At 34.3% G+C, this 71,740-nt stretch overlaps 3 protein-coding genes and 1 pseudogene across 3 annotated transcripts; 3 read left to right on the forward strand and 1 right to left on the reverse strand.

Annotated features, from left to right (window-relative positions):
* Positions 1–4,623: 4,623 nt before the first annotated feature.
* Positions 4,624–18,941, reverse strand: LOC128216642 (dynein regulatory complex protein 11-like). The gene is made up of 18 exons (XM_052923261.1): positions 18,795–18,941; positions 18,127–18,217; positions 17,367–17,603; positions 16,894–17,013; positions 16,346–16,534; positions 15,719–15,790; positions 15,151–15,359; positions 14,150–14,258; positions 12,914–13,030; positions 11,782–11,857; positions 11,426–11,574; positions 10,447–10,568; positions 9,666–9,856; positions 8,870–9,069; positions 8,332–8,415; positions 7,590–7,767; positions 5,673–5,911; positions 4,624–5,360 (listed from the first exon to the last, which is right to left on the reverse strand). The coding sequence occupies exons 1-18, from the start codon at positions 18,803–18,805 to the stop codon at positions 5,214–5,216; spliced, it is 2,541 nt and encodes an 846-aa protein (XP_052779221.1). The 5' UTR covers positions 18,806–18,941; the 3' UTR covers positions 4,624–5,213.
* Positions 18,942–18,988: 47 nt separating this feature from the next.
* On the forward strand, positions 18,989–31,677 carry LOC128216648 (B-cell receptor-associated protein 31-like). The gene is made up of 8 exons (XM_052923270.1): positions 18,989–19,145; positions 24,496–24,597; positions 25,362–25,462; positions 26,131–26,278; positions 27,196–27,334; positions 28,869–28,968; positions 29,573–29,673; positions 30,038–31,677. Exons 2-8 carry the CDS (start codon positions 24,506–24,508, stop codon positions 30,080–30,082), a joined length of 726 nt encoding a protein of 241 aa, XP_052779230.1. The 5' UTR covers positions 18,989–19,145; positions 24,496–24,505; the 3' UTR covers positions 30,083–31,677.
* A 1,492-nt stretch (positions 31,678–33,169) lies between these two features.
* On the forward strand, positions 33,170–36,036 carry LOC128216651 (uncharacterized; annotated as a pseudogene).
* An 18,950-nt stretch (positions 36,037–54,986) lies between these two features.
* LOC128216649 (B-cell receptor-associated protein 31-like) lies at positions 54,987–63,423 on the forward strand. The gene is made up of 7 exons (XM_052923271.1): positions 54,987–55,203; positions 57,382–57,482; positions 58,004–58,151; positions 59,666–59,777; positions 60,513–60,612; positions 61,007–61,107; positions 61,657–63,423. The coding sequence occupies exons 1-7, from the start codon at positions 55,112–55,114 to the stop codon at positions 61,693–61,695; spliced, it is 693 nt and encodes a 230-aa protein (XP_052779231.1). The 5' UTR covers positions 54,987–55,111; the 3' UTR covers positions 61,696–63,423.
* The last annotated feature ends 8,317 nt before the right edge of the window (positions 63,424–71,740 follow it).

The raw sequence follows: 71,740 nt of genomic DNA on the forward strand, positions 1-71,740 counted from the left end.
TCATCTTATATACTCTTTCAAAATGAAACCATATTGTCAGTACTTTCATGGTCATCTTATATACTCTTTCAAAATGAAACCCTATTGTAAGTACTTTCATGGTCATCTTATATACTCTTTCCAAATGAAACCATATTGTAAGTACTTTCATGGTCATCTTATATACTCTTTCAAAATGAAACCCTATTGTAAGTACTTTCATGGTCATTTTATATACTCTTTCAAAATGAAACCATATTGTAGGAACTTTATGGTCATCTTATATACTCTTTCAAAATGAAACCCTATTGTAAGAACTTTCATGGTAATCTTATATACTCCTTCAAAATGAAACCATATTGTCAGTACTTTTATGGTCATCTTATATACTCTTTCAAAATGAAACCCTATTGTAGGAACTTTATGGTCATCTTATATACTCTTTCAAAACGAAACCGTATTGCAAGAACTTTCATGGTCATCTTATATACTCTTTCAAAATGAAACCATATTGTCAGTACTTTCATGGTCATTTTATATTCTCTTTTAAAATGAAACCCTATTGAAGAAACTTTATGGTCATCTTAAATACTCTTTCAAAACGAAACCGTATTGTAAGCACTTCTATGGTCGTCTTATATACTCTTTCAAAATGAAACCCTATATATAAGTACTTTCATGGTCATCTTATATACTCTTTCAAAATGAAACCATATTGTAAGAACTTGCATGGTCATCTTTAACTCTTTCAAAATGAAATCATATTGTAAAGACTTTCATAGTCTTTCAAAATGAAACCATATTGTAAGAACTTTCATGGTCATATTTTACTCTTTCAAAATGAAATCATATTGTAAGTACTTTCATGGTTATCTTATATACTCTTTCAAAATGAAACCATATTGTAAGAACCTTCATGGTTATCTTTAACTCTTTCAAAATGAAATCATATTGTAGGAACTTTATAGTCATCTTAAATACGCTTTCAAAATGAAACCATATTGTCAGTACTTTCATGGTCATCTTATATACTCTTTCAAAATGAAACTCTATTGTAGGGACTTTATGGTCATCTTATATACTCTTTCAAAACGAAACCGTATTGTAAGCACTTCCATGGTCGTCTTATATACTCTTTCAAAATGAAACCCTATTATAAGTACTTTCATAGTCATCTTATATACTCTTTCAAAATGAAACCATATTGTAAGAACTTGCATGATCATCTTTAACTCTTTCAAAATGAAATCATATTGTAAAGACTTTCATAGTCTTTCAAAATGAAACCATATTGTAAGAACTTTCATGGTCATATTTTACTCTTTCAAAATGAAATCATATTGTTAGTACTTTCATGGTTATCTTATATACTCTTTCAAAATGAAACCATATTGTAAGAACCTTCATGATCATCTTTAACTCTTTCAAAATGAAATCATATTGTAGGAACTTTATGGTCATCTTAAATACTCATTCAAAACAAAACCATATTGTAAGTACTTCCATGGTCATCTTATATACTCTTTCAAAATGAAACCATGTTGTAAGAACTTTCATGGTCATCTTTAACTCTTTCAAAATGAAATCATTTTGTAAGTACTTTCATGGTCTTTCAAAGTGAAACCATATTGTAAGAATGTTCATGGTCATCTTTTACTCTTTCGAATTAAACTATATTGTAAGTACTTTCATGGTCATCTTATATACTCTTTCAAAATGAAACCATATTGTAAGTACTTTCATGGTCATCTTATATACTCTTTCCAAATTAAACCATATTGTAAGTACTTTCATGGTCATCTTATATACTCTTTCAAAATGAAACCATATTTTAAAAAATTTCATGGTTATCTTTTACTCTGTCAAAATGAAACCCTATTGTAAGTACTTTCATGGTCATCTTATAGACTCTTTCAAAATGAAACCATATTGTCAGTACTTTCATGGTCATCTTATATACTCTTTCAAAATGAAACCATATTGTAAGTACTTTCATGGTCATCTTATATACTCTTTTAAAATGAAACCCTATTGTAAGAACTTTATGGTCATCTTATATACTCTTTCAAAACGAAACCGTATTGTAAGCACTTCTATGGTCGTCTTATATACTCTTTCAAAATGAAACCCTATTATAAGTACTTTTATGGTCATCTTATATACTCTTTCAAAATGAAACCATATTGTAAGAACTTGCATGGTCATCTTTAACTCTTTCAAAATGAAATCATATTGTAAAGACTTTCATAGTCTGTCAAAATGAAACCATATTGTAAGAACTTTCATGGTCATATTTTACTCTTTCAAAATGAAATCATATTGTTAGTACTTTCATGATCATCTTTAACTCTTTCAAAATGAAATCATTTTGTAGGAACTTTATGGTCATCTTAAATACTCATTCAAAACAAAACCATATTGTAAGAACTTCCATGGTCATCTTATATACTCTTTCAAAATGAAACCATATTGTAAGAACTTTCATGGTCATCTTTTACTCTTTCAAAATGAAATCATATTGTAAGTTCTTTCATGGTCTTTCTAAATGAAACCATATTGTAAGAATTTTCATGGTCATCTTTTACTCTTTCGAAATTAAACTATATTGTAAGTACTTTCATGGGCATCTTATATACTCTTTCAAAATGAAACCATATTGTAAGAACTTTCATGATCATCTTATATACTCTTTCCAAATGAAACCATATTGTAAGTACTTTCATGGTCATCTTATATACTCTTTCAAAATGAAACCATATTGTAAAAACTTTCATGGTTATCTTTTACTCTTTCAAAATGAAACCCTATTGTAAGTACTTTCATGGTCATCTAATATACTCTTTAAAAATGAAACCATATTGTCAGTACTTTCATGGTCATCTTATATACTCTTTCAAAATGAAACCATATTGTAAGTACTTTCATGGTCATCTTATATACTCTTTTAAAATGAAACCCTATTGTAGGAACTTTATGGTCATCTTATATACTCTTTCAAAACGAAACCGTATTGTAAGCACTTCTATGGTCGTCTTATATACTCTTTCAAAATGAAACCCTATTATAAGTACTTTTATGGTCATCTTATATACTCTTTCAAAATGAAACCATATTGTAAGAACTTGCATGGTCATCTTTAACTCTTTCAAAATGAAATCATATTGTAAAGACTTTCATAGTCTTTCAAAATGAAACCATATTGTAAGAACTTTCATGGTCATATTTTACTCTTTCAAAATGAAATCATATTGTTAGTACTTTCGTGGTTATCTTATATACTCTTTCAAAATGAAACCATATTGTAAGAACCTTCATGGTTATCTTTAACTCTTTCAAAATGAAATCATATTGTAGGAACTTTATGGTCATCTTAAATACTCATTCAAAACGAAACCATATTGTAAGAACTTCCATGGTCATCTTATATACTCTTTCAAAATGAAACCATATTGTAAGAACGTTCATGGTCATCTTTAACTCTTTCAAAATGAAATCATATTGTAAGTACTTTCATGGTCATCTTTTACTCTTTCGAAATTAAACTTTATTGTAAGTACTTTCATGGTCGTCTTATATACTCTTTCAAAATGAAACCATATTGTAAGTACTTTCATGGTCATCTTATATACTCTTTTAAAATGAAACCATATTGTAAGTACTTTCATGGTCATCTTATTTACTATTTCAAAATGAAACCCTATTGTAAGTACTTTCATGGTCATCTTATATACTCTTTTAAAATGAAACCATATTGTAAGTACTTTCATGGTCATCTTATTTTCTATTTCAAAATGAAACCCTATTGTAAGTACTTTCATGGTCATCTTATATACTCTTTCCAAATGAAACCCTATTGTAAGAACTTTCATGATCATCTTTTACTCTTTCAAAATGAAACCATATTGTAAGAACTTTCATGATCATCTTTTACTCTTTCAAAATGAAACCATATTGTTAGTACTTTTATGGTCATATTATATACTCTTTTAAAATGAAACCATATTGTAAGAACTTTCTTGGTCATTTATTATACTCTTTCAAAACGATAGCATCTTGTTTGTCGTCCTAAGTTATTTAAAGTGACACCAATTATTCAAAGTCAATACATACACATGTTTAACAAACATACATTTTGAGTGATATGCCTTTAACAACTAAAACTGAATAATGCTTTTTTTGGAAATTTTAATTACTGATAACAAGATTGTAACCGTGTATATCATAGCTAAACACGCTAAATATGAAATGATTGCTACAAGATAAACTGTGATGTACTGTCGTCTCATAGGGAACGTCTCATAGGGAACAAATACCGTGTTTTCTGCACCTTTCTTTCAAATTAAACTCTGTATCCTTCATAATAACCATTGGTCGACATTTATTCATCTTTGAACTTTTCTCTCAAATGAAACCTTGTATCAACAATCTTGGCCATTTAATCTATTCTTTCACAATGTATTTTCTTGGTCATTCGATATACTCTTTAAAAAAAACATTAACTTTCTTGGCCATTTAATTTACTCTTTAGCAAGAAACTATCTTGAAAGTAATTTTCTTGGTCATTCAATTCACTATTTTAGCAGGAACCATCTTGAATGCACTTTAAGTGGGAATAACTTGAGAAACTACATAACAATGTTCTTAAATTTCAACATTTATTTACCAATATCACTGTCATTTACCAATAACACTGTCATTTACCAATAACACTGTCAATAAATAAACTTGGACGGGTAGAATATATTATCACAGATTAATAAACAATAACCTTAGAGAAACTTTGTATTAAACCCAATTTAAAAACAGCTGTATGTTAATCAAAGTAATTATTTAGCAATTATTTATAATAGGAAAGTGCATATTACTTTATTTACCAACGCTTATAATTAAGGTAAGTGTAACATGTTCAAGAATATTGTACAGCATGTAAATGCACACACATAATTATATTTTTAACTTTCAGTCTCTAAAACTCACATAAACAGCATTATTTTGAATATTCATGGCATAAACAACAAAATACTGCAAATAGGAATATTTTGATGGAACTTCACCCTAACAGGATGTGGATAATGTTTCATTTGCATATTTCTACAATACTAGTGTCATCAGCAGTTTTTTTCCTATTAAAATACAAACACAAATGATCTGCATAGATTTAAGTGTCTTTTCTTTATTTAATTTTATTTGTTTTATTGAGTTTTGCTTAAGTACAATGAACAAACGTATAATGTTTATTTCTTCTTTTTCTTTCCCTTCTTTCCTTTCTTTCCCTTTTTGCCCTTTTTCCCCTTGCCGCCTTTACCACCCCCACCTTCTTCATCATCACCTTGAGCGGCCTTGGCACGCTTTTTGCCAAGAGGAGTTTTGGCATACCAGCCCTGCAAAGAAAGACACGAATATTGTTGGGTTCATTTGCAATGGTTGAAGGTACTATCTTGTCTTTTATCCACAACTATAGTATCGTAGGCATATAATGAAAAATTTATAGCTGAATAATTGTCAATTTGAAATGATATTTGTTTTGCTGATTTTTATATACCTACATATGGGTACACTTCTAACAAAAACATATCGGGTACTTTACAAGAAAATGTTCATATTTATACACAGTTAAGAGAGCATTTTCACTACAGAACTTAGAAAATTTCACAAATTGGAGATAATAAGACAATCAGACAGATGTACATTACCTTAAATGCCTCCTCCTCTTCTTTGTAAATTGGGTCAATTCTGGCCAATGGGGCGATAAACTCTACAGCCTGCATTGGGCGTTTGGAAAGCTGCTGGATTCGCCTGTCTGTCAGGACCTGGCCAATGGCTGTCTGCATGTGGCCCGGCGTGTAACCGTCAGTCACTTTAGCCAGCGAGCTGACATCAAGACTGTTGGTGATCATCCCATTGTTTTTGATGATCAATCTACGCCACAGCACTGTAAGCAAAGGTGATGATTATGATTACTTATTCTTGCACATCTGACGGGCAATTCTGTGGGGTTCGGCCATGCTTGAAAGTTCTATCATGCACCCCTAGGACATTTTCAAAAAGTGTGAATGTATATGACTCATGATATCGTCTGCCAAAATAGAGGCACTCACATTATCATCAAAAACCAAATTTAAACAAGCAATTGGATAATGAAATAAAACTTTTAACACTGTGCAAAGTTTGAATTTTCGACAGAAAATCAATAATCGTTGGTTGATGAGGCACACTATTTAAAAAAAAAAAATGCCACTTTTACCATGGCAGGACTATTTTTTGCTTACAACTAAGTTACGTTACATATAGTTACATGTATTTTTTAAGGTTTATAATCACATACTGAAATAAATATTTGTCTAAAAAGGCATATCTTACAGGATTGCATCATTACATTGCATACAGATTACAGATACTTATAATTGTACATTATATCATAATCAGTCACATGAATAAAAGACTAATGATATAAACCCATTGAAATACTAAGTGGACTAGACTGAGTGTCCTGAAATTTAATGTATACCACTTTACAAGTTGATAAGTGGACAAAAATCACATGCTAAAATACAATGAACAATTTGTCGTTATTTAAATAAATGAAATAAATACAATGGTGTTAAAATTTCCTTGTTTTTAATTTAGGCTTAACTTTTTTTACCAGCAAATTCTTTTAATACATACATTTTGTTCAAACAAATATACATATCTGTTGCCTTTTCATTTCCCAATGAGTAAATAAATCACCAAAAAACAAAAGAAAAAAATGTGCAGACTAAATAGAGAGCAAAGTGAATGGGACGCCACATATCACTGTTTTATTTGTATGCTAGTTAAGCACTGCGAAAATTAAGATGCAAATGAAAATGAAATGTAATTTATATGTTACCATGTTAAGATGTCTAACAAATCATGTTTAGTTGTCCGATGCTTGAAATAAATTCCTATGCATAATGGGGCCGTTTCGTAAGGAATCCTAGGAGCAATTTTATACCAAGGAGAGATCAACAACAATAGAACTGTACCATTGACAATACCACCTAGGAACAAAATCGCTTCTAGAGTTCTTGATGAAACTACCCCCAACAATCAAATCGATGTTTTATCAGACTATATATGAAAACCTTTTATCCTAAAATAGAACGCTTCCACTTCACAAGAAAAACAATGGAAACAAGGGAAGGTTACTCTTTATTACTTACAATGCCAGAGATCAACAACAATAGAACTGTATCATTGACAATACCACCTAGGAACAAAATCGCTTCTAGAGTTCTTGATGAAACTACCCCCAACAATCAAATCGATGTTTTATCAGACTATATATGAAAACCTTTTATCCTAAAATAGAACGCTTCCACTTCACAAGAAAAACAATGGAAACAAGGGAAGGTTACTCTTTATTACTTACAATGCCAGAGATCAACAACAATAGAACTGTATCATTGACAATACCACCTAGGAACAAAATCGCTTCTAGAGTTCTTGATGAAACTACTCCCAACAATCAAATCGATGTTTAATGAGACTATATATGAAAACCTTTTATCCTAAAATAGAACGCTTCCACTTCACAAGAAAAACAATGGAAAATAGGAAACAAGGGGAGGTTACTCTTTATTACTTACAATGCCTGGAAGCATAATCTGGCCTTGGAATAAGAATTAGTCTCTGGTAACATCCAACAAGTGGCTTCATTTCACCGTCAAACGGGCATCTCGATGTTCCGATTAGCAGTAGGCGATCATCCGATTTTATTGTTTTCAGGGCTTTAGGCAATTCTTTCTTAAGACGTTTTGGATCAGTCTGAAATTCAAGAAACATGTTTAAATGTCTTTAAAACAATGACTGGTAGCAACTGTGACTTTAACAAACAATATTATACTTACGATGATGTGAGAAGTGTTGAACTTGTTAATTATACCTTAATTAGAAAATCTTCCAACTTTTAAAAAGGAGAGCAAAATACTGTTTAGAAATAATCTTTTTATAAATAAAGTACAATGTTCTTTTTAAATTTTAAATTTTATTACATGTAAATAACAACATTTAATATTCAATGAGTGCCAGTAAGATAAACCCATTTTTACACCACAAAATAAAACAACAAAATGGTTACCTCCTGATTTTAAAAGATAGCAAAAATGTATAATTTACATCTAAAGAATGAATAACTATACCCACAAAAAGGATTAGAATTTTAAACCTAACCTTAAGTCATTATATCCATAAATGTTGAAATTTAATCTGACCTATAGATTGTTGTTAAAATCATGAACATGTTTGAGGGGTTGGACTTTTAAGAATGTTTGAGGGGTTGGACTTTTAAGAATAAGATTATGTTAAGATAAGAAAATTATAATTACTTACTGGGTCTGTTTTGGGGATCTTTTTCTTAAACATTTTCTCGCAGTCGCCAACATAAAATACAGTAGGCTGAAGGGCTCTGCCAACCTAAAAACAAAATAAAATAATATTTTGAGATTAAGAAAACTATTATACATGTTTGAACAAAAACAACTGATTGAAAAGTATTTATCAACGATTTGCTTTCATTTTATGACATTCAATATTATCATTCGAAAAGTTGATCCATCAGAAGAAATTCTTGGAATAAAACCTAGATTTACAGCCGATGAAATTGCAGAAAGATAATAACTAAGAACTAAGCTTAATCATTAAGAATTTCAACTTTCGCGGGTGTTTAAAAGTCTGCCCACCGATACTCATCAGATACACAATTCCATGTCAGCCAATTAATTTGTTTTCAGTTAGATGACTTGGATTAAAATTTAAATGATTAAAAAGTGCTCGTTCGCTACGCTCACTCCATCCATTCTTAATCAATAAGAGTTTAATTCATGTCATCTAACTATTACATAGAAACCTTAGAACAAGATTATAGTACCTTAAATATAAGATGCATTAACATTTTTAGGCCATCCTTCCCCGGGTATTTCCCGACAAGATTTGCTGGTGAAAGGTCAAATAGATTAGCCCCAGTCTCGTTGCAAATGGCATGCACAAGCATCTTTTTCCCTGAGCCACGTGGACCAGCTAGAAGAATGGACTTGGTCAGTGGAGCTTGCTCATGGACTGCAGGAGACCCTGTAAGATAGAATAATACTTTGCATTGTGCTTTCAGATATACATCACATGCAATACATCCAATACTTTTGTAATGTTAGTAAAATTGTTATTACAAGTAGCAAACAGAACTTTCTTTTTATAATTTTTTTAAGAATCTGAACACCATTTAACACATTATCGATGATAATTCCACCAGATTTAATATAATCAAAATACACATTTTTATGAGGATGATCCCCTAAACAGTTAACGCACTGCATTGCTTCAGATTAAACGCCAACGCTCATCTGTTTGTGTTTTTTGTCAAACAAAGGGCATAACTTCACAATTATTAAAGCTAGAGTCATGTGTGATTGTCACAGGCAACAACAGTGACACAAAGGCTTTGACCTCAACTTTTTTTTAGAAAACAGACACACTAAGAGCCAGTTTCCATGATGTATGTTTAGAGCCTTAACTGTTTAATTTAGCTCCATGTATTATAGTGTAGAGGCAAATGTGTTTCCAGAAAGAAAAAAAAAATTACAGTATCATTATTAATATCCCTGTACAGTATCATCTTTGGTGAGGTATTTTTACCTTAGTCTTATTACATTATCTATTGATTGTCTTACCCAGTGGAAGGATTCCAAACTCCGTCACCAGCCTACGGACATCACTCAGTGAAGGCATTGGTTCAATGTTCGCCTGTCGCAGAGTGGTTCCAAGGTAGCTGTACTCGCCCTCAAAATCAGCCAGCTTTAGCAGAGGGCTCCGAACAATGATTCCCTGCATCACTAGCTCCTCATAGAGAGATTCAATAGTCCTGTTCATAAAAGATGTGAAGGAAATATTAACACAATGATTAGAATTCTACAAATCAGTTGTGCAAATTATTTGACCTACTACCCCAAAATCAATAGAGGTCATAGGTGGACAATGACCATGTGCATACCAAGTTTGAAGACCCTACACCAAGTTTTTCAAATGTTATAAGTTGCAAAAGCTGTGTGATGACAACACTGCTTGACAAAGTACAGATTTCTGAAAACGCAAAAGTGAAAAGTCAACAAGAGGGCTGCCAAACAAACATCAATGTTTGTCTGACAATAGTTTTTCAATCAAACAAGGGCATTAACTCAATAAATATAAATGTCATTGATATACACAGTCATGCATATTTTCTCTCACAACAAATATGTGCACAACACTGACACTAGTGAGGACACCATGGCAAAAGCAATACCATAAATTTTCTTTTCGAAAAACAGACCATTAAAAAGATTTAAGTAAAACATTTTAATTTACGCCAAACATACGTCTAACTAACTAACCCAAATACTAATTTGGGTGAAAGGGCAATGTTTATGAAACAATTAATTATAAAAGATAACATTTCATCTCAAGCGCACATACCGGTCCGGGGTTAAATCCTTCTCCTTCTTCTTCTTCTTGCCCTTCTTTCCACTCTTCTTCTTCTTCTTCTTCTTTTTGCCCGACTTCTTCTTCTTCTTACCTCCCTTGTCACGGTCAACAGCCTGAAATGGCAAAGCAATAGTTAGTTAGCTTGTTTGCATAAACCAATTGATTTATGCCAAGGGTTTCCCTGACACAAAAAGAGCTGAACATTGGGTAACTCTCTTGTCTGTTTTCTGAGGTAAAAAGCTGCTGCTAATCCTTTAAAACTGGTTAATTCTTTGGTTTGGTTTAAGTAATTTAATATGTTCAATGTTTACCAACAATTACTGTTGACCAATCAAGTTTCTATATTTATTAATTTATCTTATAAATATAACCTGTATTAACTTATTCAGTTTCATCAGTTGGCTTTTGGTATGCCACAACAGGTGCATGGAGGGGCTCAAACCCATGACTTGGTGGGTTAGAGGTGGATACATTCACCTTTGACAAATCAATGGCACCGAAAGAAAACCAGTAAATCCCAAAGTGGTTCTTTTCAGCAAAGACAAAAATAAAAAAGTGAAAATCCTGATACTGCAAATTTTAGCACAATGTTGAGGGTAAGTGCAAAACTGACAATTTTGTTAAGATGTAATTCTACCAGTTTTATACAGAATTGAAACTGTTTTGCGCTATTGACCTGCAAATACAGGGATTTCATTCAACCAATGCATTTACAGCCTTTTATCACATGGTGATTATCTTAGTTAATGTTTTCTGATTGGCTATCATAATGGGTGTTTTCTCAAAAGAAGCATAAACATTAGCATATTTAAGAAAGTTAAAAAAAAAAATTCGGCAAAAATGCATGTACTGGTTTTTCATTTGGTGGCATCAATATATCCCCTTAATTTCCGTATGCAATGATGAGTTCATCTTTAATTGTAAAAAAAGTAACATGCTTCCACAAAATGCTATCAGCACAGTAACTCACAGCTTTAAGATTTTTCAGCTCAGTCCTCATGAGTTCATCCACTTGTACACGAATTTCCTCTTCTACCTCCTTTCGTTTCTCTTCCTTAATCAGTTCCACATCATGCTTCTGCGGGAAATTATCAGCTTCGTTTCTTGTCTGCCAGACACCTGGGGAAATTAAATAGGACCAAGTTTTATATTGTGACAAAAAAAGGTGAATACTGGTATCACAGAATTGACATCATTTATATATATCACTGAAACAAAAAAGTTTAAGTTACATGTATACATTAATTAAAGAAGCAGATTGAAGCTTTTCACTTTCACACCTCAAGCTGTTTACTGGACAAACAGCACTGAGAAAATGACTCCTACCTTTGAAGGTGTCCGTCCCATCGTTGACAGCTGGTACGAAGCTAGAAGGGGCCATCTTCCAGCCCTCTTCTTCCTCCTGTAATATTAAAACATTTTATTTTATGCATACCATTGGTTTATAGAAATTTATCAGTGAGACATTAATGATATTTCACTTTTTTTACTGTCCACATCAAACTTCAGCATGCACGTAGCTTGGACTAAATGTCAATAACATAATTTCCAGCATGGGTTCAAACGTCATTAAGATTTGAGTGCACTTTAAATAGCAATAAGATATAAATCAGTGTCATTTTGAATGAGTTTTGAGCATAAAAAATAGAAAGTGTTTGTTTCATAGGGATATAAATTTTATTTCATTTTGTGAACACCAAAAGTTCACAGTTTCACTCATGTACTACAATACAGCTAAGCTATGCTAACCCACTAGTTTAGGGATCACTTTAGGTGCTCATTCGATGAAATATTATTAATATCGCACTGAAACAAAAATTATCTTCCATAATTAATGGCTCTTCAAAATAAAACGGAATCCTATTGCCATTTCAAAAAACACACCAAAAAGCATGAAATAAAAGCATTCCATACCAATGAAAACCACTCTTTTCCTCAATCATGTGTCAAGTCACAATAGTTGAACATATTGACGACATTTTACAAAATTATAAGTGTTCGTAAACGTAATATTCATACAGACCATATTACAACAGAGTTATATTGTTTGAACTTACTGATTGATCCTGATGTTGAAAATACAACAAATAAGTAGTACTATATATATATAGAACAGAAATAACTTGACTTCTATTGATAAGCCAGATTGTTTAAAAAAAAAAACACACACAGCAATTTAGTAACTTAAATGGTAGATCAAGTTGAAAAATATAACTTCTTTTTCAAATTTTAGAAGAGCATCATTAAACATATACAGAAACACTTAAAAAATGCAGGCTATGGCTAGTCAGCACAGTGTGATGATCTTTTTTTCATATTTTCATATTTAAAAATATTACCTTAAACTTTATGGTCACAACATTCTGTTGTAGAAACCTGACCTTGACCTCGATTGAAATGACTTTTTATCCATTTTTTGAAAATACCTGATATTGCCATAATCATATAATCTACTCACCTCATCATCACCACCCTTTCCTTTCCCTTTCTTTCCTTTTTTTCCCTTCTTTCCTTTTTCCTTCTTGTCCTTCTTTTTCTTGCCTTTCTTTTCTTTCTTCCCTTTCTTGCCATCCTCCTAAAACATTGTATGATACAAATACATGTGTGTACGATCTATGGTAAAATGAAGAAAAAGATTATCTGGTAAAAACATAATCCAACAGCAAAAACAATCAAAAATATGTTATTTAAGCAACAGCTAATTATCTGTTGTATATCAGTAACCAATAAGCATTTTACTAATTATTCATCTACTGTGTTCTTTTTAATTCACAAAAAAACACCAATATATTCAGCAATTAACAGTAATAGTTACTTTCTGACAAAAGAATTCCACCTTTATATTCAAACTTTCAATGAAAGAAATTGTATGCGATCATTAATGACATACATAACAATTACTATACTACACTTTATTAACAGTGCAAATATATTATATTTTCATACATACACATCAGTACGAAAGAATGATATCATTCTGATTGTTTCTATTAATTTAGGCTTTTTATCAATGTCATTTCAACAGATAACTTTCATTTAGCCTTTTGTAAACAATGCTTTGTGTGCAATAAAAAAACAACTTTTTAGCTACAACACAAATCATTCTTAAATCAACATACACATTCATTGACACGACAATTATCATATCTCATAACAAAATCTAAAGTGTCCAAAAATATCAAGACCGTGTTCAAATTCACTGGACTGTGTTCACATTTTTGTAACCAAAATGACTACACCAGTCTACCTCGCTGTCGTCCCAATCTGAGTAATAACTTCTAGATGAATCGGAATAAGAGGAACCAACCGATTTCTTTCCAAACCGATAGTAGTGCTGCTTGTTTGCAATGTTTTTCAAGTTACATTGATGATAATATTTTACTATTATAAAAACCTATGTTGACAGGAGCACAGCAACACTGACATGTTAAGATTTGAGTTACATTATCAAATGATCAAAGTAAATAATAATGATGATACTTGATAATTGTAAATGTTCAAAATTAAGTTAACTATTATGAACTAATGTCAGAACATATTACCAACAGAAACAAAGAAAATTTTAAATTGCAAGTTCCATTCTAAACCAGTTTTATTGACCAGTCAATCTGAAAACTAATATTAATATAATTTCCAAGATATTAATCATGTAACCTAAACTGTTAGTTAAATTGTTGTGAACATTAATAATTACCTTTCCAGCAAGTTCAGCCTCAACCTCAGCAGGATCTTTTTGTTTGAAGATAGCCGCAGATCCTCCGTCATCTTCATCAGGGTATTCTGGAAACTTTCCTGTTGCGTCCCTGAAATAGTTTGATTTTTGCACCTTTTTGCCTATACATGTACAGGTATTAGCATTTCAACAACAAAATTAATATTTTGCTTTTCTGAGTCTCAAACTTAAGACGCTGGTAAATATTGGCCCTGGGCTATGACAGTAACTGAACATTTTTTATGAATAAAAAAAACAAACAAAAAAAAGATGAGCTAAATATCTCTGAGGTAAGCCATTCATCATTAATACAAAAATGCTACTAGTAAAGTTTCATTTTTAAGTCAAAATTTTTTAAGTTTGAATATTTTTAAAGTTTTCACTGAAACCTTTTTTAGATATAGGTATAATGTTATATGAGAAACAAATTAATAAAAAAAATGCTTTATAATTGCAGTAAACTTTTATTACCTCCCTTTAGTATATCAGCGGCATTATAGTGTTATTAAAAATTATCCATGATCAGGACCGTGTAAAATCAATATAATGCTTAAGCAATATAAACTTAACATAAAAATACTTTATGTTAATATCTAAAATGCCATTACATCTTTGCATCCTAATGATGGATCACTTACCAAGTCATCATCCAAAACCTTAAGTTTAGTTATCATATCTGTAATCATATCTGTAAATGTGGATTATTGAGAAATCTTAACTAAGGTCAACTTTTTCCTCTCTTTAGAGGTTAAATTGTCCCTAAATTCTCTATCAATCCTATTATTGATTATTTTAAATAATTTATTTCAACTATATTGAGATGACAGCTGGGAGATAATATAAATCATTCTCTTGTCAATTCCTAGGCAGAAACAAATACTGTGTCCTTTAGAAATGTTTCTCTGGTGGGGATCGACCACTGGGAAGAGATAGCACAGACACCAGCCCACTCTAAACCCCTCAAATCCTTTTCAGTTCTGTACCTGCATTCAATAAACCACTGTCTGATTTGGTCCATCATGGTTTCCTTCACGTCCGGTCCCTCCGTCTCCCGAATCTTGTCCTTCATCGTAACCAAGGCTTGCTGGTACTCGTTCTCATGCATTTTCTGTGTAAGACGGCGCTGTTGCTCGGTCTTATTGGCCAACGCCTGAGGGGTGTTCTTTACACTTGAAGGCATACTGGGCGGAGCCTATTTTTTTCAGAGAAAAAATTACTTGATTAAAGCACTGTGTTAAAGTAAAGCCTCTAAGCCTTTTTTAAAGATGCTTAGCAGGCTCATACAAAATGCTATACACCTGGGCATGTAACTAAGTATATTATAATAGTATTGTAGTTTGGGGTGGTTTGAGACAAAGCTCTAATTGTGATTTAATTTAAAGTGTAATGATTCAATGGCACATGCAAGCATTCTTGGGCTGTATTATAATGCACAGTCAGAAAAACGACAAAACCATACAATCTTTTTTCTTAATCACTGAGTAATTGTTTAAAACATGACAAAAATTGCAGTCGTTTGAAGTTTCAAATAAGGATTATTTAATAACCAACCATTCCAATAAAGATCATCTCCTCCTCTCTTTCTTTCCTCGTCTTCCTACGCTGGTAAAATCCCTTCCAGACCTGTTGAGAAATAACAAAACATTATATAGAACAGAATATCACACTTAAACAATCACCTTGAAGTTTCAATGTTAATCAAAAGAGAAAAACAAACAATCCTGCTAGAAAATCCAGTTAGAAACTAGCATTTTCTTTTCAATCTATATATATTAAAAAACTATTTCTTATACTATTTAAACTAAGCAAGTAATAGGTCAATAATTTTAATAACTCTAAAACAAATCTAACTTAAATTAATCAAGTGATGTATGATTGAAAATGTAATGGTGTTTCAAATACAATAAACAAGTGAAACAAGGCATTTCAATTTGAAAACAAGGTGTGTTTCAAGTAAAACTGCTGAAAATAATAAGGTCTGTAGCTAACGATTTTTTATTATCGTTAATTGTTTTCTTTGCAAATAAAACAACTCTGTATTGAGTCGGCTGGTAAAAATTAGTGTTATTTGGGTTACCAGAACCACAGCTATTTTTCATTTTGGCCTTAATAACACCAGCATACTGTAATAACATTATTACTACTACAGTGTGTCTTTGAATGTAACAATGAATTTACCTTCTGGATCCTCGATGCAGCCACGTCATGGTCAAGAGTCGGAGCGCCTCGTCGTGCAGCCTCTCTCTCACTCTCTTCCTGTCTTCTGATCTCCTTCATGAATTTGGCACGGAGCCGACCTTGTCGTGCACGCTCATGAATCTGTACCAATCGGATCGCTTCTTCGAATGACATCTTCACGTCTTCTTTCTGTGTTATGACATAAAATTACTATGGCAATTGAATATATTATTGCTAACATATACATTTTGAAAGTTTGAAAAAGTTGAAATTGACATTTCTAAATGTTTTATCTGAATAAAATATATCAAATACTCTTAGCAATAAATGTTATTACTCACTTAACAGAAGCTTTAGCTAGTTGGAACCAATCTATTACAGTTGAGTTATGAATAGTTCATTGGATAAAAAAATACTTGAGTGTTGTTCTTCGGTAATGACCAAGAACTTGCCCCTTAACCATCTTAAACCCTCAATCTTTTTGGTGAGGGCTGACTACCAGACCACCTCAACAAATAGACCACCTTAAAGTCTATCATTCTACATACCGTATCTTTATCCTGTGGACCAAGTTTGGTGAGGATCTGACCGAGAAGTTTTTCCCTCTCTTTCAATGCTTCCATTCTCTCATTGATAAAGTACTTCGGAATAGGGATCTCTACATCATTCTGAATTAGCACAGATAATTGTTACATTTACACAGACAATTTACATAAACTAGTCACTGTAAAAACATTTTTAAAAACATCATACAAAAACTTCCTAATATTGTTTTATAGGCTTAGGCCTGAAAGCTAGATTGCCTATTACACCTTTTATTCACAATATACATTTAAATTCAGATTATAAGGAACTAAATTAAATATCATTGTGATAAATACCAGAAACATATTCAGAGATCAAAATTAACATTTAAATTGTAATGGGACACTCTGGTACCCATAAGCAATATTAAAATTGGTTATGTTTAACTTTAACAAATATGTTCTATTTTCATATTACAATACATATAAAGTCTTACGGGTGTTAACTTCAAATCCGACAGAACATCATCAAAGTAATGGTACTCTGAGAACTCCAAGTTGACCATCTCATGTTTCAACTCAAGGATTCTACCCATGGTCCCGTCTAGGACATGTCGAAGGACCCTTCGCTTCTGTGGGTGGACAATCTGATCATAGCACATTTCAAGCCGCCGGAATATTTGTATGTACTTGATGTACATAGTTGCCAGCAACTGGAACGCTGCAAGACGATCCTGAAATATCAATAAAATATATCAAACATGTAATAATCTATTTGAGGATTCATTATAAATCATACTTTGAAAAGCTTTGGGGCAGATTTATCCTACAGTGCTTGAATAATAGCACAAGCCCAGAATTCCACTCACAAGTAAAATGCATTCCTGGCTTGCTTATAATGTGATTTTATATAGCACGGTTTGTTCAAAATGTTGAACCTATTTTGAGCTTGTTCATCCAATAGTCTTATTATGAATTTATGATGACTGATTAAATAGAAGAAATGTTTAGAGCTTAGAAGTTTCTACAATCTGAAATGAGTGAGGACAAGCATTGAATATTGAAGGTCTTAATAGTTGTACAAACTTAAAGGATTTTCGACCAAAAACTTGATATGTCAATATTTCTAGTCACTTCCTGTAAGTTTATAGAATATCCATGAAATTAACATTTACTTATTAAAACTACATGTATTCGTAACATTAGCAGGCCAGTAAAATATATGTAATCATAAAATGAAAAAAGGCTTGTACAAACCCGTTCTGGCTTCTGGGGTTCGGCAGGCATTTCCTGGACCAGCAGGTCCATAAGAGCCGACTGTGCTTCTGTCCATTGCTTGTTATAAGTGCTGTAACAAAGAAATTTGAATAAGATCAAAAGACTGTCCTTATTTCTTTTAGAAAACTGATACTTTTTCAGTGGTTTGCAGTCGATTGTATGTTTATTTGTCATGTCTTCACATTAAACTTTAGCTACAATAATGAGCGATCAGGGATACTTTTTTATTATTTTGACATTTCATGTGTATCCCTGTAACGTCACCAGTCTGCCATAGTCTAAAAATCGTCAAAAGACTGGTTGACGGCCATTTAGGTGGACTAATTAAACTTGAGAAAAACGAAGTGCACTTAATGACCACATGATTTCTTAAAACCACTTAAGTCAAAACAGGAATAAAATTGAAAATTTCCTAATAAATATATATAGCTATGCACCAAAATGACATTCCAAATCATTGATGTTTTTGTTCGCAACACAGCTTATTGTGTTTATAAGAAATAATCATGGCAAATTACGTGAGCACTGAAATGGAAAAAAACGTTCATAAATGAAAACTCGAATCCAAAAATACATAAAAGTAAACAACATCGAGAAAAAGGCACAAATAAGCTAATGTCATGCCAACAAAAAGCACATTTACAAACCTGTGTGACATTTTGATGGTTGTACTACTTCTTCATAAGAAATATAACTAATTGTATACGATATTGACCAAAAATAGTTTTGTTTGTTATGGTCGTCCTATTTGGACGCCATATTGTAATCTGTACTCGTTGCTATGGGAATTTCGATATTATACGAGATATTCGCGAGAACATACGAGACGACAAATCACCGGAAATAAAAGAATGACTGGTATTGCCGTTGTAATAATAAAACGAATCAAAACAGACAAGAAATTATAACCAGTCCTGATAGGAAGCAGAATATCTGTCAAACCGATAGGAGTTGTTTTTATCCCTTTTCGCATTTTTTAATTCTTGACAGCATATAAGGTACATCTTATTCTTCCTGTTTAATTCTCGTTTGTCCCATGCCATGTTTACAGTTAATTATAGTTAATTATATTTCTCTGGAGACTTGTTGTAACTTGTAGCTTTTAATTATATTATCACAGTGGCTTGATATTTTGAAATTAGACATTAAATGTGTTGTGACCATATTCGCAGTCATTGTTCATAATTCCATCCACATCATTAATTAACAGTGCCGTAGCTACACTGAGGCATGCTGCCTCGGTGTTTTTTGGGCATATACATAACATGTAACATGTAACATTTTTTATAGCTCTAAATATAACTCTTATCGACTTTCTTCATTTGCCTCAATGTACACAAACCATCAAGGCGGAATTTTCATATTTGAAAAAAAGAACTGAATATTAGATATAATGGAATAAACTCTACAAACTACGGTACCATGCCGTTTGATGTTGACTTATTGTTTATGTAACATTAAATTAGGAAAATATCACGAATCAATATGTTCATACATGCACCGGGCAGAATGGCCAGGGTTGATCATTTGGAACAATGAAGTCTTGATCTCCAAAATTGCGCGGCAAAGGATTTGCTGCAGCTGCAACCAAGAGTGGGCATGTGTCTGGTGTTCAAGCGAGAATAACAAATCTATTTCACAAAGCGAAGTATTTCACACACTTAGTGTCATCGTGAACCAAAGTACCCGAAATAAAAGACTTTATAAATGCATTCAAGGAACTAACACTTTTCTTTTGCTATTCTGCAAAGCGGAAAGATATGTTATACACATTCTTGACTAAAGATGTGTCTGATCTGTTAGAAGAAGAACATGAACACGAAACTCTACTATACGACGTGTCAAAGCGTCAGTCTTTGCCAACACTGTCGGACACACATTGGCTATCACGTGTTGACTCAATAAGCAGGCTAAATGTAAATTATGACATGATATACGATGCGCTACAATAAGTGCTGATGAAACTTCAGGCCAATCTGCACATGATGCAACAAGTTATATGCACGCTATGCAGCGATTTGAAACCATTGTAGTTGCTGTACTTACACAGTTCACGCTGGGGTTTGTTCGACTGCTGTCTGTCAGCCTTCAGGGAAAGTCGTGTAACCTTTTAAAGGCGCATACTGAGGCACAAAACATCATTGAAATTCATCAAAATATTATACACGAGGATATGTTTGACAAATTGTACGTTTGTTTTGCTGCGTCTATTGAAGTTGTTCCGTCAGAGCCAAGAACAGTTGGTCGACAGAGACACCATGCAAATTCATTTTCGGATAAAGCCAGTGTCTAAGACCATAACAGATTGAATTATTACTTTCCATTCCACGACCACATGATTTCACACATGAAGACATGATTCCCTGCTGAACTTGAAGGCGCACTTAAGGGAACCATTCTTCTTCCTGGACACATGCAAAATCTTGACTCCGCTCTAACAGATCAAATAAAGGAGATGACTTGCCGAACCCTGGAGATTTTGAACAGGAAGTATTGTGATGGACCTTGTTTAACAAAACCTGTACCAAAGTCATGACGCTGGAAGAAGGTGCAGCTGCATGTGACGAAGTCTTTTTCTCCAACATTTCAAGTATATTCAATATTAATGTGTCTGCCTGTTGGTTCTTGCACTTGTGAAAGGAGTTTCAGTTCACTGTGGCGGCTTAAGACCTGGGGTCGGACATCAATGGGTGCCTCATGACTTAATGGTCTGGCACTTGCCTACGTCCACAGGAACAACATATCTGTTAACCCTAAACAAACTAGACATAGAGTATAGGTTGTCCTGTCCGGGCTGTAACTTTCCCTTGTATGGACAGATTTTAAAATAACTTGCCACATGTGTTCCACATACCAAGACGACATGTCGCGTGCAAGACCCGTGTCCCTACCTCAAAGGTCAAGGTCACACTTAGTGTTTATTCACAATAGAGTGCTGCATATAAGGACATAGAGTATAGGTTGTCATGTCCGGGCTGTAACTTTCTCTTGTATGGACAGTTTTTAAAATAACTTGCCACATGTGTTTCACATACGAAGACGACGTGTCGCCTGCAAGACCCGTGTCCCTACCTCAAAGGTCAAGGTCACACTTAGTGTTTATTCACAATGGAGTGCTGCATATAAGGACATAGAGTTTAGGTTGTCGTGTCTGGGCTGTAACTTTCCCTTGTATGGACAGATTTTAAAATAACTTGCCAAATGTGTTCCACATACCAAGAGGACGTGTCGCGTGCAAAACCCATGTCCCTACCTCAAAGGTCAAGGTCACACTTAGTGTTTATTCACAATGGAGTGCTGCATATAAGGACATAGAGTTTAGGTTGTCGTGTCTGGGCTGTAACTTTCCCTTGTATGGACAGATTTTAAAATAACTTGCCAAATGTGTTCCACATACCAAGAGGACGTGTCGCGTGCAAAACCCATGTCCCTACCTCAAAGGTCAAGGTCACACTTAGTGTTTATTCACAATGGAGTGCTGCATATAAGGACATAGAGTATAGGTTGTCATGTCAGGGCTGTTACTTTCCCTTGTATGGACAGATTTTAAAATCACTTGCTACATGTGTTCCACATACGAAGACGACGTGTCGTGTGCAAGACCCATGTCCCTACCTCTAAAATAGATACACTAAGTGTTTATTTACAAGGGAATTCTGAATATAAGGACATAACAGTGTAGGTTGTCAAGTATGGGTGGTATTTTTTATGTTCAGAGGCAATTTAAAATAACTTGCCATATGTATTTGACACGTAAAGGCAAGATCAACTTTTCATGTACTGGCCTTGTTCGTAGGTCAATGTCACATTTGGGGGCATTCGTTACATACTGTGACAGCTCTTGTTTTAAGTCTGGCTAAAGCACTGATTATGCAAAAGTGCATACCTTAAACTGGTAGCTATCAATGAGTGAAGTGAATAAACAAGTCAATTCAAGACCCATAGATATATTGTTTGAACACTAGCACTAAAACACTATTTATAACATGAATCATATACACTTTACTTTATAGAACAAGTGTGTCAAACTGCAACGAAACCTCTGTAATTCTATCCTTCAATTCAAACAGAATTTTTATCATGATGGCTCAACAACTATTAGTCATATAATCCATCATTTTGTGAATAAATGTTTACACAATGCTTGCGAAAAATATCTTTGAAATGATTTACACTTGTTTACATTGTGTCACCTGATGGACCCACAACACATTTGCCATTTTATTTGGTTGTCAGTGTGCGCTGGGTAGCAATTATTGAAATACCTGCCTGTGTAAAACAAAGAACATAACCTGCTTTTGCATAGTTAATGATTATTTTGTGAATGGAATTATGAAAAATGACTTTAAGCATGGTATCAACACATTTATTGTAAATATTTGCTTTGACAACGGTTAGATCCTTGTGGCCGGCAAATTTCATTTTGGTTAGGAAGGTTAAGTGATTTGATTACTAAAGGTATTTTTACAGTACAGTAAGATAAATAGCCTGGTTTTTAGCAATAGCCACATTTTGTTCATTAAAAACACCTTTACAGGAAAGGTAAATATGTCATGTAGGCATAAAGTGCCATCACATTCATTAACAGAAATTATTTAACACCTGTTTTACCAGACTTGTTTCTTGTGCAGTCTATTATGGTCAGCATATAAAATGTTATTTTTAGCCATTGTAATTATAACAATAACATAAGGCTTAAATATTGCATGATGCAACCTTAATGTACTGTATGATCATTTTGTAACTCTTTGAGGTTTTATCCCATTAGTTAAAGTTATATTTAATCTTGGACCAATTATCCCCCTTTGCAACAGATTATTTTCTTACTTTCATGTCACAGTTTGGATATAATAATGAATATGATCTTATGACTTAATACATAATACTGTATCCAATGCAAGTTCAAGACTTTTATGAACAGAAGGATTCAGTTTGATAAAAATGGATTATGAAGATAATAATAGATTGTTGCTGATGTGCACACAAATAAATATATGTGTATGGATTAATGTATACAAAACAATGTACAGTAGGATACAACATATTATGAAAGGGCTGAACAATTAAGCTTAGAACTAAATACAGGCTAATAAGCTGTTTAATTGGCTAACAGTGTAGAATGTACTCTGATGTTATCATGTACATAGGATATTTTAATAAGAAGTTTGTCAATTCTTTCAATCTAGTAGTACTAAACGACTTATTGAGTACATGTGGGCAGTAAATCAATCATGGTGTACCCAATTGTTTCATTTTAAAGTTTTAAGTAGATTGAATGATAAAGAGCTTTTCACCTAAAATGGATCTGGTTGCATTCAGTAACTGTTAATGTGGTTTCCATTTTGCTTTTATCATTTATGAAGGTTCCCTGTATAACTTTTATATTGTTATATTTTTGGTCTCTTTGTGCAAAAACTTCCACACTGGCCATAACTCGAGAACTGTTCATGAAATGTTGTTCACTTTTTTACTGAGACAATAGGCACATACATGCAGGGTTTAAACTAGAGAGTAATGGGAGGGTGCTGCACCCTGTCCTTTTTTGGAAGCACCGCTCTGCCCTCATGCAGACCGGAATGTGCACCCTCCTGCCTTCAAAAAATTGAATGCTTTAGTTAATCAAATGATTCTTTTGTTTTGTTGAAAACTTGAAATATGATTATGAAACCTTATATTACTTCAAATGCGCACAATTTCTTACCTTTTCTATGAAATTCATAATGCTTTAATTATTCACTGTCCAATACAATTTGTCACTCAGCACCCTGTCCCTTTTCTGCAACACCCTGTCCTTTCTAAAACCTGGCTAAAACCATATTTATGTCATTGTGTATATTACAAAGCCCAAAAAACTTGTTAAATAAGTTTTAATAACATGTGAGCATTAGTTTTTGCTCAGTGCTGCTTTTTACAGCCAGTTATTTTTTTTTTTGGAATTATTATGACCGCCTGTGCCTTGCAAACTGGGGAAAAAAGAGTTGACTTTAGGAAAAAAACGAATTCATGCCAAAATAGCTAATATAATGGTAAATATACATGTTCTAACTTTTTTATTCATCCATTTTGCTGTGAAAGATTGAAGCTGCACTTTCAACGATTGAATGTTTTGACAACTTTTTATTTTTTGTCTTGGAATGAACCAATTTTTGGGAATAATGGACTTTTTTTCGCAAGGGGAAACAGCCTTTAGAAGGCAGTATATTGCACCAAAAAAACTGTGAGCTATGGATGTGTATTATGCCGACACTCAACGGATATATGCAAGGCATTGCTCACCACTCATAATGCAATTCCTTCCTCAATTTAATTACTTCCTTGTCTGAAATTGAATATTCACTTTGTTTTCAGAAAAAAAGCCATGACATTGCAGTGGTCCTTTATAGCGGTGTTTCTTTACGGGGAGATCGGGCTTATAACTATACTTCTCCTACCCTTTATATCAGCATCAAGGTATTTACTTTTTACTGTTTGTATTGCTTTGAAAAGTGTAAATGTGTTGACATTTCAATAACTCATTTCATGAAATAGCAAATTTGGCATTATCATATATATAAGTCTGCTTGGGTGTCAGGTAATGGGTTTGGTTTAAAATTCATTGTGATGGAATTGAATTATCTCAAATGTTTTGAACATTTTGTGGTTTTATAAACAATTTGGCATCTACATGTAACCAGCATGTTTTACATCAAATATCTTCAGATCTAGAATTCCAGTTCAATTTTATATGAATGTGTTTCAAATATATTTTAACAATCAAATAAACTATTTTTATACTGATTTATACAACTATTGACTTTGAAATAGATATTATCACTACACAGTCATAATGATTTGAATCATACAATTGTTGATAAGGAGGGGTCACATTTTGTTTTTGCATTTGCCATGTTTAATATAGAAAACCAGCCAGTACCCAATTTTGACAGAATGAATCTTACAATGTAATCATGTTATCAGCTTGTCTGTCTGTAAGATTGTGCTGGGTAGCATCTTTCAACATTTGCTGTTTAACTTGAGCATAGCTGAAATACTATTTAAGTTATTCAAATGACAAAAGCCATAACTCTGACTTTAATAGTTATGAGTTATGCCCCTTGTTAGACTGAATGAAGAAGATCGAATAGAAGGCCAGGGCTTTTCTTATCATAACAGTATTACTTGTATTAAAATCATTTCTTGACTGCTGTATCACAGTTGTGTATGTACTTTTACAGATGGCAGAAAATCTTTCGCTCGAGTATCATACAGAAGTTTGCTAAGTTTTCCCACATCTATTTCAATGTCTTCATAGTGATTCTACTCCTCTTGTTTATGGGTAAGATATATCATTTTAAGAAGTTAAAATGGAATTCATGCATTCATAATTCAGGGAAACATTGCAGAAGAAAAATGAAGTTTTATAGTTTGAGTTAGGCACTAAGTATGAAGTTTCATAGTTTGAGTTAGGAACTAAGCATGTTTATATAGGTTCATTTTAGATATATTTAATCTGGCCCCATTCTCTAAAAAAAGTTTTATTCTCCTATGACAGTTAAAATTTCTCCCTAGGGATAAACACTTTCAAAGGGTCCCTAAATACAATTATACCGTATATCTTCACAGTCATCGATATTAGCCTTTTGGATCAACCAGCCCGAATTATTATACTATTGCCTGTCTTCAAATTTTTGAACAAGCCTTGCTATAAAAAATTCACAATTTGAGCAAGCCCGAAAGACATTTTACCAGTGCAGGGCTTGTGGGCTTGTGCTAATTTCGACCACTGTCTACAAGTTTATACAATTTCATAAACAGTCATGATCATAGACTTGGAACAACATGCCAGAATTCTTACATTAATACTGGGCTTGACACATTGAAGGAATCTGCTATAAAAAAATCAGAAAAAAACATTTTATCACACAGAGCTTGCAGACTTGTGTTTGTTTCGACCACTCAGCCTTGTAAAAATGTGACATTTATCAATATGTTATCAATTTCCAGATGCCATTAGAGAGGTGAGAAAGTATGCGGGTCCGACCTCCGAAGTGGACCTCAAGCACAATCCGGACCAGGAAAATCTCGCTCATATGAGACTGTTCAGGGCGCAGAGAAACCTCTACATTGCTGGATTCGCCCTGTTTGGTTGGTTGTGAGTAGTCTTTCAATTGCAATTTATACTTTTGTAAGAGAAGATATTTTCTATTTTTGGTGGAGATGGTGTTGTGCAAAACCACTCAAGATATTCAAATGAAACTTGATACACATGTTGCCAAAGGCAACCCCATAACTCTTGATTAAATAATAATTGAGAAACCGGTGCTCAACTGGAAAAAAAGTGTTAACAGGAAGGAGTTATTGTTCTTGTTTTTTTTGCCTTTAAATCTGTCTTCTAAAACAAGGCTATCTATAGATGTGTTCCATATTAGTCATAACATCTATGGTTCTTTTTCACCTTCAGCCACAAGAGTTTAATTGACAAGAACTGAACCCTTTTGTCTGTTTATTGAGGTTTGCACACTATTGTCAAACCATGATGTTGTAGGTGTCATTCAGGAAACTTGAACCTAGGCTGTTACTCAAGAACCATATATTATAAGAGATATATATTCACTGGGCCGGGGTGACAGGATATACTTTTGCTTTACAATAAATGTTATAATTCACTATATGCTCATTTGCAGCAACATCTTTCATTCAGGCTAAAACTTTGTTTGCACTGAAGTAATGAATATTGGCAACTTCTAGCTGTTTAAACACTGTTTGATAGACTTATTTTTATAAATACTTTCTCATTGAACATGTGTATTAAACAAAATAAGCGACCAGTCAATTGTTTAATTCTTTCAACAATAGATTTTAGTAAAAAAATAAATATATGTATATGAATATGATATCAATTTTCACAGCCTTTATAAATTTTGATTACCACTTTGCTTAATAAAAGAACAGTGTCGTTCACTTTGCCGGGTGATATGTTAAAAAGATGTTTTAATTTTGGTTAAAGATATTTCCATATTTGAACATATAAGTGTTAAAAGTATTAACTATATAGTTCTATACTTACAGCATTATTCGTCGCCTGGTGACGTTGCTCTCCCTTCAAGCCCAGATGCAAGCCCAGTCAGAGGCAAGCCAGAAACAAGCCCAAAGTGCTTCGGATGCTGCCAAAAAACTAATGGAGGAGAAGGATAATATCAAAAACATGGTAAGGTTACACACACCTAATTATTACCCCCCCCCCCCCCCCTGCTTTGCCACTGTCTCTTGTCAGTTGGTAGACCAAACCTTGCCTGATTGATAAATAGAGAACTATTTGGCCCATGGCCCTCAAACTTAGTTGGGAGGTTTATATGTTGACCAGTGAGATAATTCCTATTGTTTCAAAAGTCATGGTTGGGTGTCCTTGGACTTGAGCTTGTCCAATTGATTACTCTAGTATGCTTGGTCAACCGATCCTAAAACTTGGCAGAGAGGTTATCATTACCAGCAGATGATTGACTTTCATGACAGTAGGTCAAAATTAACAGTCACAGTCACCTTGGACATAGAACTCTTGTCTTGTTGCTAACTGGAGTATGCTTTAGGCATACTGTCCTCAAACTTAGTAGGGAGGCTCTTACTTGTAAAGTGTTTGAAGCAATTGATTGAAACTTAATTCATAGATAGATAGCATGTGTACAATGTAGTTCTGCACCCTGCAAGAATTATAATTTTCAGCATTTTATTTCAGAGTTATGTCCCCTTGTTCATTTTTAATTTAGGAATTTTTTGTCTGGCACTTGCAAAACCTACTGAAAGGAAATTGATGGGAACTTGGAATAAAGATAGTTCTGATCTTAAGTTGTTCATCTTGCAAGAATGATTCTGCTTAGGCACTTTATTGCAGAGTTATCTACCTTTGTTGAATATTTATAATGCAAACTTTGTCCAAACATTTACTAAAAAACTACTTGAAGAAATTCGAATTCATTAAAACTTCAATACCATCTCTCTTCAATTATTAATAGAAAATTTAAAGTTGCTTGCAATTGCATTTTTTAAAACTAATTTTAATTGTTGTTTATTCATATCAAAGTGCTTGAAGACTTACTATTAGTATTAGCCTTAAGGTGTTAAAGCTGCACAGATTGAACGTTTTGACAACTTTTTTATTTTTTGTCTTGGAACGAGCCAATTTTTGCGAAAATCCATGGAAACCAGTTATATAAGACTGCTGACAAAAAATAGATCGCAGATTTTTAAATTTAAGTTCAAAAATTTGATGTTTTATGCATTTTTCTTTAACCGTTACTTTAAGCCATAAAACATTAATTTTTTACCGGAAATATGAAAATCTATGATCTGATTTTTTGGAAACAATCTTATATCATTGTTTTGCAGTTATTTACGCAAAAATATTCAGGATTCATTTTGAAATCATGATTGAGAGCTTTTAGCTTCAGACTTGTTGTATAGTAATGTTTATTTGCTCACACATTTGCATCAAAAAAAGTACCTTGAAATGACTTTAAATACAGTTTTTAAAAGGGGTTTTAGCCCCTTTTCTCTGCTTAGGGTAAAAAATCCTTCATTGCTATTTTCCTGGACAATTATCAGTTGTTAAAACTCCTGATGAAGGATAATTGAACTGCTGATGTACATGCAGGGTGTTTCATAATATCTGCCCCACTTGCACTTTTATCAAGTACTTGTTATACAGACAAGAATTAAACTTTGTATCCTCATTTTACCCTTTCCAGGCAAGAAGTGATGACACTGATGTGGATGCCATTAAGAGGGAAAAAGATCTCGCAACACAGCTAGATGAAACCAAACTAGAGCTCAAGAAACTTAAAAAAGGTCAGTGAAGCCCCTTTTGTGAACTAATTTCTGAAAATTTAAGCTAGTCAGTTTTCAAACATGAAAAGTTGAAATATTTGTCATCGAGTTAGTCTTGTCATCTGTGGTATCCTGTAAAAATAAGTCAGTAAAGGGAGATAATTATTGGCCTCTTTTGTGAACTATGTGCTAAAGTTTTTAGCTAGTCTGTTTTCAAACTAAAAAATGAAATATTTGTCATAGAGTAAGTCTTGTCTTTTGTGGCATCCTGCAAAGTCAGTAAGGGAGATAATTATTGGCCCCTTTTGTAAACTTAGGCTGAAGTTTTTAGCAGATCTGTTTTCAGAAAATGATCGTTACTGTTGTATTCTGTTATCCTAGAAAATCCCCTTGGAATCCCCTTGGCCTATGTGAATAAAAAAATCAATATGATCACACAAGACTTTCTGTGACAATATTCGCATGTTAAGCATAGTCCATAACCTTTTCTTAAATTACTACATTATGCCCCTTGATTGTTTTAAGGTAGTCACAAAAATGTTAAATCTTGCAGAAACTGAATTACATTTGTATACCACAACATACTTAAAACTGTTTTTAGTCTAATATGAAGTCCCTCTTTCAGAACTCGAGATGAAGCAAACAGACTTTGAAGCACTGAAGAAGCAGTCAGAGGGTACGAACAAGGAGTATGACAGACTGTTGAATGAATATTCCAAGGCTCAGGTTGGTACTAATACATGGAAGTTCTGTTTCTAGGTGATTTACAGAGGGTCTCAAAGAGGACTCTCGACTTGGAGAATCTCATTTCTTTTAAGTGTTTGAAACATTATATTACATACTGTTTGCAAAAAATAACAGAGGGAGTAGAAATATGAAGATGTTAATTTCTAAAATTTAATGTATAATTTTATGCTTTTAAAGTGATGTCATTCAAGATCAAATCAATATTATAAGTGTTATCAATAATGTTTTTCTGGTAAGTTATGGAAATATTTCTTATATTATAGATTTCATCATATTTTTGGGGCTAGTTAATTCCATGACTTTTGTGTACATATTATGATAAAAATGATTGTCTTTGTTTCAGGAAAAATTGGAGTCACCAGAAGACGGAAGCAAGAAATCAAATTAGATTCAAATTAAAGTTAATGAAATTGTGCAATCTGTGTGAAAGTGTGCGTGCCAATAGGCTTTGTACCATACTTGATTGAAAAACCTGTATTGCGCACAAAATTGTGGCCATTATAATGAATGATATTTGTATAAAAAACACTAGAACAGAAACAATTGGATAATTTGCAATGAGATAACTTGTAAGAATATAGATAGCTTTTATTTGTTAAGTCAAACTATTTTGTTTGCATTTTTATGTTAACATCATACATGTATAACAGAATATTCAGTAATTCTATTTAAAATAAATGGGGGATAGGGGTAGGGGATTTGGGTAAGGGGGAGTATTCTGTTCTAGAGTACTGTGTTGTTTTTCGGGGGGGGGGGGGGTGTCCAGCTCTACTTTAATATTTTTTGTTAATCAAATCCACATCTTTGTTGGAGATTGACTTTATGTACATATGTAGCGTATTTCCAAAATTTTGTTTCAATTGTATTCCTTTTCATCTTGTGTGTCATTTTGAAATATTTAGTCACAAAGTCAAGCTAGTTTCCTCTTTCGGCTGTCCCTTACTTAATATTCATATAATCCTTTTCATGTTATGATATGTTTACTACTCAATTATGTTCATTAAATATGCTCTGATTGATTCTGTTCAACATCTAAACTTACTTTATACTTGTATAAGAGGATTCTACTGGCCAAGGTGATCAACTCTCACATGGCAGGGTTTAGGCTGACAAACCACCTGGAGTGATTTTCATTATTGGTTCAAAATGGATCTTGAATATTGACTTAGTTTCATACTGAATACCAGGCTAGGGATAGATCTCTTGGTCTCTTCAAGCAGGGCACAAGTTTTCAAGATGGTGGATCAAATCTAGGCTCTGTAAGCAAAAAAGAGCCTTGAGAATGAATTAAGTATAATTTGAAATTCTGACGTGAAAAGTTTTAGCTTCTTTATACCATGGCCTCTCCGAAGAGACATCTCATTAATACTGGGATGTGATTTGTCCGCGGATTCGCGGAATTCCGCGGATCTAATGGCCCCAGGCCCCCCCCCCAAAAAAAAAAAAAAAAATTTTTTTTTTTTTTGCTGATTAAAAAAGATACTATTGTGCTTTTGGTTGTTAGAGTTGATATCCCAGTTTGCTGGGAAAAGTCAGAAGAACCCTCAAAAGAGCTTCTAAAAAGCCAGTTTTTCTTCTATGACAGTCGTCAGTGTGCTTTTGACCCCAAAAGTGCCCCGAGAACCCATAGCCGAAATGGTTTCAGCCCTCCAGTTGCCAGGTCAATCACATCCCTGTTAATATCATTCACCACTAAAGACAAAGAAGCTACTATACACTGAGCATTTGTTTGACGCGATTTGACATACGGTTATTTTTTTGTTCATTGGAAAACCCTGATGTGCATTAGGGTATACACACGCGCTTAAAATGTTTTGATTGTATATTTAAACCTAGGAACGATTATGATGGTGGGTGCTTTTTAATGGTTAAGGCTGGCAGTGAGAATTCTTGTTGTGTTGGCTTACTCTCTAAATATAATAACAAATTTATAAAATTATTTCCGGTGTCATGTTATGACCTGAATAAAACTACGTTACTTTATGTTGTGTATATCTTGAAAACATTATATTTTCATTACCGGCTACTCGTATGAATTTCCCTGTTGTCGATGCCTGGTAACCCGGTGGAACCTCGGTGTGATTTGTAAGGGTATGAAGTGAAGAGAAAAGATATGTTTATAATGTAAACCATGATATGGAGAAGGATGTCAAAAGTGATGGACATTAGTTTAAACTTAAATTGTTAAAAAATTTGAAAGCGACTGTGAAACAAGCTTTTACAATATAACTCTGTAAAAGATATTATATTATTAGCACGAGATTCTACGCGAAAGTAAGGTTTTGTGTCATCATTTACAGTACACATAGCCTTCTTTGGCGTTTAAGTAACCACTGAATGTATAGCGCTACTTTGTGCAATCTTAGAGCCTACATGCATGAGTCGCTCGTTACTTAGGACTACGTCACTGTCTGACGTATTTATAACTAACCAACGTGAGGCGGGATGGGGGTGGGGGTGGATGGGGTTCGGGTCCAACAAACCATACCAAAACCCTATACACGTGATGGATCCATGGTTTGGCGTAAGCGAGAGTGTAGTTTAGAATTGCAATTTTGGACATGAGCCCCCGGAAAACATAGGAATGAGGGTAGATTGTTTATCTAAAAAAATATCTGAAATTGTGCATTCTTGTGTTTTATATTAACATCGTTTTCTTATATGGGAATAAAATGTCTTGGATGAATAATCTGTCTTTTTATGAGAGTGGACGTCCTTAAACCTGTTAGTGCTGTAGCATCAATTACATCTAATATATATAACGTCACTGATTTTTAAAGTGAACAAATCACTTACAACAAATGGTACCAATCATTATGTATACCTGAAATTACCTTATCGTTACATTAACAAATTACACAAGAACGTTCGACAATTCGTTGTGTAGCCTGGAGTGGGTTTGTTATGCACCAGTCAATTGTAACTACGCCCCCCCCCCCCCAGGTCCGGGGATAGCCGGGGAAATGGGCCGTGTTTTTACCTTCCACGTGGCCCCGCAGTGCCGGGTGAATGCGGTGGTTTTGTCTTCTAGCCAAATATAGCGGGGAATGGGCCTTACCTAGAGTCCCTTGGGTGCGGGGGCATTTGGCGGGGTTTTTACTAGCAGTTCGTCTCCGCAGGGCGGGGACTTTGCCCGGGCTTGGCTGGACCGAAAGTCAAAGTCCCCGCTATTCTCCGGACCTGGGGGGGGGGGGGGCGTGGTTACAATTGACTGGTGCATTACAGTGATAGGCCTTGTACATTGTTTTTTATTTTAGAATTTTGTGTCCGAACTTATTGTTTTTTTTGCTAAGTAAATATATTTTAAAATGTAGCATATTAAATTCAGAACAGAATATATTTTATCTCTAATGCAAATCCATATGACCTAGCTATCATTATTATAAGTTTTAATCACGTACCACACAATCACATGACCATATACGTAGGCAGGCAGATTTCTTGTATTTACTTCCTTGTTTGGAAGAGGGCGTAAGAGATTTAGAAGCATTTTGTTTTAATTTAATCCTGGGGGTTACAGGAATATGGCTTCTAATTTCGAGTCCTCCATTCACAAGGGCGGTGATTTCATCCACGATTTTGCCTGTTCTCCTTGTGAAGAAGATGGACTGAACACGGAAGCTCAACATTTCTGTTCACAGTGCACGAAATATTACTGCAATATCTGCGTCACAAAACATAATGGCTTGTACAAGAGACACTCGGTGCTCGGGCGGAAGGACGTAAAGAAATGGGCGCCGGCCCAAGGGACGGTGGACGCTCTGGAAAGATGTGAGAGACACCCTGGTAAAGCATTGGAGCTCGTGTGTGGTGACCATGACCAACTGTGCTGTCATGTGTGCGTCGCCGTCAATCACAGGTAGGTTTCAGGAGTTCATGTTATATGTAAGAATAAAATGGTGAAGCGTTTGTATCATTAGTAGACACTCCGATCGTTTAGGTTTCATTAAGGTAAAACGTTATCTTCTGATATCTATGATCACCTCTGTGTTCGGTATTACCAAGTTTATATCGAGTGTGTTTTAGCCTGAATAAACATCAACTGATCTATAAGCTACTCGTTATTTTTTCTGTGTTTCAATTAATTAATTGTTATATTTCACTTCACATTAACACGTTTATTTTTACTATAGTATACATTAAATACAAAATTAATGCGATAAAAAAAGTGTACATGCATATCAGTTTTAATCACAAAAGAATATGTTTTCCAGTTCTATTTGTCATAAATTTACAGACCATGTTCTTCGATACTGCACATCACCGATGTCGCAAAGGGTATCAGCAAAGATCCAGAGTTTCATCAATTACAACAAAAGGTAGCTGACCTCAGAAAACAGCTAGAATGTATGAAAAACGCCAGAAAGAAAAATGGAGTCTCATTGAGGAAGACCCGGGTTGCTATTGTTGACGAAGTAAAAATAATCCGTAAAAAAATTAACGACATTCTTGACAGGATGGAGAAAACAACAGTAACTGAACTAGACGGTCTGATAGCGAAACACGAAATGTCCATAAAGAAGGATATTGACTTCTGCACACAAATGCATGAAGATCTGGAGAGTTTGATGGATGGGTGTGATAACAAACTGTCCTCAGGCGAAACCGTCTTATATGTTGGATTTAAAAAATGTGGAGAAAAATTGAAGGAAGCAAGAGAACATCTACAGAGAATGTCAACAGTTGAATCGTACAATATAACATATCAGCCAGACAAAGCAATAGAGAAATTGTTCTCTCTACAACGTTTTGGAGTCTCGACTGATTCCGTTCCTGTCGCAGCACAATTCCACCCAGAACATGTGTTCCAAGCGCTGGGGTACAAGGAATACAATGTGAAGATGAGTTCAGACAAAGTTAATTGTGATATTTTGGGCGTATGTGAACTACCTGATGGAGGGGTTGTTATCACAGACTGGAACAACTGTAAAGTAAAACTCCTGGACCAGAAGTACAGGGTTGTCGACCATTGTGATGTACCCGAGCATCCATATGACGTGTGCCACATTGGCGGGAATGAGGTTGCCGTTTGTGTTAACAAACGTGAACTTAGACGTGAACTCCATTTCATTAACATAACAAAAGGGAAACTTGTGACTACGAGAAAGTTACGTTTCACACATCGTTGCTCAGTACGGAAACAACCTTTACATTTCATCAGATACCGCTTTATACGTCTACACGATGACGGGAAAGCAGATAAAGAAGCTGTTCGAGGACAAGTCCGGTGATGAAAAGTTGGCAAACATTGCAATCAGTAACGACGGGAAGGTTATCTACATCACAAACTACTCGAACAATCAACTAATCACCCTGGACAACCTCGGTAACAAGCTGGCCACATTCACTGATCCTGAATTAAGGGGACCTAACGGAGTACAAGTGACGCCAGCTGGACACATTCTTGTCTGCTGCTCGGACTCAAACACAGTGCTGCAGGTTGACAATGACAGAAAGAAAGAGAGAAAGGTTACCACACTGGCCTGGGAAGAATGCGGAGTGTACTTACCGAGATCTCTTCTCTTCAGCAGCCGTACTTCCTCTATGATTGTCGGTGGAAAGACAGACTTGCTTCTTATTATCAAGCTGCAATGAAACAGATTAACATATGTTACATCTTATTCTGCAGTGTGATTAACATAAACTTAAGTCGTATAAACAATCAATGTTCAATAAATAATCAAAAAGCCGATTATTCGAAGGGCTGAGATACAGTAAATAATTTTCTTTACTTTCAAAAGTTTTTTTTTTTATTTAAGGTACCGTTGAATAAACGACATTTTAAACATTTAGTATCATTTTGAAAGACGGTATTATAAAGAATTCATGTAATGTATTTAACCGCTTCTTTAAACTAAATTGAAAGCTGCTATGACTGAACTATGACTGAAGGACAGTCTGTAGGACGTAAAGTTGGCAATATTGGTCAGGAAAACATGCGGAATGTTTAATTTCAAGACTTCGTTCTTAAGCATCCGTACATCTTCTCTTGTTTTCGACGAATGTAAGGACACGCTTGCCATGAACTAGATTTAAACCCGAAACTTCCCGCATTTAAAATTAAAAAAGGTCTGAACCTCTTTTATGATCTATGTCATATACCAAGAGGAGCCACTGAAAAAGACATGTTGGGCCTCGTTCTGATTGCCAATAAAATTCATCATAGTCCAAGGTTCTGAAAATTACTGTTTACAAATATACTTAGCATAGCGTGCTCGTCAAGCAGTCAAACAAAGCACGATTACAGCCACTTTGCACCGAAGAGAATTTATTGCCCCAACGACAACTTGGGACAATCCGTTACATCTCTTCTATCGGTTTCGTTTCGGTTTTACGGTGTTATAGAGCCCCAGGGTAAATGAAAACCAACACAATCTATATTAACAGGGTACTTTACTTTTATGTTTTTGTTGGACACCGCTCGTATTATAATACAACAGTTCTTCTTTATAATGAATTGCAATAAAACTAGCTCAAGTTAAGGTTGCACATTTCACTTTTAAATCGCTTATTTGCTTCTGGCCCAGCAACTGTGCTTAATATTGTTTTGCTTGCAAAATCTATGACAATTAAATTTTGATATGCAATTGCGTAAGTTATCATTTTTAGGCTTGTCCCTGCATTTTTGATTGTATAAGGGGTAAATTCCGTGAAGTCCGATATCAAAAACATGAAAACGATGACTGAAAAAGATGGCGGATATCAAACTGAACCGTAAAGACACATCCTCACCAATGTTTTAATTCACTGTTTTTCGCACATTAGCCAGTTGGTTATTCGAGCATTTCCAATTTGTTAGTCGCGTACCTTTATAATCATATAACAAGAAAATGTCTCAAACCCGAACAATCATCTAGTTGGTAGTTGGATATTCGCGAATAACCAACTTAAAGTCTTCAACACTGGCTTGTGGCGAAGTATACCTTTATTTTATTTGGCCCCTTACTTGTCACACTGGACTTTGAGATGCACAAACACATTTTAAACATAATATATATATTTAAGAAATATAACACAACACTGAGGGTCATATGACATTATAAGAACCGGCCAGTCAGCCGCCGAAAGTGTATATGGACCGAGGCGATAGCCCGAAGTGGTGTGTAAACATTTCTTTTATTATACCGAACATTTTATATCATCATTCAATATTTTTAATGCACGTGTGTTTTATAGAGCATATAATATTTACTTGTGAAAAATTATCGCCGTTGTTAAATCATCAAGCCGCACTTACCAGTTGTATGACGTTAGAGGTCCATATTACATTTTTGGCGAGGTCCTATGATAAGGACCGCTGACGTCATAAAACTGGATTTTTATCAAAATACAGTTATATACAGACCGATCAACTTTATTTATGTAATGTATAATATATATAATCCCGCCACACCAGGAGATACTAGAGGATTTAACTGTGTCGAGCCGTCAGAGCTCCGGCGGAGCGAAAGACTTATGTAAATCGTAACTAAGTATACTGTAAAACCAATCAAAATAAAGGTATTTATTTAATATGAATACTACATGTACATTAAGAAACGTAATTAACGCGATGTTGATTGTACCAAATAGCTTAACAATAAATAACCCATTTGATCATTAATACATATGTTAATGGCTAATGTACTAAAAACAGTGAACAAAAAATTGTATACAACAAAGATACATATATAAAAAGACAAAATAAGTGATATTTATTTACATTAACAATTTTTGACAAGAGAACAAGGTATTATTTGAATCCCAAACTGCCAACTGGTTGGTAGATGGATATTTGCAAATAACCAACTGGAAATGGTCGAATAATCAACTGGCGAATGTACGAATGATAATGATTTAAGTAGTGATTTTACGAAGATACCTATGAAAACATGAATAAAAATGCAATAACTGTTTGATTTCTTTACATGTGTATCTTTTAACCGTAACACAAGACAAAATTTGAATCCCCAAAATACCAACAGGTTGGTACTTGTATATTCGCGAATAACCAACTGGCAATGTTTGTATACCAACTGGTGAATGCACGAAATATTTATAACAGTGTTTATCACGAAAATACATATGTGTACATGCATTTAAGTACATTAAGCGTTGGATTTCTACATGTATACCGTGAGACCATATAAATAGACAAAATCTGAATCCCCAACTACCAACTGATTTGAAGTTGAATATTCGCGAAAAAACAACTGGAAATGTTCAAATATCTAACTGGCGAATGTATATTAAATACTCAAATAAATCAGTGTTTCTTTCGAAGATACATCAGTGTACATGCATAAAATATTTTTGGCGTTGATATTGATGATGATGATGATGACGACGACGATGATGATGATGATGATGATGATGCAGCAGCAGAGCCAAACGATTTTTTCAGGACGATCGAAACGAGTCGACTAATATGACGAACAATCGCAAATGGTCAAGTCGATTTGATATTTAAATTTCAGAGCAAGGCTGTTTGTAAACAAACCGATTGGTGGCAGAAAATAAAAATACACTTCTCTTTTTAAAAGGTAACAATTTAGTCGAAAGCGAATGGAATGTTTTTATGCTGCAATAAAGATACATTTTTATTGATCTTCGTCTGAATTTTAAAGTTCAAAACTAAATACTCGTGCATTCTTAGGAAATACATGTAGGTAGTCAAACGTATGAAACAGTACTCAGGCGTTATATTTACCCTTAGTATGGTCATTGTGAAAAGTTTCCTTGTACATGCTTTGATGACAACATTGTAGAAAAAATATGAATAGAATAAATTCTCTGGAATCTGGGACCAATAAAAATGTTATCGTACTCTCAGATATAGCCAACAATTTCTCTAGTGAGGACCTCGTTACCTACCTTACCACATTTGAATAGTATTTATTTTCAGAGGTAGACTCTATGCAGAACATGTCCAAAGTTGCAACTCTCTTTGACCCCGAATTCTATATGTGTAAGGACACAACCTCAACTGCTTAACATGCACTTGTCAACAAAAACCAAGGAAAACAACACTTCAACATAAAATCTTAAGATGATCAGGTCATTTTGAAACAGGGGATTCAACTAGCAACTCTTATTAGGTACATGCATATAAGAAGGTAAAAAAGTCATATTGATTATATTATGATAAATTTAAATAACAAAGCAAGTTTTGATTTGCTAATTGAAGTACACTTATCACTAGTGGATCCAGGCGGCGCACCTGACGTGAGCCATGCCCCCTTCCCCCGCACGAGCCCCCTCCCCCGGCTAGCCCCCCCCCCCAAAAAAAAAAAAAATAAAATAAAAAAAATCGTCCAAGTAAGTTTACGTTTTATTTAAGAATACGGGAAAAATAATGAAATACTTTCAAAATGCATAATTTCAGACTTAAAATTGTTGAACTTTTCTTCCAAGTAAGGAATCATGCTTATCCATTTATAATTATATTTCAGGGTTCTAATAGTACTGTGATACCCAACGGATAACACATGTATAACCTCAACATAATCTGCTTAACATGGAACACCGTCAACCACTCTTGGGCACATGCAGAACCCTGGTCAACATCAACATTTGCCCTGACTCCTGTAACAGAAGTCAAGTTAAATAATAGCAAAATCATAACCATACTTATGTAAGTGATTTGAAAATATGCTATTTGTTATGATTGATTAAAGGGACTCGACACCAGATGGTTCCAAATTGGGCAAATACAGTATTTCCTCAAAACAAGCCTAGAATTATCAATACAAGCTATTATGAGGTGAATAACACATTATTTTACATTATAAAAATAATATTTTATCCCTGTCTCAGCTAAGTTAACCCATTTAAAAATAGCACATACTGGTAACCTAGTTTAAAACGTGTATATTAAGTGTGAAGGTCACTTGATTAGTACAGATACATACACTAACATTTTAATTCGTTGGTATTTACGTGGTAGACAAACCCAGAAAATTTTGCTTGAACAAATTTAAGCAATGTGAAATATCAGTAAGTAAAATTCAATGCATTCACAACAATATCAATTTTATGAAAGTTTTTACAATTTTCTTTTACTTGCAATGGTATCATCTGGTATCTAGCCCCTTAAGTTTGTTTTACTGTTTCCCTGAAAATGCACAATAAGTGTCTCTGTCATGTAAGTGAAAAAACAACGACAATAAAATGTTATTTTCACCATAACCCCTACCCCCTCCACCACCAGCACCACCAACACCACCACCACCACCACCACCATCACCACCACCATCATTATCATCATTATCATTTCCCTTTTTAATGATAGAAATTACCTAAAATTGGTCTGATCCGATTCATAACTTAAGTTAACACTTTACTCATTCCTCAAAGATATAACCATAATTATGAGCCTAATGCCCCCAACAACAATTGACTAAGCCCTTCATGGACATAAAAGACCCCCCCCCCCCCCCCTTAGTCCTTCATTATCATAAAAAAACATGGGAACCTGCTCCCCTCGACAGCAGCTCTTGTTGTTTTTTAACTACACTCAAAACCTGTTTGCACGATATCCCAGGGACCAGCCAAAATTACTTTTTTGCTAATATTGAGCCAAGCGGGAATGCTTATACATAGTAAAACAAAATAGGTCCTTTACATCCAGTTTGATCAAACAAGGAAATCGAGCTAAGTGGTATCGAATTAACAGGTTTTGACTATAGTTGTTGTATCTTTATGTGTACTCTTTTGCTATGTATTAAATGTTTTTGAACTTTTTTCTTCGTACTTTAGTTCGTTTAAACCTGTTTTTGCTTATAGTTGAGATGCACTAGGGGAGATCAGAAAGTTGACAGCTACACCTCTAATTACATAAGTTCAATGTCATAACATCATTTGCTCGAAATTATACAGAATAAGTTATTCCGTCTGAAACTAGGCAAGAGCCATCCATTTAGAGATAGGTCAACATGGAACTATTGAACTAGTATATTGTATATTTAGTTTGAATTTGGCTCTGTTTGTGGCAGCCATGATCTGTGTATTATGTCATTAGTGAATAGGTATATTGTTACCTTAGTTTCTATCGGCTCTTTTTTTCAGCAGCCATGATTGATGTATTTTGTCATTAGTGAACAGGTATTTTGTTACCGTAGATTGTACTTGGCTCGTTTTCAGCAGCCATGATTTAAGTATTATGTCATTAGTGTACAGGTATATTGTTACCTTAGTTTGTTTTTGACTCTCTTTTTTCATCCATGATTTAAGTATTACGTCATTATTGAACAGGTATATTGTTACCTTAGTTTGTATTTTGCTCTTTTTAAAGCAGCCATAATCTGAGTTTTATGTAATTATTGAACAGGTATATTGTTAACTAATTTGTTTTTCGCTCTTTTTTTCAGCAATCATGATTTATGTTTTATGTTATTATTTAATAAGTATAATATTACATAAGTTTGTATATATATGTCTGTTTTTGTTTTTGTTTTGAGTAAGTTCTTTTTGTGACTGCAATGATCTATGTATAATGTCATTATATAACATGTATTTTGTTACCTTAGTTTGTATGTGGCTCTTTCTGTGGCAGCCATGATCTGTGTATTATTTCATTATTAAACTGTTATATTATACCCTAAGTTTATAATTGCCTCTCTTGTGGCAGCCATGATCTGTGTAGTATGCCATGATTGAACAGGTATATTGTTACCTTCGTTTGTATTTGGATCTTTTTTTCAGCAGCCATGATTCATGTATTTTGTTATTAGTGAACAGGTAAATTGTTATCTTAGTTTGTATTTGGCTCCTTTTGTGGCAGCCATGATCTGTTTATTATGTCATTAGTGAACAGGTAAATTGTTATCTTAGTTTGTATTTGGCTTTTTTTCAGCAGCCATGATTGATATATTTTGTCATTATTGAACAGGTATATTGTTGCCTTAGTTTGTATTAGACTCTTGTTTTCAGCAGCCATAATTCATGTATGTTTTCATAATTGAACAGGTATATTGTTACCTAAGTTTATATTTGACTCGTTTTTTAGCAGCCATGATTTATGCATTATGTCATTATTGAGCAGGTATTTTGTTACCTTAGTTTGTATTTGGTTCGTTTTTTCTTTAGCCATGATTGATGTATCTTAGAAAAATCTTGTCTGGACCCATATCATGGTAATGATTGGTCAGTCATGTTCAAAATTGGCCATGATGTACCCCTTGATGAAACATGGACCACTTACAAAAAGTGGGTCACATGGGGTAAAAAACTAGGTCACTATGTCAAAACTATGGAACGTACTAGAGGCATTATACATGGTCAATTTTCATAAAACTTTATTAGAATGTTTTTCTTGATGAAATTGATTATTCAAAAATAAGGTCACTAGGTAAAATCTTAGAAATATTATGTACGGAATTGAAATGATTTGTTGAATTATGTTCAAACTTGGTCTTAATGTACCCATTGATGAAATATGGACCGCTTGTAAAGTAGGGCACATGGGGTCAAAAACTAGGTCACTAGGTAAATCTTAGAAAAATCTTTGTAACACATTAGAGGCATTATGTATGGTCTTTTGTTCATGAAACTTGACCAGAATGTTTTCTTGATGAAATCTTGGACATGTTTTCAACTGGGTCACATGTGATGAAAATAATTGGTCACTTGGTCATATCTTTCAAAGATCTTGTCCGAAACTATTTTATGGTAGTAATTGGTCAGATTATGTTCAAACATGGTCAGAATGGTCCCTTAGGTTAAATTTCCACTGCGTTCTAAAAGTGGGCCATATGGATCAAAACAAGGTCATTAGGTCAAATAAAAAAAGATTTGGAACACGCTAGTGGCAATCTAATTTTCATGACACTAAGTCAGACTGTTTTCCTTGATTTTTGTTGAATAGTTCGAAACTGGTTCACATGGGGTCAAAAACAAGATCACTAGGTCATATCTTACTGAAATCTTTGGAACACTCTAGAGGCAATACATTTGCTCTAATTTCCACGAAACTTAATCAGAATGTTTGCCTTGATGAAATCTTGGAATAGTTTGAAAATAGAAGGTCATGTGGGGTCAAAAATGAGGTCACTGGGTAAATATTAAAAACAAACTTGTGGACACTCTAGAGGCTATTTATTTTGCAATATATCTTGACCAATCTTCATGAAACTTGATCAGAATGTTTGCATTGATAAAATCTTAGATTAGTTTGGATCTGGGTAATATGGAGTCATAAACTATTTTTCTTGTTCAATTCTCAATGCTACATCATTAGGTCAAAGGTCAAGGTCGCAGTAGATGTTCATTTAATACGGGTGAATAAACCAAACTTCACTGTTGGTTCGTCTCCAAATTCCATGTCCATCATTTATTTTCCCTCAGCTACGACCACAAAATAGGGGGGACAAGCGCTTTTTCAAAAAAGCAATCTCTAGTGTTAGATTTTTTTTTTCTTTTTTTGCAGCAGCATTGGTCTTTGTATTGGTATCTTTTGAGTCACAATGTTGTTTCTTAAGTTTGTTTTTGGCTCTTTTTGGGGCAACCATGATATATGTAATAAGTTTAATCGCTTTGTAATTACTTTGATTTGAACTTGACTAGTTTTTGACAGTCATTATCATTTGTTTAGTTATAAGTTAAGTTTTATGTTGTTTATCTAGTTTTTCATTTGACTGAGGCAGCTTTTTTTATTTATTTTAAGGCAACAACCATCATGTGCTTTATTCTGAACTGCAATGTCATTAGCTCAGTTTTTAGTTGGCTCTTTTTGTTGATACACATGATTTCTTAATTTAGTGAATTTGATTCAGTTTGTTTGATCTCAGTTCGTTATGACTCACAACACATTATCATGTCCTTTAAACACAAGATACCTTATTACTGCAGGCCTCCCTGTTGACCAACAACATGTACCTCTGTATAATAAATGATATAAAACCTGGCCCTTATGTTTCTCAACTACACATAGTTATGTATTTGAATATGTAATTTTTAAATATATAAATACAATCCCTTATGTCTATCAACAACACCTACTCATGTCCTTGAATATATAAAAAGCCCCCCCCCCCCCCCCTATGTTTGTTCTTAAATTTATTACCACAGGCCCTTCATGTCGGCCAACATTACATTACTTTATCCTTTAATATATAAACGAAGGCCCCATTGTCTACCAATGACACCTGATCATGTCCTCAAATTTGTATAGAAAATACCCCAATGTTGATCCGTCCTTTAATATATATATATACACTGGGCCCTTTATCTGCCAACAACATATTACACTGTCCTTTAATACATAAACACAGGCCCCTATGTCTAACAATGTGTAACTTTACTGTATATGCGCTGGCTCAATTTACTGCCAACAACACATAACTCTATTCCCTAATATTTAACACAGAACACGGACCGTGTCTTGCAACAACCATTTCCTGTAATATGTAAAGACAGGACCCTTTGTTTTTATTAACAACACAGCAACTAGTTGCTTTTTCATTCGAAATATAAACATAGGCCCCAATTTCTACCAACATCACATACCACTGTCATTTAATATATAATTTTCTTCTTTAATATATAAACACAGACCTCTAAATGTATCAATAATACACAACCCTTTTATTTAATATATAAACAGTCCCCACTGTTTCCTTAACACATTAACATACTCCTATGTTTACCACCATCACATATCTTTGTCCATAATTTTATAAATACAAACCCCAATGTCTACCAACAACACATAACTTCCATACCCCATAACAATGAACAAAGCATATCTTTGATAAATAAACACAGGCCCCCTAGCCTTCTAGCAACATGCAATTCTGTCTTTTAATTTAATCTCATAGGTCCCTATGCCAGCCAACAAACAACACATTTCTATAATAAAGTAAACACAAGTCCTCACATCTACCAATAACACATTATTTAAATATATAATTGTTAGAAGGCCCCCATGTTTACCAACAACACTTAACACTCCCATTAATGTAAATATAGGCTACCATGTTAACCAACAGTAGGTAACACTGGCTTTCAATATTTAAACAGAGGCCACTATGTGTACCAACAACACATAACCCTGTCCTTTAATTTATGAACACAGGCTTCCATATCTACCAACAACCCCGTCCCTATATATATAAACGCAGGCTTTTGTGTTCCAACAACACATTACGCTATCCCTTAATATAAAACACAGGCTCCCATGTCTACCAACAACACATTACCCCGTCCCTTAATATATAAACACAGGCTTCCATGTCTGCCAAACAACCACATCCTTTAAAAATTAAGCATAGGCAATGTTAACACCGTCTCCTATCTCTACCAGCAATGGGTTATTTTGTCCTTCAGTATATAAACATAGTCATTTTGTCTATGAACAATGGGTAACTCTGTCCTTTAATATATAAACACAGATTCCATGTGTGTGCCATCAACTCATAACTATGATCTTAAATTCAAATACCAAGACCCCATGTTTACCAACAATGCATCATTGTGTCCTAAGATCTCGCGATATAGAAACACTTGTACCAATGTCAAATATTTCTGATAGAAAAATAATATGTCAAAACAGGCCTCCATGTCAACCCAAAACACATGACTCTGTCCTATTTATTTAAAACACTTTCCATGACGTCCGGCAGCACCATACTTTCTTTAAATATATATAAACACCGGCTTCAATGTGAACCAACACTGCATAAATGTTATTGGATAGTATATATATATATTTGGCTACAAAATCTAAAGCATTTCGTAACACTAGTAAAAACAGTAAAAACCTAAATTGTGATGTACCATAAATAAATTTGACAATGGTACTTAAGTGATATATTATGCATAATAGCGACGCCAGATAGTAAGACAGTTATAACGTAATTGTTTAATATCAATTTTGATATTAAAAATCCAATCATTAACTTAAATATTAAACACGTAATCATTCCTCTCTATCGGAGGTACCCGCCCAAATAAATCCAACTGCTACCCCTCTTTTTTGTAGCCACAGAGCGATTTTCTCGTGCGTAATATGAGTGTTTGGTTGAAAAAAAACCACACTAAATAATGAAGATTTAGTAGAGTCACACTTATAAATGTCGTCGAGTGTATATTCACACAGGCCCTATGCCTACCAACAACTTATAAATTATTTCCTTTATTACTTAAACACCATCAACGCAGGCACAAACATCTGCCAACATCACGTTTCACTGTACTTTATTATGCAAACTTAAGCCCCATTGTTTACCACCATCACAAATCTATGTCCTTTAATATATAAAAACAAGTCGTAATGTCTACCCAAAGCACACAACGTTAATAAATAAACACAGTCCTGCCATTTGACCAACGACACAAAACTTAAATGCTTAACACAGACCCTATGTCCTCCAATAACATGTAACATATAAACATTTAAGGCCCCTATTTAAACCAACAACATGTAATCTTTCTTTTAATATATAAACACAGACCCTCCTAACTTACAACAACACGTTACCATGTTGTTTAATATATAAACATAAGTCCCAATATTTACCAATAAAAATAATTGTGTCCTTGAAGATGTAAACACAGGCCCAAATCCGTACCATAACCACACCACACTCTTTTCTTTAATGTATAAGCACTAACCACCATGTCTACCACCAAATCGTAATATTTATTTTAAACACAGGCTCCCATGTATGTCAACAACACGTAACTCTTTCCTTCAATACATTAAAACAGGCAACAACACACTACTCTGTCCCTTGATAAACAGGCCCACAGGCCCCAATGTCTGCCAACAACACCATACTCTTTCTTTAATATAAAAACACAGACCCGCATGTCTGCCAACAAAACGTTACCCTGTCCTTTAATATATATATAAGCACAGTCCCAAATTTCTTCTAACAATGTTTAATGTTGTCTTTTAATCATAAACACAGGCCCCCATGTGTTCCAACAATGCGTAACTCTATACTTCATATAATGAAAACATATGGGCCCTATGTCTCCCAACAACTCCTAACATTAATATATAAACACAGGCGCCAATGTTTTAGGAAAAATAGGAAACTCTGTCCTTTAATATAAAAACAGGTCCCGATGTCTACCAGCAACATCTAAATCTGTCCTTTAACTATATTCTAAATACAGCCCCCACCCTGTTTAAACACAACAATGAACGATATCCTTTAATATATAAACACAGACCCCCATCAAATAACTTAAATATAAAAACACAGGTCCCCCATGTATAACAACAACACATAACATTGTATTTTAACATATAAACATATGTGTACCAACAACACAAAACCCTGTCCTTTAAAGCTTGCACTCTCACAGATTTACCATTTTTACAACTTTTTATTTTTTGTTTTGGAAAGAGGAAATTGTTGCGTAACACAAATTCAGGCGTAGATTTTCATATTTCTGTTCGAAAATTAGTGTTTTATGGCTTAAACCGTTACTGCATAAAACATCAATTTTTGAGCTTAAATATAAAAATCTGCGATGTAATTTTTTGTCAGCAGTCTTATATATATGCGGGCTCTCGTGTGTATCAAAAACATATAACCCTGTTCGTTAGAATATTTAAACTCGGTCCCCAATGTTAACCAACAACATGTAACGCTGTCCTGTAAAACAAACAAAGACTGAAAACGTTTCCAACATAACATAACTCTGTCCTATAATATACAATACAAGCATCCATGTCTACAAACAACTGTTAACTATAATATATAATCACAGTATATCTACAAATGATACATTCCTTTGATATATAAATACATAACTCTAGGTTGACCAAAAACCGTCCAATGCTGCCCTTTTATATATAAACATTTACGTCTAATGTCTTCAGTCACTTAATATTGTCCCTTTATATATAAACATAGTCTCCTATGCAAACCAACAACACCTAACCCTATCCGTTGATGTATAAACAAAGGACCCTATGTCCCCAATCAACATGTAAGCATGTTCTTTAATATTTACACACAGGGCTCGACAATCAACATGTATCCCTATCCTTCAATATATAAACACAAAACCCTATGTATACCACTGTCCTTTAATATATAAAAACACAGGCATCCATGTGTACCAACAACACCAACAATCTAATTTATAAACACAGGACACCATGTTTACAAAGTTCTAACTTTAAAATTTGAACTACATGTCGACAATCGACACGTAATCCTGTCCTTCTTTAAAGTCAGGGCCTCTTTTTCTACCAACAACACGTATCTTCGTCCTTTTATATATAGAAACAGACCCCTATGTTTACCATCAACACAACCCTGTACTCTAATATATAAACACAGGTTCCCATGTATACCAATAACGTGTAACTTTAGTATCAAAAGTGGGTAGTTGTTCCGATCAGGATTCCGGGTTAAAGCATATAGCGTCTATAAAATATCATGAAAACAAGAAATATTACCAGATAATGTTATTTTATATTAGTTCCGTACACAAAAAATAAATATCCAACTTATAAGTATGAGTTTGACGGCTTTTCTTCTTTTCATTCTGTCAAAACATAACGATATATACATGAACGGCACCTGCAAGGCTTCAGGGCACAGTATTAAATCGCTCGGAACATTTCGGCCATGGCCGAGTTGTTACGATTGCATAACGAGGTCTATCTCGAAGCTTTGTCGGAGGAGGCCGAGTTATTACGATTGTATCGAGTTGTTCCCCTTCGCCATTCGGAACTCCTCGGCCATTTTTTCAAAAACAACCTTCATACTTATAACATAAAATACTTCACTTAAAACAATTTTAATATTTTTGAAACACACCCGTTTTTTGCACATTCCCGTTTAGACGTTAGGGATTGGAAGAATCCCGTATAACACGTCTAATGTTTTAGACTACTCATAACTCTGTTCTCTTATATATAAACACAAACCCCAAAGTCTACCAGCAACACATTATTTTGCCTTTAAATATATAAATGCAGTCCCAAACTGTATAACAACAATGCATTATTTTGTTCTTAAATACATAAAGATAGGCCCCAATGTATACCGACAGCATGAAACTCTGTCCTTTCATATATAAACACATGCAACCATGTCTACTTAACACATACAGATATTCCCTTTAATAAATTAGCACAGGCCCTCATGTCTACCAACAAAGCGTTACTTTTACATTTAACACCGACCCTCGAATCTTGCAACAAAATGTATTTCTTTCCTTTACTACTAAAACACAGCCCACATTATCTGCCAACCTATTGTTATCCTTTAAAATATAAACACAGCCCCCACGTTTGCCAACAACAAGTAACTCTGTTATCTAATATTTAATCACAGGCCGCCATGTCTACCAAATACTCTTTAACATTTAATCTTTAACATTTAACACAGGCCCACATGTGCGCCAACAACTTTATCCTTCAATATATAAACATAGGCCACATGCCCATCAACAACAGGTAACCCTGTCCTTTAATATTTTAACATGTCTACCGATAAACATAACTCTAATATGTAAACATAAGCCCCCATGTCGACCATCAACACGTGACTGTTTCTTTTAATGCATTTGCACAGCCCCCAAAATGTCTATCAACAACCCGTAAATATGTTCTTCAACATATAATCAAAGGCCCCAGTGTCTGCCAACAACATGTTTCTCTTTCCTTTAGTATACAAACATAGGCCACCACGTAATTATATCCTTTGAAATGTAGCTCCAGCTCCAGGCCCCAATGTCAACAACGCATAACTTAAATATATTAACAATGCCCCCCCCCCTGTCAATCAACAACACCATACTCTGTCCTTTGATAAATAAACACAGGCTCCATGTCTACCAACAACACGTAGCTCTCTCCTTTAATTATTTAACACAGTCGGCCATGTCTATCAACAAAGCATGACATCTTTTCTTAAACACAGGCCCAAATGTTTGACAACGACAAGTATTTCTTTCCTTTAACACCCCACTATCTGCCAACAACACATACAACACATACATCTTACCTTTAAATATAAACACAAGCCCCCATGTACACCAACATCGCGTTATTTTGTCCTTTAATATATAAATATAGCCCCCATGTCTGTACACAACATTAACTTTAATTTCTAAACACAGGACCCCATAAGCATGCCCCCTTGTCTCTCAACCCCCCCAGAGTATATAAAAGTTGAAGAACATTGTTTTTGTGCTTCTAAAACTGTTCACTCTAGTGACTGTTTTTTTTATTCAATTTCAAACTGTCCCAGATTAAATTAACTGAATGCCAGTGTTATATATATATATATATATACAATAAAAATACGATAAATTAGTTAAAGACCTAGTTTAGGTCCATTTTCATAATAAAACATTGAAAACTGCACAGCAGGTCTTATAAGACCTTTTCTATTTTCCCAGAACCCCACCCCTGGAGATTTGATAGGACCTTTTCTATTTTCCCTGAACCCCACCCCTGGACCTAGGGTGTGTGGTTACAATTTACTGGTGCATTATGACCAGTGGTATTGTTGCGTAAATTGACGAACTAAATGTTGTTCCATGTAGAAGGAGTCTGATGAATAGATTTACAGATAATAAATTGACGTTGTATTCTTGTAGTATTTCAAACAAAACTGTTTTTTGAATGTAGCGAAACAATAAGAAGTGTTAGTAAAAGTAGTATCTAAAATGATCTGTTGCTAAAAAATTTAAATGTTTTAATTTATGGCATTTACGTTCGAGTGTTTTGTTTTAGTTTGTAAGATTGTGAAGACAGCTCTGTGAATTTAATCTCTCAATTCTGCTCCCTTGGTAGAAAACATTACGTATTGTGTTAGTTTTGTGAGGCAATGAGAAAGTACCCCTGGTGGGGATCAAACCAAACCCACGACTTCTTGTGTTAGAGGCAGACATATATAACTTAGAACACTCTCATATCTCAACAGAAAGTATGTAATAATTTAATTTCTTTTTCAGAACCATACCCTTGAAGACAAGAAGATGATGTGTAAATCGTTTGAATTGTTTGACTGTTGCAATTTACTAACATTAAACATTATTTTATAAGAATTGTCTTTCGCTGTGTCGGGTTGGATTATATGCAAGGTTTCTGCAGGTGGGGTGGTTCTTGTTACAGGTTTTAAATTCTGGATGTTTGTTGTTTTTTTTTATGATAAGATCTTTTGATCAGTGTCCATGTCACTGTGTAGGCATATACAGTTCGGGGTAAAGATTTCTGATCAATCTCTTATGACACTGTGTATTTGTACACAACCTCTGTAAATGGATCTTAATTTAATGCACCAGTCAATTGTAACCACGCCCCCCCCCCCCCCCCCACGCCAGGTCCGGGGAATAGCGCGGACTTTGACTTTCGGTCCAGGAAACCCCGGGTAAAATCCCCGCCCTGTGGGGCGAACTGATGGTAAAACCCCGGCCAAATGCCCCCCGCACCCAGAGACTCTATATAAGTCAATATCTCCGCTAAATTTGGCACTAAGACAAAACCACCGCACTCACACGGCCATGCGGGGCCACATGGAAAGTAAAAACACGGTCCTTTTCCCCGGCTATCCCCAGTATACCCCCGGACCTGGGGGACCGTGGTTACAATTGATTGGTGCATAATTGCCTAATTGTCTTATCAGATCTCCGATCTGAGTATCCTGCTGTGCAGTACGGGATATATTAAGATAGAAATGGACCCTTAATGGCCCTGAGCCGATAAACCTACCGGTAAACACAGGAAATTGGCCCCTACTGTCAAACCAGTGTGATTAGAAGGAGATGCACAGCAGGGGATTATCATGCCAAATATTCCTTAAATTAGGCCTTAAAAGGGGGAGGGTCACTTTTAAAAGGCTTAAACTAGGCCTTTAAGACACACAACAGTCTGATCTTTAGTTCTATTGTTAGTTTTTCGTATTGGAAGTTATTCTATCCAGATTGGTATATTTTTTTATGAGATTGTTTAATCAAACTGCTGCGGGAACAGCGTTTCCAGGATTCGTCATTCAGTCTGACACCATATAAACTTAGCTCAACAGTGTATTTATAAATCAACATGAACAAAACTAGTAGGAACTATATGAGAAGCAATAGAATTATATTGTAACAACAGGTTATTAAAATCTCAAATGAGTAAAACATTATAACAACATTTAAACTAAATGAAGAGTCAAAGAAACTATTTTCAACTGTAGAAGCTCATAAAATGTGTACGTCTGTCACACTGCATCTTCGTCAATCTTGTATACTGTATCAAGCTCAAAGAGTCTGTGGTAGGTCTGCATTTTATTTTGTTGTGAAACATTCTGTCCAACTGCTAATGTGACATACTGCTAATGTTACTCATTCTGTCTTGTGGTAACACTAGCACATACTCGCAATTAGCAATTTATAATATATATGTTTAATATCAAAGGTAATGATAATTGCACCATACTAGAGACATTTATATCACCACAACAAAACATTTATGTTTATAGCTTATCTGATCTGATATAAAAAGAAAACCTATGTTTACAGAAAATATTTTCTGTCTTGTTGTCCAATTTGGGTTTGTTTCAATAAATTTATTTGAGAAAAACAAAACAATCTTTATTTTTTGTCTGTACAATCTGTTTTATAGATAAATGAACCATTTAGTGCAAGACAAAATACTTCTTTGGATCAAAATATTAAAAAAAAAAGTTTTTACCGGCAATATTGTAACACTAGCACAAATGGTATGGTGATACAAAATTCTTTTTTTTATAAAAATGCATGAATAAATCATTGCAAATGTTCTAAAATATGATAGATAAGAAATTGCTGTAAAAGATTATGTTGAAATCACAAATCTGCAATAAATTTTAAAAATCAATATTCGCCGGGAACTTTTTGGTCACCAAAACGTGAAATCTGCCATAATGATATCTCTGAATCTTTAAAAATAGGCTCCCAAGTTTGTCACTTCTTGAATATAATCACATGCTCTCCATGTCTGCCAACATCACATAACACTGTCCTTTAATATATAAACACAGGACCCCATGTGAACCAACGACCCATAAATCTGTGTTTAAATGCATTAACATAGGCGCCCATGTCTACCTACAACATGCATTTTTTTCTTGTCAAAACTGATTCAAGGTCATGCATTTGGGTAATTCAAAATAACTTGGCGCACGTTTTCACAATGACCAGACCCGTCGCCAGTAACACTCATGTATGGGCGTACAAGGTCAAGGTTACACTTCAGGGTCTTTGGTCGAAATGTTTGCACTTAGGAAATCATTTTTTACATTTTAGTTTCCCCTTTCTAGTCGTATACTTATATATCACTTACTTATTTGATCAAGCCTTCTATGAAAATGTTGAAAACCTGGTTTCTAGCTTTAGATATATCAAAGGGAAATATTTGGTCCAAGGTTAAATACCACTATTACTTATGCAAAAAAAAAAATGCTGCACGGCTACACTTAGGGCGTTTTTGTTGGTTATAAACTGGTTTCGGTTTTATTTCGGTTTCACGAACTGTGCATTTGTTGTTACAGTTTCAAATAAAACCAAAACCAGTTTTATCGTTTTTTTAACGAAAACCGAAACCGGTTTTCGAAACTATTGAAACCCCTACCGGAGGCGGTTTTATCGGTTCGTTCCATCCGAAAACTAGTTTATTTTGAAACCAACATGGCGGAAAGTGATCAACCACGTTTGTTGAAACTCAATCCGTTTGATAACAATGCCTTACAATGGGCAAATGAGCTAAATGATAATAAAGGTTATACTTATAATTGGAAATAATGGCTACATGCAGTAGCTCCGCCATATTGTTTAAACTGTACACAAAACCATTCATTTGTTACTTCAAGACAAACTATCAAAACCGAGTTCGAAACTGCTGAAACCATTGACACCAAAACTGAAACTGGTTTGGTATCAACAAAAACGCCCTTAATTGATCTATCTAGCCACACAAATCACCTTAAAGGATTGCCACTTTCTGTAGACTAACTGAGACTGTCACTTTGCAGGTTAGAAACAAGAACTACAAATTAAAACATTCTTTACATCTACAAAACCACTTATTTAGTAGACAAGGGCAGTAAATCAACAATGGTCTAGTCAAATTAAGAAAGTTATTTTGTTATTCAAGGCCACCGGCCAAAAAACGTGACATACATAATAAACAAATAATATACGACTTGTGTCAAAAAGATTAATTCAAGCAGATATATCTATATTCTAAACATGGTTGTTTCCCTTTATTTGTAAAGGGTATATATCAAAAGACAATTCACTTAGATTATAATAATTGGATGTTTTCGGAAGAATATAATAACCCTTTCAATCTTTACCAGCAGAGTACCCGTTAAACAAAAACTGTATGTTTATCTTGTTGCAATTTATCAAACAAAGAATGCATGATATTCACACTCACCGACAGATATATTTCAGTATCATAACAAAACACACATCATACACGATGATATTTTGTTATGTTTAGATGTCTTCCAGTTTCTTTTCTGAATTTGGGATTCGAACATAAACATTTTGCAAGTGCTACCTATTGTTTAATTGGTAAAGGTACTGATAGGTATATTTCAACGTTTAACAGTATTTCAAAGTTTTCTTTTGAGAACAACGACTAGAATTGTTTACAGATTTAAACCACTTATAGTTAAAACAATCAATTCTCTGTTAAAAAGATAATAGAAAAAACGTTAATGTTTCCACGTCTCGGGTTATCCAAGTCCATATCTAAACAAGATGTTTTATATGTGTTACCAAGCAAGTTAGTCAAACTTCATCAAGAAATTTCGGCATTAAATAGCCTTGTTTTGGATATCTTGTATTGGTCATTCTTAATATCTTTAAAAATATCTTATTCTGTTAGAAAATGTGATATACAAACTGGTTATCTTGCACACTCTCAAAGAACCATGCATGTGAATGTAGTTTGAAGAAAAATGTATAGAACATCAATTTTTTAACTTAAATATAAAAAATCTGCGATCGATTTTTGTCAGCAGTCTTATATGACTGGTTTCCATGCATTTTCGCATAAATCTGTGAGAGTGAAGTTTTAATACTTTGACTTAACTCATATCTCCAGATTTGGTATCCAAAACACAAGCATGCATTATGAACAGACATAATATATTGTCATAACCTTGATGTCAGCTTCATTGTGTCAAAACTTGTATATTGACCATAACTCAAGAACTGTTCAAATGATATACAAATGGAAATTAATGCACATGCTTCCGAAATGATGTGCACATTTAATACAGCAAGGCCGTATATTCTGTTTTAATAAGTGTTTAGTTGTGATAACAAGCGAGTTAAGTGATTGCTCAGCGCTGCTCTTATTAGCCATTGATTTGTATTACGTCAACACATAAATGCGTGGCGTTACTCACCACTTAAAATACAATTGCTTCCTTGTTTAAAAGTGCTTCCTTGTTTGGAACTATTCACTTTATTTGCAGACAAACAGACAATGGCATTGCAGTGGTATTTAATAGCGGTGTTTCTTTATGGGGAGATAGGGGTTATAACTTTACTTCTCCTACCCTTTATATCACCAGCAAGGTATGTACCTTCGGTCTATAATACTTTTAAAAAAAATGTGTTGATATTACAATATTTTTTATCATAAAAAGTTTTAATTATGTAAGTCTGCTTGTGTGCCTACTGACTATATTCTTTCAAAAACTGATAATAATCAAATTAAATATTTGCAACGTTGTGAACAGTTTGTGGTTAAAATATAAACATTCACAATGTACAAAGGAGACCGTAAGCATACGGATAATGCAAGGTGTATTCAATAAAGGTTACATATACGTTTTGAACGACATTCTAAAGAGGTTGTGTAGTTTATCTGTACATAACGGTAATATGGTATTCCACTGGCAGGTCCACGGGAGGGGACACGCACTAAGCGCCCACCCCCACCCCCTTAAATCGTCGAAAGTTACTTTTTACTTCAATACAGGAGAAAAACGTAATAAAATACGCCCAAACACCAAACTAGATATTGTTAAAATGTAAAACAAAAACGTGCAAACAATTTATTTTGCGTTGTAAATATTAAAAATAGTTCACATTTTTCGCTACCTCATTTTAAAACTTGCAAAGAAATAAAGATTATTTACGATTACCTTTTTATCCGTTTGGCATTAGATTATGTATGTGCTTTTTCACCCAGTCATTTTTGTCATAAAATTACATGATATATTACACACGTTACCTTTCGTACTCACATCATACATTGCAAGAGCACAAGTGATCATTTGTATGACTATAGCGAGCATCATGTATCTCTTCTTGCGATTTCTTTCTGCGTGATTTTTAGTATTAAAAACAACCAGGTTGCGTTCACAATTGGTTATATATAAGCTAAACTGAATATTAATACAAAAAGATCAGTCTTGCGTCGGTCGTATTGTGTCAATGTCAGTGTTGATGTGTAGATATTCTGGATAATATAGATATCTACATTGTTTTCTTTAGTTACAGTTCCTTTTAATCACTAATTGTTGTAAATGTTGACATTGGACTTATTTTAATCAGCATCATATATTATTGCCAATACTGTTCACATTTTTACTTTTTTACTTTGTCTTCCCATTTTATTCGTCTTACAATCTACACACAATTTAAAGGTCTATAATTGGCCGGTGTCATCTTCATGGATTAACTTTATATGTTCAAATACTGCACAACTCTCTTTTATTTTCTCAGCAAGATATGGTTTGACCCTGAATGTTTTCATCCAGACATTAGGTTGAGAAATTTCCCCCTTAAAAAAACCTAAGCCTTATCCGCCAAAACCGCTTCACATCATCAGAATAACGCATATCTCGAGTGCTGTATAAGGAAAACCATTCAACAACATCAACACACTGTGAATATGTATTATTAGACAATGATAACTTTCTCGCCATTAGAAAGGTGGTGAATTTGACATTCGTTTCACTTAGCTTGTCTGATTTAAGATTATCTAAAACAGAATAAAACATGAAAATCCTTTGAAAAGTTTGACACAGTGAATTATTCGAATATTTGCATACATAGATATTTAGAGTCCTGTCTCTGTGCTCTGCTATAGATATATTGAGTTATGAATTGGCCGAACTCTGTATATGGAAACTCACAGAAAATCAGTCATATTTCAACACAATATACGAAAGGGCATAATTAGGATAAAATTTGAATATCTAGACATAGACCAGGAGTTCAATTTCAGTGTCCTCAAAGGAGTTTCAACGTTTTCATACATATCACCTGGTTTATGATTTGAACCATGCTGATACACAAGATAAATTGATACTTTACATTATACCATTTATTTATTAAGTAAATGGTAACACGAATCTTATTACGTTAAACAGTTAATATGTTAGTGGAATTCGCAAACCAGAACTAGTTAACCTGTAAGCGTTGTATAACTAAAAAAGGTGATAGGTGGCAGTGCTGGGCACTTTAAAACCTGATTTTAGTCTTATGATATTTATCTTACCAAAAAAGTAACGCGAATATCAACTAGTTAGCTAGAAAATTATCGCGAAAATTAAGTGGTTAACACGAAACAATTCGCAAACGCATCAGGTTATCTTACGGCAGTAATATGCCACCATAAAATGACAATATGCACAACATTGACTTGTTATTAGATATGCCCCTTGTTAGACCGAATCAAGAAAGCCATGGGTTTTCTTATCATAACTTGTATTATAATCATAAGAAGTGTAAGTACTTTTACAGATGGCAGAGCATCTTCCGCTCGAGTCTCGTACAGAAGTGTGCCAGGTTGTCCAACATCTCCTTCAATGTTTTCATAGCGATTCTACTTGTTATGGTCATGGGTAAGATATATCAATTTAAAACGTTTAAACCGAAATTCATATAACTAAGCGTTCTCGTGTTCTTGACATACAATGCAGAGAAACAATGTACTTTTTATAGTTTTAGTTAGTAAAAACTGTACATTTATGGCCTTTTTTTGGAAGTCTGAATTTCAGCCACATTCTCAAATTAAATGTTTTATTTTCCTAAGAAACTCTTAATTTCCATCTCAAGATACATTCTTATAGTGAGACCGAAAATACAAAATACAATGGTACCATATATCTATCAGTTTATACAATAAATGGAAATTGAAAGCCGTTTATAAATGATCTGACGGAATGCATATTCTTGCATTAACAGTCATCGTTAAAAGACTTAGAAAAACAAATCCGAATTCATACCATAGTACTGGGCTTGAAAATTGTATCAAGCTCTGCTATAAAATAATCAGATTTTTTAACAGGCAGGGCTTGCAGGCTTGTGCAAATTTTAACCATGCTGCGTTGTATAGATATGACAATATGTTATCAATTTCCAGATGCTATTAGGGAGGTGAGAAAGTATGCGGGTCCGATGTCCGTAGAGGACCTCAAGAACAAACCAAATCAGGAAAATCTCGCTCACGTGAGACTGTTCATTGCGCAGAGAAACCTCTACATTGCTGGATTAGCCCTGTTCTTTTGGTTGTGAGTAGTCTTTCAAACGACAATTGATAGCGTGAGTGTTTGATTCAAGTCTGAGTCATGAAACTACTTATTTAAAGTAACGTAAATTCATATTAGAACATCCGTGCATTTAACACTAAAATAGTTTTATTCCTAAACGCTAAATGCTAAATCAATACTAAAGCTTTTTCTAGTAACAGCTTTTACAAATAACAGCAATAAATGAGTAGCTGGTGTCTTCTTAACAATAAAAGGTATAATTGCAGAGGGAGAGAGAGAGATGTTAGAGACACACGTTGCTTCCAAGAGCATTCTGATCTCCTTTACAATTGAATGATGCTCATATACCCGCTTTATTAACTGTTTTACTTGCCATTACTAGATATCAAGAACTTACGTTATTAATCATCTTCAAAGATATAAATAATGGTTACTGTTATCAATAGACATCAGTAATCATAAACATATTATTTTAATGCGGTATAATGTTCCGGACACTTCAAATGTTACATAACTAGGAAATGAATGCGGCTGTGTCATTACTTTCGGCAGCTGTGTCATGCAGTACCGCTTAAGATAATTAAATGAAACTTGGTAAAATTGCGCCAACGACAATAGGGACATGGTAAGCAAAGCCCATAGCTCTGACTTTAATGATGATTTAATTAACCCCTTGGGGACAAACATACGTGTTTATAAGCGTTCGCTCAATGTAGATCATGTTTTACGTTTGCATTAATTAAGTCAGAGAATCTATGGTTCCATTTCATCTCCTGCCACCAGAGTACAGTCGGAAACTGAACATTTTGTTTATAACCCTATTGTCATAACCATGGTACTGTCGGCGGGGTTCTAGCTGTTACTCAAGAACCAGTATAACTATAACCCTCTGCATTGCTATGTAACTTCAGAAACAATAAAAGTTATTAACAATCAGTATGCAAAATACAGAATTATACGCCAGTTTCGATTTAAACGGTCGACTAATTACTTATTGCGTAAGCGTTTACTGCTCCAATATGGAAATGATATCATCGTGGTAGCCTTTTCATTGACTAAACGGGTTTAAATGTTTTAAAGCTGCACTCTCACAGATTGAAGGTTTTGACATCTTTTTTTTGGCTTGTTACCAGCCAATTTTTGCGAAAATGCATAGAAACCAGTAAGACTGCTGACAAAAAATGAGATCGCAGATTTTTGTTCTTTAAGTTAAAAAAAATTGATGTTTTATGCATTTTTCCCATAAAACATTAATTTTCGAACGGAAATATGAAAATCTGCGATCTGATCTTTTGTCAGCAATCTTTTATCATTGGTTTGCAGATATTTACGCAAAACTTTGCTCATTCCAAGACAAAAAAAATAAAAAAAAAGTTGTAAAAACGGTATATCTGTGAGAGTGCAGCTTTAAATCGACGCCACAAACTATTGCGAACATCAGTCTATCACACAAATTTGTTGAAATTCTGTTTAAGATGTTTCTATATTGAAATAATACAATGTTTTAAGAATTAACTACAGTTCTGTCCTTGTAGCATTATTCGTCGCCTGGTGACGCTGGTATCATTACAAGCCCAGTTGACCGCTCAGTCAGAGACAAACCAGAAACATGCCAGAAGTGCTTCAAGAAAACAAATGGAAGAGAAGGTTAACATTCAAACTTCGTATGTTTACAACCAACTATTACAACTTTTATAGGGTTTTTCAAAGATCAAATCATATTATAATATAACTTATTTGTCATGGACTTTACATGTAAGTGTATGTTTGAAGTTTCATTGGCCTCCCTTAACAAAATATTAAATGAAAAGGAAAATAACACATCATTTATTTGTCAAATATCAAGGGCTGTTTTAAATAAACTCAGTCTGTTGGAAGATGTGTGTTTATAAGTAAATAATTTTATTTATAGGAGATATAATTGCAATGGCATTTTTAAGACTGTTTTAAATTGTAGTGTATCATATCTTACTTCTTTAAGACTAACCGTTAACCAAGGGCTTCCAACGTTCAGAATTAATCCTGAAATAAGGATTAAGAACTTTAAATTCAGATAATTGTACAGTGTTAAATGTTGTTGTTTTCTTGGACATACGATTCCAAAAAGTGTAGGAAATACCTTGAAATTGATTTCAATATTTTACAAACATTTTCAAAACGATTCTAGGCCCAATAATCCTGCTTTGGACATGAATCTGTCATACTCAAACAGGACCCTGGCTATTTATTGACAAATTATCAGTTGTTCGAACCCCTGATAAACGCTATTTCAACTGCTTACGTCACTCTGGGTGTTTTTTCCAAGCTTGTTATGCTAGTACTTGTTGTACAGACAAACATATAACTGTGTAGTACTTAAATAATTAGTTTTCCCCTCTCCAGGCGAGAAGTGATGACACTGATGTAGATGCTGTTAAGGGGGAAGAAGATCTTGCCACTCGGCTAGATGAAACCGAACAAGAGCTCGAGAAAATTAAAAAAGGTCTGTGAAGGGAGATAATTAGTGGCCTCACTTGTGTTCTTATTGCTGATGATTTTAATGGGTCTGTTTTACAAACATGAAAAATTGAATGAATTAGTTGGCATAGAGTAAGTTCGTCTTCTGTGTTATCCTGCAACAACTTCTTGGCCTAACTAAATTTAAAAAAAAATCAATATGTTTACATGAAACTTATCATACACATATTACCAGTGATGATTTGCACATGTGAAGCATAGTCCATAACCCTAGCTTTAATTTAGTTATTAATGCATGCCCCTTGATTGTCTGAAAACAGTTTTGAAAATGTGAAATCTTGCAGAAAAATTATCAAATTTTGTAAAGCACTACATGAATTCACACTGTTAAACATTTTATATGTAAGTCCCTCTTTCAGAACTTGAGGAGAAGCAGACAGACTTTGATGCGCTGAAGAAGCAGACAGAGAGTACGAACAAGGAGTACAACAGACTGTTAAATGAATATTCCAAGGCTCGGGTTAGTACTAATAAATGGTAGTTCTGTTTCCAGAAGATTTACAATGATTGTCAAATCTGAATAGTCTAAAAATATACATTGGTTTTAGTGTTTGAAACTGTTAATATGACATACCGTTTACACAATATATAAGTAAATATAAAGATGATACTTGATGGTAGTAATAAAAATATTATTATTTCTGAACATTTGCATGAGAATGGGATGTTTAAATTACATGTCAATCATTAAAAAGTTGAAATGGTAAAATGAAATGTTTTGCACTTTGGTCATGCGACCAGTGTTGGAACAATCTACAATGTACCTTACTTCTAATGGAAGACGAGCGACGCACAACAGGGTATACTTAGATGCAATTTCAATGATGATATTTATAAACAAACATTATTGGAAAATTAAAGGCATGAAAGAAGGGCACCGACCATTAGGAAATTCTAGCAATATTTGTTATATTCTTGATTTCATCATTATCATTTTTCTGGCTGGTTCTTTTTATGACTTATTTTGTGAAAATATTGTTATAATAACGAGTGTCGTCTTTTGTTTCAGGTGAAAATTGAGGAATTAACAGGCGTCAGCAAGACATAAAATTAGATTTATAATCAACGAAATTGTGCAATTTGTGTAAAAGTTTGTGTGCCAATAGGCATTGTACCATATTTGATCGAGACCCCGTATTTTCTGCATCATTGTTTTAAATATGTATTCATTTTCCTCCTTTAGTGATATTCGTTTCTTTTATGCATAATTCCTTAACAACATGTATACAATAAGTTTACCACACATTTATTAAGTGTTTATGAAACTTGCTTTTAATGACGGTGGTCAACATCTAAAGTTAGTTTATACTTATGTGAGAGAGGTCTAGAATTGAAAGTGTCCGTCTCTCGCATGGAAGGTTTTGGGCTTATTAACGCCTTGAGTGTTATTCCTAATTGGTCCATAACGGATCTATAAAATTGATGAAGCTAATGGCATTCCGTGGTATAAATAACAAGCCTAAAACGTGAACGAAGTATGACCATAAGATTGTCTTAAGTTGCTGAATACCAAACGAGGGGTAATTCTATTGGCCAATTTAAACCGCGCACCAGATTTCAAGATGGTGGATCTAAGCTAGGATTCATAAGCATAACGATCCTTGAGAATGAACTTTCAAAAATGAATAATTAAAAAAAAAACTTCACATAGTTGAAGTAAAATGAACACTAGATGCTTCCTTCGTTTATTTAATAGGATTCGAGCTCCATCAATTCCACCTTCTCATGGCCTCTCAAAACGGACACTTCGTGGCCTCTCCAAAAAAAAGGATAGCAGCACTGGTTTCTGCACAGGAGACGGTATCGAAAGCGAATCATTTTTTTACAATCGAGCTAAAATAAATCGGTATAAACAACATATGTCTAAAAACCTATTTCGATGGAACCCCAAGAAGTTGGTAGTGATATAGCGCCAAAAGATAGACTTCAATTTTACATACATATAATACTAGTGATCATTCACCATTGTTATCATTCACAACTTAAGACGTAAGTCACCATAAATCCATAGTATTTGCTTAACTGTAAACTCTGGTGAAATAAAAAGATTTTGAGTTGATATCATTTACCATGTAAGATTGACATTGATGTCATTCGCCTCTTAAGACTGTCATTGATGTCATTCATCACTCAAGACTGTCATTGATGTCATTCACCACTTAAGAGTGTCATTGATGTCATTCACCAGTCAAGATTGTCATTGATGTCATTCACCAGTCAAGATTGTAATTTATGTCATTCACCAGTAAAGATTGTCATTGATGTCATTAAGCAGTCAAGATTGTCATTGATGTCATTCACCAGTCAAGATTGTAATTGATGTCATTCACCAGTCAAGATTGTCATTGATATCATTGATGTCATTCACCAGTCAAGATTGTCATTGATGTCATTCACCAGTCAAGATTGTCATTGATGTCATTAACCACTTAAGAAAAAGAAGCTACACTATGCACTATTTTGAAATGCTTTGCCATAGTTATCATTTTGTTCAAAAATCCGACGTATATGAGGGTTTAATTACGTGCTTAAGAATTGTTTTATTCATTGTATAATAGTTTTTGATCCTCGGAAAGATCATGATGGTGTGTGTGTGTGTGCGTGTGTGTGTGTGTGTGTGTGCATGCGTGCGTGCGTGTGTGTTTCTTTTTGTTAAAATTGGCTGTGAGAATTATTCAGAGATTATTTTTGTGTTGGCTTACACTCTGAATGTATTTATATAAACTTCTTTGCCAGTTTCATGTTAGGACCTAAATAGAATTACATTTATTTTTTATGTTGTGTATATCTTGTAAACCTGTGGATTTGTATACCTGTCTACATTTCGCAGTGCCTTTATTTTGTCAGAGCGGGTCAGTTAATTAGCGTCGAAATCAATGACGGGCCAGTTTAATATTGCCAATGATGTGAGGTGGAGGTAGCTACTGAAATTATGACGCACTGGTAACTTCATCATCGACGTCTTTTATATCAGTCCTATATTCTCTTAGCAACAGCATTTATTAGGAGTCAACGCCTGCGTCAGTATCGACTCCATTGATGTCTCAGTTTCTTAGTTTTGACATTTAAGACAGGTCAGTAACTAAGCGCTGACGTATATGACCGTGATGGCGTGCACGTAACGTATCACCGACGTCCATTGCGCAGTAGTTAATTTGTACTGATATAACTGAAGCGCCATCATCTTAGCAACGACGTCTATGACTTGAAAGCTGATGCCAATAATGTTATACTAACTGTATGGCCGACACTCATGATGCACTGTTTTTCAGTGCCGAAGTTCGTTACATTTGTTCATAAAACATTAAGTCGTTGGCATTAACTCATGCGTAATCGACATTGAAGCAACCATAGCACCAACGAGCCATTCGGAACTCCTCGGCCATTTTTCATCGAAAACAGCCTCGTATGTACGCCGGTACATCGGTAAAAGCAGTTCGTAAAATATTTTTTTAATTAATTGTAGTGTATAAACGTGTATTTTGTATATCTTACTTTAAAATGATTGCCAGTGAAGTGAATTATTGCATAAATAATTAAGATTCCCAAGAGTAAAGTCATTTTGTTTAACTGCTAAATTGAAATTACTACGCAATTTACTTGCAGCGTAGTTAAAATGTAAAGATTTCTGACCTTGTAATACCTCCACATCCGGTGATGCTTTCGAATGAAAAAACCCGAGAAGGTCCGAATGCCAACGAGCATTACCCGGTTGATGCTTGCTAAAGCTACAACGTTAAGCTCGTTTTTTCTGACAGTTGCTCGGTACCGACGTGTCTGGCATGTCATATACTAAATGTTTACATCCTTAAACAAGTGATGGCGTCTGTGTCGTTTCAGTTGTCGCATTCACAGTTACTTGGTCGCATTATACATAGCGTTGACGTTCAGTATGTGCAATCTAATATTGCAAACATTCATGAGTCGCTCTTTACTTGGATCGACGTCACCATCTAAGACGTATTATAACTTAGCGATAACGTGTAACTTAGCGTCTACTATTAATACACATGTTACTATATATAGTAACACATTTGTGCAGGGATTCTGCAATTATTTGCATGACTCAGCGATTATTAGTTTTGCGGCCCGGGCCGATTATCGATTATCATTTTGGGGCCCGTAGAACATTAGCACGTGAATTCAATTTTGGTCTTCAAATCAAATTTGGCGACTGTATTATTATGTCTTAACTATATAATAACAATTCATTGATCTGCTTGAACAGATTAATTATTCAAATCCTAAAGGAAGACAAAAGCGAAAACCGGAGTGGACTATTAGGGCGGCGTTTTTTTATTCAGCGTTTACATTCTAAAAACAAAACAAAGGAAGCGGCAAAATTGAATAAACTTGAACAACAACAACTGTACAAACATGTTGCCATATATTTTTTTTAATTTGTAGTGACGAATTAGACCGGCGGACTACCAGGCGCCTCCTTTTAAATTATCCGAACGACTGATCTATGCCATTATGCATAAATAATACGAGAATGCGTCAAAATATTATAGGTGGAAGGTTTCCGCAATCCCATATATCAGGGTCTCGTTTCAATAATATGTTAGGCTTGAGATCGTGAGCCCGTTTTGGGCGTAAACTGCGTTTATATAAAAGATCGTCAGAAAAATATATTTATATTATTATATTATTAGAAAGCTGGCAAGTTTTACAGGTCAAATTATGTCCATGTCAATTGTCATAGGTAACGTTGCTCAGATTATGACACGTTATTTAAGTATGGACATTATTCAGGCCCCTCACTGGGATTTCTATGTGTATTTAAGCACACAAAGTAAGGACCAACTTCGTTTCTGGGAAAATGAGTTGCCTTCGTTAAATTGTAGAAGACTCTTTGAAAGTCATTCTTGTTCAAAGATAGTTTACACTGATGCTTCGTCGTACGCGTACGGTGGTTACGAGGTTAGTACAGTTAACGGAGTAGCACACGGTGTTTGGTCACCTGACGAAATGTTGAAGTCCTCCACGTGGAGGGAGTTAATGGCTGTGTATAGAGTCCTGTTGTCATTGGTTCAAAATTTGAGGTTTCAGAGGGTAAAATGGTTTACGGACAACCAATCCGTTTCAAAAATTGTAGCTAATGGTTCAATGGTGCCTGATTTACAAGAAACCGCTTTAGATATTTATAGATATTGCGCGTCAAATTCTATTATCGTAGAAATGGAATGGATTCCAAGGTCCGAAAACGACAAAGCTGATTATTTGTCAAAAATCGTAGATTACGATGATTGGGGTGTTTCGCAAGCAATAGTAGATATGGTTCAGAATAAATGGGGGAATCTTGAAGTAGATTGGTTTGCGTCTGATTTCAATGCAAAATTGCCTTGCTTCTATACAAGATTTTGGAACAAAGGTTCCAGTGGCATAGATGCATTTACTGAGAATTGGTCTGGTAAATTTGGACTGTTCGTGCCACCAATTTGTATCCTTCCGAGAGTTATCAGGAAAATGATTTCTGACCATGTGTTTGGAGTTTTGATAGTTCCGTACTGGCCGTCTTCAAGCTTTTGGCCTTTATTATGTCCACTTGGGACTTTTACAGATGCAGTGTTAGACTGGATGTATTTACCAACATCAAAGAGTTTTTACACAATTTGCAAAAACGGAAAAGGGTTATTTGGAAATAAGGATTTAAATTTCCAAATGTTGGCACTATTGGTTAAATTTTGATAGAAGGGAGTTAGATCATGTACTGATTTAGAGCAATTACAGTGCTTTATTATCTCCCTTTGCTCCACACAGATGCACGTAAAACATAATTACGTTAATTGCGTTACAACGTGCTCTCAAATAGTGGCATTTCCATTTTTAACCAGTCAATTTTGTTATGCATTATATGATAATCACGAGTTTTTAATTCCTACAGCATATTATATATAGCCTTAGGGCATATTTGTACGTTTGTACGCTGATCAATGACAAATATAAAATGCTTGATAGTACATTTATTCGCTTTAAATGTTTCATTAGCCAGAAATTACTCTGTTGAAGTTTTAGAAGCAAATATTGTAAAATTTACACGTGAATTTAGGCAAACGTAACGCAAATTATGTTTTACGTGCGTTATAGGTCGATCGCTTTTACAATAGTCTGTGAGACATATGCACAGTTATAGAACATTTAGTTCTCACAATAGTACCTAAAGTACATAAATTTCAGATAATGGTCTTGTAGACATAATTATTGCAATGAAGTAATGCATTTTCATATATGTAGGCTTGACAGCCATTAGAATAGTCAGCGAAAGAAACGCACGCATTTATGTATACAGGCTCGGCGGACATTAGAATAGCCAGTTAAAGTGATGTACGCATATATACGAAGGCCCGGCGGCCATTAGAATAGCCAGTTTTTTATGTGCTCATATAAATATGCAGGCCCGGCGGCCATTAGAATAGCCAGTTATGTGTTCATATAAATATGCAGGCTCTGCGGCCATAAGAATAGCCAGTACAAGTTATGTACCCACATACATATGCAGGCCAGGCAGCCTTGAGAACAGTCTTAGAATTTATGAAAAACTCCATGTGTTGTACTTATGTACTACGTTCATGTTTTATGATTATGCAACAAAGGTTGAAAGTGTTCAAATAGCTTTAATAACTAGTTATATTCACAATATATAAGTTTTGTTGTTTAATAGATTTAATAGTATCATTATAAAGTTAACATGTTAATATGTTCATTTTGCAAATAAAAGATACATGTTGATCAGGTAGAAGGTTATTTAAATGATAAACAACTTCTCTACAGCTACCAATCCGGTTTTAGGCGTGGCTTCTCCACAGACATATGTCTTACCCATTTATCTGATTACATTCGTTTTAAGATGGATGAAGGTAAAATGGTTGGAATGGTTCTACTTGACCTTCAGAAGGCCTTCGATACGGTCAATCATGGTATTTTACTGATGAAACTTGAGGCTATAGGTCTCCATGCTGACGCTGTTAGATGGTTTCAATCCTATCTCTCAGATCGCCATCAGATTGCCGACGTATCTGGCACATTGTCCTCCGAGGCCACTGTCACATGTGGTGTCCCTCAGAGTTCCATCCTTGGCCCTCTTCTATTTCTAATTTATGTTAATGATATGGCCGCTGTGGTTAACAATAAAATATTACTCTATGCTGATGATACGGGCATCTTAGTAGCTGGTAAAAGCATATCAGAAATTCAATCCATTCTTTCAAGTGACCTGGAACTCATTAGTGAGTGGCTAGTGGACAACAAACTGTCCCTACACCTTGGCAAGACAGAATCAGTATTGTTTGGTTCAAAGCCCAAACTTAAGTCTAATCCCCAGCTTAATGTGTCTTGTAATGGGGTGCCAATTACACCATCAAGTTTTGTCAAGTACCTTGGTGCTAAAATAGATCAGAGTCTGGCTGGTGAGTCCATAGCCAAGTCAGTTATTAGTAAAGCAAACTCCAGGTTGAAGTTCTTATACAGAAAAAGTAAATTCTTAAATATGCACACTAGAAAACTCTTGGTTATGTCCCTTATACAGTGCCACTATGACTATGCTTGTTCCTTTTGGTATCCAGGTCTTACCCAGTCACTTAAAAATAAACTCCAGACTACCCAAAATAAGATGATCAGGTTTGTTTTAAAGATGGATAACATGTCTCATGTTGGTCAAGAGCAATTTCTAAGTTTAGGTTGGCTACCCGTGTAAAAAAGGGTAGAGCAAATTATGCTTTGTCATGTCCATAAGATAAAGAATGGCCTTGCCCCTGAGTATCTTGGTGAACATTTTAAACCGCTAAGTGATGTGCACGGTTGCTGTACAAGGTCTAATAAGGTAGCTCAGCCAGTGTTTGATCATTTTGCGGATAGTTTTACCTTTGTTAACACTGGTCGTTTCTCCAAGCCTAAGGTTGGCAGTTTTGGGGCAAAGACATTCACAAATAATGGCATAAATTTGTGGAATAGTATTCCTCAAAATATAAGGAATATTTCAAAACCTAACCATTTTAAGTCTGCCATCAAACAGTACCTATTGCAGTCTTAAAGATCATTTTAAATTTTTATATTTAGCTATCATAATAATTTCATTTTTATTAGCATGTACGGTTCTTATTCATACGTATTTCTTTATATCTTATCATATCTCATTGTGATATTAATATTTCTTTACAGTATTGCCATTTTGAATGGCATTTTTTATTCCATACATTATGATCTCAAGTCTTCTGTTACAATACATAGGCCATGAATGCAGTGTAATAGGCTATGAATGCAGAGTAATAATGTTAATGAGTTCTGTGATATAATTTATGCAATTAATTATCTGTGATATAAGATTATAACTTGTCTAGATTTATTATCCTTGTATTTAACAATTTTGCTAAACTACATGACTATTCCATGGTTACTGCCACCAATTTTTCAAGGACCACAATGGAAATAAGTGAAAATCATTTTTCTCTTTTTTGTGTCATCCTTGGTATTGTGTGTGCATTTCATGGTTTCTATTGTCTATGCATTGATAATGATATGTTATAATTTGTCTGCATAATGACGTGCCATGTAATGTTCATGTCTTTTTACCGAATAAACCTACTACATTTAATTTAAAAAGATTTTTACATCTATTTTTCCAGATTCACAAACACGAGATAGACGAGCTGCCGGAGGTCTTGGCGGACAAGGTGGCCCTTCTCCCTCAGATACTGCAAAAGTCAAGAGCCGACAGCACGTGCAAGAACTATAACAGTCGTTTCAAAGGTGGAAAGTTTGGGCTCTTTCAAACGGTTTCGGGATTAGGGACATTTTGCCCGCTAGGGCTTTTCCGGTGGCTATCTATCTAACTTCGTTAATACAGACTGCTTCTACAGCAAAACCTATTATATCAGCTTTCTATAGTTTAAAATGGATGCACGAAATTAATGGTTTTGTTTCCCCTACTGATTCAAAACTTGTTATTAATGTGTTAGAATCAGCAAAACGTATAAATTCTAGGTCTACGATTAAGAAGGAACCTATATATGTTAGTATCCTACAAAAAATGTATGATAGTCTTTATGGTGAATGTAACCTAATGTCACAGAGAATGATTTGTGCATGTTTAATAGCCTTTTCTGTTTTTTTAAGAAGTGCTGAACTGTTAAAGATAAAGAGAAGTGATATTATTATAAGTACAGCATATATGGAAATATTTATAGAATCTAGTAAAACTGATCAATATAGAGACGGCGCATGGATAGTTATAGCGCGAACTGGAACTTTGTTGTGCCCTGTTAAGAATTTGGAAAAGTATATTCAATGGGCTGGATTTTCTGATGAATCTTACATATTTTGTAACTTGAGTGCTACTAAAACAGGATTTAAAGTCAGAAGTGTTAACAAGCCTATGTCTTATTCAACTCTTAGAGATTTGTTCATAAAAACTTTCAAACCTTTAGTTACAGACGTTCGTAAATATGGCTTTCATTCACTTCGTTCTGGCGGGGCTACGGCTGCCGCAAACTAAGGTGTAAAAGACCGAATGTTTAAGAGACATGGACGTTGGGCGAGTGAAAAAGCGAAAGACGGTTACGTAAAAGATAGTTTAGAACAAAGTTTGGTTGTTTCACAGTGCTTGGGTTTATAAATGATGAGTTCCGAATTAGTTTTGTTTTTTATAAAGTCGTTTTCCCGTTCTTTATAATTCGGTTGATTGGCCATGACGCTTACAACAAATTAAACATTTGTATACTATACTTGTTGTTTTTCGTCTTAGTACAAGATCGAATTAGTAAGATAGAGTGAGTAAGGATTGATTCTAGGGGAATATAATTTTCTACGTTTGATTGAAAAGAATTAGGAGAAAATTGTTTCCCCTTGTATCGTTCCGAAACGATACGCCTGGGGGCGCTATGATTTCGCGCTCTATCGAGCACGTGTTTACTGTGCAATATTGATTGATTCATTCAGCGCATGGTCATCAAGCTGTGTACAAGCATGTCCGACGTTTTTTTATTTCAAAAAACTTAACGGGTTCATCCATATCAAACATCGGAACTCATCATTATATTCTTGAAATCAGTATACATTATGATATACAAAATTTTGTCTTTATGTTTTACAAAAGTTTTATAAGTGAACTAACTGATTTCACTGCTAATTTAGGAGTGAAAATATCAACTTTAAGAACTACTTCTAAAATCAATTGTAGTTGACTTCCCCTTGATCAAAACTTTACTTTTAAAGCTGCACTCTCACAGATTGAAGGTTTTGACAACTTTTCTATTTTTTTGTCTTGGAACGAGCCAGTTTTTGCAAAAATCCATGGAAACCAGTTATATAAGACTGTTGTCAAAAAAAAATTTCGCAGATTTTTATATTAAGTTCAAAAATTGATGTTTCATGCATTTTTCCTAAACCGTTAGTAACGGTTTGTCAGCAATCTTATCATTGGTTTGCAGATATTTACGCAAAAAGTTGCTCTTTCTAAATTTTAAAAATGGTATATCTGTGAGTGCAGCTTTAAACCAGAAAATGTTGGCAAAAAAATAAATAAAATAAAATTGAATTTTAAAAAAGTTTGCAAAGGTTAGGATATATACTGAAAATAGAAAAATGGTAATCCTTTTTTTTTCTAAACGCTTTCGTCAACTTTGACGCGGAATGGTCGAACATTTGCTTTCATACAAAAAAATTACAGACGAAAACAACTGCTCGAACAAAAATATGATTTTATATTATCGTTCTCATCGTTTTGAACTGTTTGTCGTTGTTATATGTTATACGAACTTCCCGGAATATTAACACAACCATTAGCATATTAAGTGATGATTTGTTTTACCGTACCCACGCCTCCCAAGTCAACAACCTAGCGTGCTCTTCCCTTTTTGCCTTGGAAACGACACGTCTTCAAGCAAACCAGACTCTAGATTTGACCATGACGGATGACTGAATACCCATGTTTAATGAAATGAACTTTTAAATCTAAGACCCATGTTTAAATCCCATGTTTTGCCGCATTTATTTTTACTTACATGTCGGACCTTTCAAAATTTTCATTCAAGAAATGGCCGCGTATTAATTCGGTATGTATACATGTTATGTCTAATTTAAAATTGCTTTCGTGC

The sequence above is a fragment of the Mya arenaria genome, chromosome 14, assembly GCF_026914265.1.
Source record: "Mya arenaria isolate MELC-2E11 chromosome 14, ASM2691426v1".
In the NCBI taxonomy this organism is placed as follows: Eukaryota; Metazoa; Mollusca; class Bivalvia; order Myida; family Myidae; genus Mya; species Mya arenaria.

What these genes read in the sequence shown, in the direction of transcription:
- LOC128216642 (XM_052923261.1), bottom strand. An exon ending in CTGCATCGAGGATCCAGAAG is followed by an intron (nt 15,791 to 16,345) that starts GTAAATTCATTG and finishes ATTTCTCAACAG; the next exon opens with GTCTGGAAGGGATTTTACCA. An exon ending in AGCTGAAAAATCTTAAAGCT is followed by an intron (nt 10,569 to 11,425) that starts GTGAGTTACTGT and finishes TTGCCATTTCAG; the next exon opens with GCTGTTGACCGTGACAAGGG.
- LOC128216648 (XM_052923270.1), top strand. Translation starts at nt 24,506, where the DNA reads ATGACATTGCAGTGGTCCTTTATAGCGGTGTTTCTTTACGGGGAGATC. An exon ending in CCCTTTATATCAGCATCAAG is followed by an intron (nt 24,598 to 25,361) that starts GTATTTACTTTT and finishes GTACTTTTACAG; the next exon opens with ATGGCAGAAAATCTTTCGCT. An exon ending in GCTCAAGAAACTTAAAAAAG is followed by an intron (nt 28,969 to 29,572) that starts GTCAGTGAAGCC and finishes TCCCTCTTTCAG; the next exon opens with AACTCGAGATGAAGCAAACA.
- LOC128216649 (XM_052923271.1), top strand. Translation starts at nt 55,112, where the DNA reads ATGGCATTGCAGTGGTATTTAATAGCGGTGTTTCTTTATGGGGAGATA. An exon ending in GAAAACAAATGGAAGAGAAG is followed by an intron (nt 59,778 to 60,512) that starts GTTAACATTCAA and finishes TCCCCTCTCCAG; the next exon opens with GCGAGAAGTGATGACACTGA. An exon ending in GCTCGAGAAAATTAAAAAAG is followed by an intron (nt 60,613 to 61,006) that starts GTCTGTGAAGGG and finishes TCCCTCTTTCAG; the next exon opens with AACTTGAGGAGAAGCAGACA.